Genomic DNA, 72,089 nt, shown 5'->3' on the forward strand with positions numbered 1-72,089 from the left:
CAAAGGTAAGTGAATATTTATGTTATTTCTGACTTCTATTGACTCCAACATGGTGAATATATGTATTTGTTCTCTTAGTGCTGTACTCAGATTATAGCATGGTTTGCTTTTTCCATAAAGCTGTTTTTGAAATCTGACACAGCAGTTGCATTAAGGAGAAGTATATCTTCAATTCCATGTATAACACTTGTATTTTCATCATATGATGAGTATTTCTGTAAATTGATGTGGCTCTCTGCAAATTCACTGGATGTTTTTGGAACTACTGAACATAACGCGCCCAATGTATACTGAGATTGTTTTATATAAATATGAACTTTACCGAACAAAACATACATGTATTGTATAACATGACGTCCTATGAGTGTCATCTGATGAAGTTCATCAAAGGTGAGTGATTCATTTGATTTCTATTTGTGCTTTTTGTGACTCCTCTCTTTGGCTGGAAAAATGTCTGTTTTTCTGTGGCTTGGCTCTGACCTAACATAATCGTTTGTGGTGCTTTCGCTGTAAAGCCTATTTGAAATTGGACACTGTGGTGGAATTAACAACAAGATTACCTTTAAAATGGTATAAGATACTTGTATGCTTGAGGAATTTTAATTATGAGATTTCTGTTGTTTGAATTTGGCACCCTGCACTTTCACTGGCTGTTGTCATATCGATCCCGTTAATGGGATTGCAGCCCTAAAAAGTAAAGCAAATACTGGAACAATATTTCTAACATAGAACGTGGGAAATGGTCAGAGGCGATTTACAGAGTAATAATGTCATATGGGTTGTTATTTTGTGATTTCATAAAAAATGTATAAAGGAAATACTGTAACTTGAAAAGCATATACTGTACACTATATGTATGAATTCTACATCCTTAATGTTGTGTTGGAAATATAACAAATTATTAAAGCAATTTTTTTAGATATGAATGTGATTTTAGAAGCCATAAGAGATCATTTGTCTCCTATAAACTTTGCACAGTAAGTAGCCACACCGCGAGTGAGGCCAGAGAGCGTGTCAGCCTGACGGTACCGCCCCTGTTGACCAGAGTGCATAAAGGTAAAGACATTCAGACCAGAGAGGTGTGTAGCTTCAGCTGACGTCCAAGGTGGTTCGAACTCTGAATATCAACACGAGGCAGAAGCGAGAAGCTCACCTCCTGGACATCCACTGATACAGCTGAATAGCTGTCTTAAGTAAAATATCTAGAAAAGCTCATTTAAATTGTACCATTCTACTACTCTTCAAATTGTTGTATTCTACTACTCTCATCACCCTTGAGAACCAATGACATGGATGTCTAGCTATCTTCAAATAAGCAGCTTCGGGTGCGAATTGAAAGTAAAATAAACTCTGTAGTTCTGTATACGATGGGTCATCGGATTCTAGGCGACACGGCAGAGTAGAGCAGCACTAGAAGAGATGGGTAAATAACTCCTTTTGGACAATCAGAGCCTTACAAACATGCCGCGGAAAGTCCCAACACCCATCCTAAGAAGGCTTGGTTCTGACATAGATACACTGCGAACAAAGACATTTACACGTAAATACCTTCATGATTTCTTACTCCAAACGGGCGGCGGTTCGTGTGCAAAGTATATGATTACTGCGAGAGTAGTTCTAAATGTACCAAAGTGTTATGTCTCTGTTCCTCTCTCTTTCTGTCTCACCCTCTCCATGTCTTTTAAAAAAAAAGCCACCATACTGTGTCAGTCCGCTAGGGACCTGTTTACTGTATTTAGAATGTATGATTATCCTGTGTTACCATTTAGTTAGCTAGTAAATAAATACTTAAACCAACTTGTGTGGTACTGAATCATAAGTAAGGCTGGGTTTTTTGCAGATTCAGGATGTTACGACTGTTCAGAATGATATGATTAATACATTGACTGTTTTATGGATGTGATAGGTAAAGACCATTTAGAGTTTAATTCGGGAGATGGTAACTCTTTAAACAACTGCTCTCATGCTGCCCCAAATTCCTAATGAGTTAATTAAACATAGTTAGTTGTTTAGATAAATGTGACCCATTTCAAGAAACTAAGCGTATGTCACAAGTCACAACTTCACAGAAGCGCCATTTTAATGTAGCTGACATTATTATTTGTATCCCACAGCTGTTTGATTCGCTAGTTAGAGCCTAATGTTAGCTAGCTAACATTGAACCTGGATGGTTAGCTCCCAGCATATTAATGCAGGGTAGTAATGACATGATTAGGCACTATGATCATTGTTGTTTAACTAGCTAACGTTAGCTGGCTGACTCGTCAGTTAACGTTATGTGATGTGTGTGATCTTACACCCTGTTTGCCTAGCTAGGTTCATTGTTTACCTAGTTAGCTAGCTACATGTCTTAAGCGAAAGTGTATAACACGCATTGAATATGGCCGGTGTCAGTAAACGTCTGCAAAAAAGCGTACTGAAATTGTTGCCAGTAGAGCTGGTTAGGCTGCTTTCATGTTATCCATAGGTAAACAAATCGTCGGCCAGAGCGTCAAGTGTGCACTCTGAACGCTCGGAGGGCGAAGCGAGATGAGTGGGTCTAAAGCTTAAGAGGGTGTGAACGATACTGAATGGGTGTAGACAAAGAAGAGCTCTTCACTAGATACCAAAACATTCAAAGGCCATTTTCTCAAAAGTGAGTTTACAAGTTTATCAACTTTCAAAGCAGAATTGCTTTCCCATTGTTCCTCAACAATGCAGTGTATGATATACCATTTTGTAGCTCTGAGTCTCTACTTTTATCCACTGTAAAAAACACAATTTCAAATTTTGCTACATAAGACCAAATCTAGGTTGTGAGTCACAAATGACAGTCATCAAATTAATGAAAGTAAAGTCACGACAATAGTCAAGATGGAACTGATCAGCGAACAGTGTAAAACAATTCATTTACACTGATGCATTATTAGAATAAATAGTGAAGTCACTTTGTACTGCTCAGTAGTACAATGGAACATAGAGAAGACAATGGTGTGTACAGTTAGATGTATTTTTAATGCTTATTTATGGATGATGAACAGTTTGAAGTCATTTTTACTTAACAATAAACATTGTTTTCTATGATCTGTGCTCATGTTAATATAACTACATTCACATTTTACCACTGCTTTTAATAAGATGTTTGGTTGAAATTCAATTGGGTCTAAAATGTCTTGAAATTACAATCTTTGGATGTGGGTTTTCTATAAATACAAACATGGCTTTGACATTGAACATCAGATAAACAGCACAAGCACCACATCATTACAGGAGGGACAGAGCATGATCAAGATGCATAAGTACACTTACCAACTACATATTTATAAGGAAATCACAAAAAATACATGAATCAAAAACACGTCAATTCACTGTTACAAATCATATTTTTCCATAGATCCCAAAAATCTGAAAAGGATAAAACTGTGACATTTACTTCACAATGACACATTCTGCAGTCTTTCTACGAGTTTCTCTTTGTCAGTCTATTGAGAATGATGTCCACTGTCCCAGAGAGTGGACTTCGGTCAGATCCATCACTTGTCCTAGTGCTAGTCTGGCCTCTCTTTCAGTCCAGTCACCCCTGTGGGGTGCTTTTCAGTCTCAGGACGTCTCCACCCATGTCCCACTGTCCCACGCTGTATTCTGTCACTTTCCCACTCACTGAGGTATACATCTACCCTCAGCTGGCCAGCACCCTGGGTGGATATACCTGGAGAAGGAGAACACATCTGATTATGATTCATGGAGTATTGGTAAATATACATTCTACGTCTTCAGTGGCTAACCCAACTTCATGAGTTACTTACTGCTCTCAAGTGTTTGGCTTACTTACTGCTCTCAAGTGCTTGGGATGGTGGCTATAGGGAATGTGGCTGGAACTGGGGTTCCACAGCAGAGGCTGAAGCCTGGGTAGGGGCAGGGGCTTGGGCTGCTGGGAGCACGGTGAGGTCGTGATTAGAGGGGTCAAGAGGTGTGGACATACGGCTTCTGTGGCATGTGTTGGTGAGCATTTCCAAGAGCAGGTCGGAGACCTGCACAATATTGTTATTCTTCATGCCGGAGAGGTGGTTTATGCCTTTGCCACTAATGAGACAGTGGAGAGGAGGAGCATGGAAATGTAGTTTTGACAAACAACTAAAAACATACAATTATGCCACTTTGATCCAAAAAAGTGTTGGTGAATGTCTAAACAGATAGTAACTAAGTAGACTCTTAAAGAAGGCTCTTTTTGCTGCTAGTGATACATAACTGTAGCTGGTGTAGCTGTAGTCTACCTGGCGTGGCAGATGTCTGAGAGCAACATGAGGAGGTGGGAAAGGCGGGTTGACTGCAGCTGGAAGGACAGGCCTTGTTTGGAGATGGCCCACACCAGGGCATCTGTCACTGAGTCCAACAGAAGCTGCAGCTTCCCCTTGCTCTCCAGATCCTCTGCCATCTCCGGAGAGGTAGAGCATATGTCTACAGGTGGACACAAACATAGACCATATGTAAACTGACTTTTCATTGAGGGGGAATTCCAACCAGAGTTAACCTGTTGCTTCTACTCGGGACGCTTGCGTCCCAACTAGAGCTCTGGAAATGCAAATGCGCTACGCTAAATGCTAATAGTATTAGTTAAAACTCAAAAGTTCATTAAAATACACATGCAGGGTATCGAATTAAAGCTACACTCGTTGTGAATCCAGGCAACAAGTCAGATTTTTAAAATGCTTTTCTGCGAAAGCATGAGAAGCTATTATCTGATAGCATGCAACACCCCAAAAGACCCACAGGGGACGTAAACAAAATAATTAGCATTTCGGCGTTACACAAACCGCACAATAAAATAGAAAACATTCATTACCTTTCACCATCTTCTTTGTTGGCACTCCTAGATGTCCCATAAACACTATTTGGGTCTTTATTTCGATTAAATCGGTCCATATAAAGCCTAGATATCGTTATATGTAGACTGTGTGATAAACGAAAAAAACATAGTTTCAAAACGTAACGTCATTTTTTAAAATTCAAAAAGTCGACGATAAACTTTCACAAAACACTTCGAAATACGTTTGTAATGCAACTTTACGTATTAGTAAACGTTAATAAGCGATAAAATTCATCAGGAGGCGATGTAAAGATCATTAGCTGTCCGTCTGGAAAAATGTCCGGCTAGAAACTCAACGAAAATATCCGGTCCTAGACCGGAGGAGATACGGTGTCCTGTATGTGTTTGACCAAGAAAAAACTTGAAGGGAAATGACAAGACTCTAGACACCGTGTGGAAGCTGTAGGTACTGCAACCTCAGTCAATTAATTGTGGTTCACGTTTATCAATGGGTTCAAGTAGCGCATGGATATATTTTCCCATTTTCAGTGATCAGTTTTTCCTGTGCTTTTCGATGTAAATGCCGTTCTGGTAAAGCCACAGCAGTGATTTAACCAGTTTTTTAAACGTCTGAGTGTTTTCTATCCACACAGACTAAGCAAATGCATATACTATATTCCTGGCATGAGTAGCAGGGCGCTGAAATGTTGCGCGATTTTTAACAGAATGTTCCAAAAAGTAGAGGGTCGACTTAAGAGGTTAAGTGTATGTAAATAGAACATAATTCCCTTTTTATGCATGAGTTTTAAAAACATACCAAGAGTAGGCAAAGCTGTAATCAAGGCAAAGGGTGGCTACTTTGAAGAATCTCAAATATACTTTTTTTTGTTAATACATGATTCCATATGTGTTATTTCATCATTTTGAGGTCTTTACTATTATTCTACAATGTAGAAAATAGTCAAAATAAAGAAAAACCCTTGAATGAGTAGGTGTGTCCAAACTTTTGACTGGTACTGTATATTTAGCCTTGTTGATTTGATGATGTTTAAGTTGAAATAGTGATGGAATAGCGATGTTCCTGTTGTCTTTGTGCTGACTTGCGGTAACTCTGTGGTTGTAAATCAGTAGTTGTTAAGTTAAGTTAGTTGTTAAGTTAAAACATTAACTTGCTTGGCTATGCTACTGGAGATAACTGTTTGTATGCAATATTTGCTTTGTGGACTTCAGACAGATGATGCTCAGTTTTGTGATGAAACAAAGGTATGTGTGACTGTTGTCTTTTTGTTGTCACGGCCTTATCGTATATGTGGCGTATGAACGAATGGGTTATAGAGCAAACAACGCAATTATCACAACATAGGTTGTAATATGTATTTTTTACTGGCTTGGTGTGGCTTCCTCAGTGATTTTACCCACACACCGCTACTGACCGTCAGATTTGTGACCCGTTTCAGGAAACTAGGCATATTTCGTGGGGCTCTACTTCACCGGAGAACCATTTGAACACAATGTTTTAAATCAAATATTTATTGGCAGAAGTGCCTTCTGGAACATGTGAACTTTCATTTGCCTTAATAACAAATGTGTATGCCATTGTTAAATTACGAGCCTAGTTGGTTTAGCCACAGAAAAAGACAGATAATGAGTGGGCTGAACATGAGATGAGTTCAGATTGGTCTGCCATATAGCATGCTTCTGTCTATTTGAGCTGGTTAGTATGTGTAGGTAGTCCTGTCTAACACAGCTTTTTTTAAAATAAACTCAGCAAAAAAGGAAATGTCCCTTTTTCAGGACCCTGTCTTTCAAAGATAATTCCTAATAACTTCACAGATCTTCATTGTAAAGGGCTTAAACACTGTTTCACATGCTTGTTCAATGAACCATAAACAACTAATGAACATACACCTGTGGAACGGTCGTTAAGAGCCTAACAGCTTACAGACAGTAGGCAATTAAGGTCACAGTTATGAAAACTTAGGACGCTAAAGAGGCCTCTCTACTGACTCTGGAAAACACCAGAAGAAAAATGCCCAGGGTCCCTGTTCATCTGTGTGAACGTGCCTTAGGCATGCTACAAGGAGGCATGAGGACTGTAGAAAACATGTAAAAAAAACATTTCAAATGTTGCTACATAAGACCGATTTGAGCGGGTCGGTCACATATACTCACATAAAGTACATTTATAACTGTCACAGATTTTAGTGTTTGTTTCCTTACATTTTGATTAATTCCATTATATCGTTTACTGTCCTTTCCTGTCACCTTTGTGTGGTTGTTCCTTTGGATCGCTAGCGATAGTGGATCATATTAGGCTAACGTAGTACAAGTTGTGCAGTAATTTAAAGTTGCTGCTACCATCTCTTATGACCGAAAAGAGCTTCTGGACTTCAAAACAGTGATTACTCATCTCTTTTAATGAGTCCGAAACAAAGGATATACTGCTTTATGGAGCCCAGACCCAAATCCCCGTCATTTATGTGAAGAAAAGGCGGAGATACAGAGAGAGAAGGTCCTGGTGGCTTGTGAAGAATCTTAGGCTAGTCAGTAAATTGCCACTACCATCAGTTCTATTGGCTAAAGTGTAATCACCGGAAAACAAACTCTATGATCTACGGCCGAAACTATCCTACCAACTGGACATTAAAAACTGTAATATCTTATGTTTCACCGAGTCGTGGCTTAAACCTATATTCATTAAATTTGAATATCGAAATTGTTCTTGCGTGGATTCTGCGACGCGGTTAGCTTTTAAAGGCTAGGACCGCAATTTCTTGTCCTGGAATCCCAGGAGGTGGAAGCCTGCTTGACAGGTACGGTAAGTTGCTAGCCATCAAGCTAACGAAGTCTTGCATTCGAACTCTCTTTGTCTGGAGAAATAAATGTTCAAGCACTGTAGAAGCTATATCTACTGCGCTTTGTTTCGGGACAAACCGGATCACTCCAATGCGGCAATGGTCTTCTTGCCAAGAATTATAGGCTTAAGGTGGCTTCCTTGATCATGCAGGTCTCCAGCCTATGTAAGAAACTGGGGAAAGCACAGAGTGGAATGTTTAAATTTTCTATGCCGGTGGCTGGACGGCATTCACGCTTATTGAATGCATCTCCGGCCTTGTCGTTTGTCGTTATCCGACTTGCCGGTGTTGCCCGGAGCTCCCCGTCTGATAGCAGAGTCGAAAGAGCTTGGCAAGAGGAGCAAGGCAATCAACGATGATTGCATAACACGAGCCATGGAGGCCGAAGACTGCGGACTCCCACAAAGCAGTCTACACTCCCAACAAGAGAAGATACAAACAACAAATAGTTTCGCCGTCCTGGAGCCTGATCTTCTTGCACCTTCATCGCTGGGGGTATCTGCGGCCGCAGTGCCTAATACTACGATTTCGAAGTCAATGTTGTCAACCTTCCGTCCCTCGTCTGGATCGTTCAGGGATTCTCCATCTGTCAAACGCCTGCACCAAGCGCCGGGAGCAACGGCCTCAAGTTATCCTGCCTCTCGCCCGTCCATAAAGGGTTGTTCTAATTCTGTGAAGCATGGGAGTGGGCGGATTTCCTCATCCTTCTCGCCAGCCGTGATTTTGAGCAGCTCCATGGTAATAAATATGACTGTTGCTGGTGCAAAAACAATGTCCCACAAATAATGGCCAATATGCCCCATCTGGGGGCTCTTCTACGCACGACGCAACACGGTGTGCCCGGGATGCAGGCCTTGGCTGTGGTGTGTAGCCAATATACCACAAACCCCTGAGTTGCCTTATTGCTATTGAGGCTGGTTGTCAGCGTAGTTAGAGTGTTAAATATTGGTGCTTTGTCGTGCCCGTGGTGTACAATCTGATGTACCACGCCTCTCAGCAGTCAGTGTTCAGCGCTCGAGCGACCCAGTTTATTATTCTATATAAGCTATTTACACTACCTTTTATATTCTTGATCCTAATGATATAGGCCTAGGTGTAAAACAGCTGAGGTGATAGATCCTGGAATAAAAACAAAAAGTGTGTGGGTCGTTCTGGATTGTCAGTACTGCATGTATTCTTGGCTATCGTGCCATGGCTGTGTCAGGGTCGATTGTAAGTTAAACTTAAGTATGACTTTATGGCTAGTGTGATGCCCTAAAACTCACTTTTACTGTCAGTCATTAGCGTTAGAATCTGTTCCTTTTTCCTTCATCCTTTTTTTGTCGGAATAAAACAGGATATAATGAGGACTACATGAAATATATCTTGTATGTAATGGACATAAAGAACTGGGTATAATAGTAATACATTTTTATCTGGCTAAAAGAGAAAGAATATAATATATTTTGTTTACAGGAAACTCACTCTATTATTTGTGCTGCTTTACAGGAAACTCACTCTAGTATTTATGATAGTTTATGTGTCGGGGGCTAGGGTCAGTCTGTTATATCTGGAGTGTTTCTCCTGTCTTATCCGGTGTCCTGTGTGAATTTAAGTATGCTCTCTCTAATTCTCTCTCTTTCTCGCTCTCTCTTTCTTCCTTTCTCTCGGAGGACCTTAGCCCTAGGACCATGCATCAGGACTACCTGGCCTGATGACTCCTTGCTGTCCCCAGTCCACCTGCGGCTATGGAACCCTGACCTGTTCACTGGATGTGCTACCTTGTCCCAGACCTGCTGTTTTCAACTCTCTAGAGACAGCAAGAGTGGTAGAGATACTCTAAATGATCGGCTATGAAAAGCCAACTGACATTTACTCCTGAGGTGCTGACCTGTTGCACCCTCTACAACCACTGTGATTATTATTATTTGACTCTGCTGGTCATCTATGAATATTTGAACATCTTGGCCATGTTCTGTTATAATCTCCACCTGGCACAGCCAGAAGAGGACTGGCCACCCCTCATAGCCTGGATCCTCTCTAGGTTTCTTCCTAGGTCCTAGCCTAGGAAGTTTTTCCCAGCCACCGTGCTTCTACACCTGCATTGCTTGCTGTTTTGGCTAATTGGCTGCGTTTCTGTACAGCACTTTGTCAGCTGATGTAAGAAGGGCTTTATAAATACATTTGATTGATTGATTCACTCTACAAATATAGATGAGGTTCGGTGGGAAAAGAACTGGGAGGGAGGAAAATATTTTTGTCATGGGCAAAGAAACTCAAAGGGGGTAATAATACTAATTAATAGCAATGTTGATCCGATTGTGAAAACTGTGCAAACAGTTCCTCAAGGAAGATGGGTTATTTTAAATATGCTATTGGACCAAAAACAGATCTGGCTAATTGATCTATATGGGCCAAATAATGATGATCAACACCTCTTTCAAAATATACACTACCATTCAAATGTTTGGGGCCACATAGAAATGTCCTTGTTTTTGAAGGAAAAGCACAGTTTTTGTCCATTAATATAACATAAAATTGATCATAAATACAGTGTAGACATTGTTATTGTTGTAAATGACTATTGTAGCTGGAAACGGCTGATTTTTAATGGAATATCTCCGTAGCTGTACAGAGGTCCATTATCAGCAACCATCACTCCTGTGTTCCAATGTCACGTTGTGTTAGCTAATCCAAGTTTATGATTTTAAAAGGCGAATTGATCGTTAGAAAACCATTTTGCAATTATGTTTGCACAGCTGAAAACTGTAGTCATGATTAAAGAAGCAATAAAACTGTCCATCTTTAGACTAGTTGAGTATCTGGAGCATCAGCATTTGTGGGTTAGATTACAGGCTCAAAATGGTTCACCTTCCAACAGGACAACTACCCTAAACACACAGCCAAGACAACACAGGAGTGGCTTCGGGAGAATTCTCTGAATGCCCTTGAGTGGCCCAGCCAGAGCCCGAACTTGAACTCGATCGAATATCTCTGGAGAGACCTAAAAATAGCTGTGCAGCGACGCTCCCCATCCAACCTGACAGAGCTTGAGAGGATCTGCAGAGAAGAATGAAACCCAAATACAGGTGTGCCAAGCTTGTATAGCCATACCCAATAAGAATTGAGGTTGTAATTGCTGCCAAATGTGCTTCAAGAAAGTACTGAGATGTAAATGTGACATGTTTGTCATTTTTAATACATTTGCAAACATTTCTAAAAACCTGTTTTTGCTTTGTCATTATGGAGTATTTTGTGTAGATTGATTGCGGGAAATAAACAATTTAATCAATTTTAGAACAAGGCTAAAGGGGGTATGAAAACTTTTCGAATGCACTGTACATAATTAGGCACTCACATCCTTTGAACTGAACAACGCTAGCTAGCTAGCAAAAACAACCTCACATATAGGTAGTATACTGCACCTCAAACAATTTTCTAAGGAAATCTTGGTATAATTCAGAGGGAGAGCAACAGCTCTGCTTCCTGACTTTCATCAGAGGAAGGAACAGAAAATCATCTGATTGAATGCACCACACTCGGCTTAACAGACACAGCAACCCAGAGCAGACAGCCGATCAGAGATGACTGTTTCGAATGCACCACACTCGGCTTAACAGACACAGCAACCCAGAGCAGACAGCCGATCAGAGATGACTGTTTCGAATGCACCACACTCGGCTTAACAGACACAGCAACCCAGAGCAGACAGCCGATCAGAGATGACTGTTTCGAATGCACCACACTCGGCTTAACAGACACAGCAACCCAGAGCAGACAGCCGATCAGAGATGACTGTTTCGAATGCACCACACCCGGCTTAACAGACACAGCAACCCAGGACAGACAGCCGATCAGAGATGACTGTTTTAAAACATTTTGGACAATTGTAGCTTTCAAATGAAAGCAAGGTTTGATCATTTTGTCATCCTTGGCCCTGCAACACTGTCACAGAGAGGTTCACCCTGAAGGACAGATGAATGGACTTCATTTACGGGTAAAGTTAAGCCTAAATACTTTGCAATTTGCGGGTTAGGCTACTGTTGAATGAACATGAAACATGAAAATACACAACATCCCTTTGATGCATTTGATTTATCAAGCTAGAATTTTGTTTTGATGAGACACTTTTAATCTTTTGAACTGCATTTTTCAGTCATTTTGATTGTTGATATTGACATTTTGTTAGAACTTTATTATATGTGTGTGTATAATGTGTATAATAATATTTCAGTATAATAATATTATTATAATGTGTATAATAATATTTCACATAATATTATTATTATTATCATGTGTGTATGTGCATGATGCATGTGGTTCATTGGAAGAATTGTATATCCATTCTGAAAGGCTAAGGAGTTTGCATTGCAAACTACTCAGATTAAATGTGTGCTTGTATTGTTTTTTTAATGCTACCTATTGGTTATACATTTTGTCGGATGATATGAAATATGCCACCATCGGAGGCCATTGCTTGTGTATCTTGGCTACAGTGGTACTGTATTTACATTTGGTGAAAATTGTTTGTCAATTTTGGTTAATCGCCTATGTCACTGGATGTTGGAGCTATCTGTTGCATGGTGAACTTGGGCTTCATCAAGGTTTATTTGTGAGTAAATCTGGCTTTGATAATAGCCAGTGCCTACCCAGCCTCCGATCTTACCACATGTTACTGTACAGAAGTACTGATTATTTGACTTACTGGAGTTGAGGAGGATCATGGCTTTCAGACAGACATACTCCTCTCTCTGGAGGTTCAGCTCTCGAAACCTAGTGGTGGCTGCCAGTAGCATGTCAAATATAATCATGATTCCCTCCACACAGTTCCCCTCTTCCCTACAAGCACACACAGAGTGAAAGAGACATATTATATAACACTCACTCACAGACATGTACACTTGTGTAACAGTTCAGACATGTAAACTCAAAGATTGGCAAATAGATATAGCAGCACATGTGCACACCTACTATACTCAAACGCCATGCACATCCTTAGACAAGTATTACAGACACTCACATATAGACACACACTCACATATAGACAGGCCAATGGGCCTGCCTAGAATTAAGGCGCTTGGCAGTGCAGAGATATTCTAAATTCTTATGATTGGTCCACACCAAAAATTGATGTTCCGCCCCTTCCAGCCAGTGCCTCCACTCCAATGCAATCTTGACCGCCAGAAGTTCCCGATGTCCTACGTCGTATTTTCTCTCAGCGGGGTTGAGACAATGGGACAGGAAGGCACAGGGATGCAGCTTTGGGTCTTGGTCAGACCGCTGGGACAGGACGGCCCCCACTCCAATGTCAGAAGCGTTGACCTCAACCACAAACTGACAGACGGATCCGGATGGATGAGGATGGGGGCGATAGTAAACTGACGCTTGAGGTCCAAAAATGCCCTTTCAACAGGAGACCATGTGAACAACACCTTAGGAGAAGTGAGTGCAGAGAGGGGAGCCGCCAGGGTGCTGTAGCCTGAATGAAGTGGCGGTAGAAATGTTCAAATCCCAAGAAACGCTGCAGCTGCACTCTGGATGTGGGTTGGGGCCAATCCACCACCACTCTCACCTTTTCAGGAACCATCTGAACACTCCCTTCAGCGATGATGTATCCCAGAAAGGAGATAGTGGAGTGGTGGAATTTGCACTTCTCAGCTTTCACAAAAAAACTGGTTCTCTAGAAGGCTTTGAAGGACTTGACGGACATGGAGGACGTGTTCTTGAGCAGAACAGGAGAAACACGGATGTCGTTGAGATAGACAAACAGAGATCATCATGTCACAGAGCACATCATTGACCAGGGCCTGGAACACTGCTGGAGCGTTGGTGAGTTCAAACGGCATGACCAGGTGCTCATTGTGTCCACTAGCTGTGTTGAAGGCCGTCTTTCACTCGTCTCCTTTGTGTATCCGAACTAGATGGTAGGCATTCAGAAGGTCCAACTTGGAAAAGATGGTTGTTCCCTGGAGAGGTTCAAAAGCCGAGGAGAGGAGTGGTAGAGGGTAGCGATTCTTCACAGTGATGTCATTGAGGCCCCGGTAGTCAATACATGGACGCATGGTCTTGTCCTCTTTTCCCACAAAGAAGAACCCTGCGCCGGCAGGGGAAGCAAAAGTATGAATGCTCCCAGCAGCCAGAAAGTCCTAAATGTACTCCTCCATGGCCTTGGTCTCAGGGCCAGACAGGGAATATAGTCACCCACGAGGCGGTGTTGTGCCCGGGAGGAGATCAATAGCGCAATCGTAGGGACGATGCGGAGGGAGGAGCGGAAGCCTTGCTGATGAACACCTCCAGGAGGTCCTGGTATTCTGCTGGAACGAGATATCCGAGGCTTTACCAGAGACCGCAGCAGGACATCCCGGGGCAGGCTAAGCCGCCTGAAGGCAATGTGAGTGGCAGAACGGGCTCCAACCCAGGATAGGACCAGTGGTCCAGTCAATAACGGAGTTGTGCCTCTGGAGCCATGAGAATCACAAAACAACAGGAACATGGGTCAGAGTCAATGAGAAGAAGCTGTGTGGACTCACTGTGATTGCCCGACACACACAGGTTAACGGGCACCGTACTATGAGGGACCCTGCCTATGGTACGTCCGTCCAGTGCTCTGGCGTCCATGGGAACAGAGAGGAGCTGTGTGGAGATACCCAGCTCTGATACCAGAGTAGCGTCCATAAAACTCAGCTCCAGAGTCAATGAGCACTCGGAGAGATTTAGATGGGTCACCCCACAGCAGGATAACATGAAAGAGAGTACGAGTAATGGGAGTTAGAAAACTCCCAGTATGACCCACCATATTACTCTTACCTAGCGCTGCCCCGTTTCGTAGGCACAGTAAAAATGGGCACAAGGCCCAATGATTCCCGAGGGGATCCTCTCGGAAACGCAGGCGTCGGGGATTTATTGGCCTTGGGGAGAATGTTCTCATCCCTGAGAGATACAATGTAATGTATGTGGGAGTATGCATCATTTTTTTGTAAACATTTTATTTCACCTTTATTTAACTAGGCAAGTGAGTTAAGAACAAATTCATATTTACAGTGACGGCCTACACTGGCCAAACCCAGACGACGCTGGGCCAATTGTGCGCCAGTTGTGATACAGCCTGGATCAAATACGCACACTCCCACATCCATTACATTGTATCTTAGTCTCAGGGATGAGATCATTCTCTCTCCTCAAGGCCAATAAATCCTCTTACCTTCCGGACTGATCAGATTCACCCAACACCAGAACTACACCTAAATAAACCAACCCCAATGTTATAGTTTTTTGGGCTACAACACAAATATATAATTCTGACAAACAAAGTAGGACGTATGTGATTTAGAGCCATAAACCTTTTGTTTACTGACAATTCAAAAGGTGATTCAAAAGGTCAGCAGTCAGAGTTTGATATGGCCAAAATTTCAAGTCAAACTTAACTCAAGAACCTAAAAAAAACAAATCAATAAGGAATGTAAAAATAGAAGGACTGTATGTTTGAAGCAAACATTAAAATCGGTATTATTGTATTTTCAGATCATAGATGTATGGGATGTCAACCTCTCAGCAATTTAAAGGGCGAAGATACTGTAACCAAAATCATTCTCATCTTATTCTTACTGGAGCTTAGTAGTGAAATTCAGGAATTTGTACCTGTTGAGCTTTAGGTCTTCTGAGAAGATGAGTTTCCCAGGGTGGTCGACAGACCTCCACATCAGACCAAGCATCAGCACGTCCAACCAGCCACTCTCCAACTGGTGCATCTGGTACGTCAGACTCAGCTCTACAAAGCCTATAGTACACACATGCACAGATGAAAAGAAAGTGGAGGCAGTTAGTGCTCATTGTATTCTGAAGGGAGAAAAATAGGAGAGGGTCATGCTTTTTCCAATTTCAGTCAAGGGGAGGGATTAGTATTTTTTTAATCTAGTCCAGGGGAGGGTCATGCAATCTGTAATTGACGAAATTTCAATGTTCTTCAGTATTTTTGAACAAGTTGCTTATTATGATATAGAAAGTTTGGACACACCTACTCATTCAAGGGTTTTTCTTTATTTTGACTATTTTCTACATTGTAGAATAATAGTGAAGACATCAACGCTATGAAATAACACACTTGGAATCATGTAGTAACCAAAAAAGTGTTAAACAAATCAGAAATATATTTTATATTTGAGATTCTTCAAAGTAGCCTCCCTTTGCCTTGATGACAGCTTTGCAAACTCTTGTCATTCAACCAGCTTCACCTGGAATGCTTTTCCAACAGTCTTGGAGGAGTTCCCACATATACTGAGCACTTGTTGGCTGCTTTTCCTTCACTCTGTGGTCCAACTCATCCCAAACCATCTCAGTTGGGTTGAGTTCGGGTGATTGTGGAGGCCAGGTCATCTGATGCAGCACTCCATCACTCCCCTTCTTGGTCAAATAGCCCTTACACAGTGTGGATGTGTGTTTTGGGTCATCGTCCTGTTGAAAAACAAAATATAGTCCCACTAATCGCAAACCAGATGGGATGGTGAATCTCTGCAGAATGCAGTGGGAGCCATGTGTGATAGCCAACCAAAAAGCTCAAATTTGGACTCATTTACATTACATTTAAGTCATTTAGCAGACGCTCTTATCCAGAGCGACTTACAAATTGGTGCATTCACCTTATGACATCCAGTGGAGCAGGTACTTTACAATAGTGCATCTAAATCTTTTAAGGGGGGGGGGGGGTGAGAAGGATTACTTTATCCTATCCTAGGTATTCCTTAAAGAGGTGGGGTTTCAGGTGTCTCCGGAAGGTGGTGATTGACTCCGCTGTCCTGGCATCATGAGGGAGTTTGTTCCACCATTGGGGGGCCAGAGCAGCGAACAGTTTTGACTGGGCTGAGCGGGAACTGTACTTCCTCAGTGGTAGGGAGGCGAGCAGGCCAGAGGTGGATGAACGCAGTGCCCTTGTTTGGGTGTAGGGCCTGATCAGAGCCTGGAGGTACTGAGGTGCCGTTCCCCTCACAGCTCCGTAGGCAAGCACCATGGTCTTGTAGCGGATGCGAGCTTCAACTGGAAGCCAGTGGAGAGAGCGGAGGAGCGGGGTGACGTGAGAGAACTTGGGAAGGTTGAACACCAGACGGGCTGCGGCGTTCTGGATGAGTTGTAGGGGTTTAATGGCACAGGCAGGGAGCCCAGCCAACAGCGAGTTGCAGTAATCCAGACGGGAGATGACAAGTGCCTGGATTAGGACCTGCGCCGCTTCCTGTGTGAGGCAGGGTCGTACTCTGCGGATGTTGTAGAGCATGAACCTACAGGAACGGGCCACCGCCTTGATGTTAGTTGAGAACGACAGGGTGTTGTCCAGGATCACGCCAAGGTTCTTAGCGCTCTGGGAGGAGGACACAGTGGAGTTGTCAACCGTGATGGCGAGATCATGGAACGGGCAGTCCTTCCCCGGGAGGAAGAGCAGCTCCGTCTTGCCGAGGTTCAGCTTGAGGTGGTGATCCGTCATCCACACTGATATGTCTGCCAGACATGCAGAGATGCGATTCGCCACCTGGTCATCAGAAGGGGAAAGGAGAAGATTAATTGTGTGTCGTCTGCATAGCAATGATAGGAGAGACCATGTGAGGTTATGACAGAGCCAAGTGACTTAGTGTATAGCGAGAATAGGAGAGGGCCTAGAACAGAGCCCTGGGGACACCAGTGGTGAGAGCACGTGGTGAGGAGACAGATTCTCGCCACGCCACCTGGTAGGAGCGACCTGTCAGGTAGGACGCAATCCAAGCGTGGGCCGCGCCGGAGATGCCCAACTCGGAGAGGGTGGAGAGGAGGATCTGATGGTTCACAGTATCGAAGGCAGCCGATAGGTCTAGAAGGATGAGAGCAGAGGAGAGAGAGTTAGCTTTAGCAGTGCGGAGCGCCTCCGTGATACAGAGAAGAGCAGTCTCAGTTGAATGACTAGTCTTGAAACCTGACTGATTTGGATCAAGAAGGTCATTCTGAGAGAGATAGCGGGAGAGCTGGCCAAGGACGGCACGTTCAAGGGTTTTGGAGAGAAAAGAAAGAAGGGATACTGGTCTGTAGTTGTTGACATCGGAGGGATCGAGTGTAGGTTTTTTCAGAAGGGGTGCAACTCTCGCTCTCTTGAAGACGGAAGGGACGTAGCCAGCGGTCAGGGATGAGTTGATGAGCGAGGTGAGGTAAGGGAGAAGGTCTCCGGAAATGGTCTGGAGAAGAGAGGAGGGGATAGGGTCAAGCGGGCAGGTTGTTGGGTGGCCGGCCGTCACAAGACGCGAGATTTCATCTGGAGAGAGAGGGAGAAAGAGGTCAGAGCACAGGGTAGGGCAGTGTGAGCAGAACCAGCGGTGTCGTTTGACTTAGCAAACGAGGATCGGATGTCGTCGACCTTCTTTTCAAAATGGTTGACGAAGTCATCTGCAGAGAGGGAGGAGGGGGGGAGGTGGAGGGGGATTCAGGAGGGAGGAGAAGGTGGCAAAGAGCTTCCTAGGGTTAGAGGCAGATGCTTGGAATTTAGAGTGGTAGAAAGTGGCTTTAGCAGCAGCGACAGAAGAGGAAAATGTAGAGAGGAGGGAGTGAAAGGATGCCAGGTCCGCAGGGAGGCGAGTTTTCCTCCATTTCCGCTCGGCTGCCCGGAGCCCTGTCAGACCAAAGGACAGATTTCCACCAGTCTAATGTCCATTGCTTGTGTTTCTTGGCCCAAGCGAGTCTCTTCTTATTGGTGTCCTTTGGTAGTGGTTTCTTTGCAGGAATTTGACCATGAAGGCCTGATTCACGCAGTCTCCTCTGAACAGTTGATGTTGAGATGAGTCTGTTACTTGAACACTGTGAAGCTTTTATTTGGGCTGCAATTTTGGAGGCTGGTAACTCAAATTAACTCATCTTCTGCAGCAGAGGTAACTCGGGGTCTTCCTTTCCTGTGGCGGTTCTATTGAGAGCAAATTTCATCAAAGCACTTGGTGGTTTTTGCAATTGCACTTGAGGAAATTTTCTGGATTGGAAAATTTGTTCTTGAAATTTTCCAGATTGACTGAGCTTCATGTCTTAAAGTATTGATGGACTGTTATTTCTCTTTGCTTATTTGCGCTGTTCTTGCATAATACGGACTTGGTCTTTTACCAAATAGGGCTATCGTCTGTATATCAACCCTACCTTGTCACAACACAACTGACTAGCTCAAACGCAATAAGGAAAGAAATTCCACAAATGTACTCTTAACCTCTTCAGTCGACCCTCTACTTTTTTGAACATTCTGTTAAAAATCGCGCAACATTTCAGCGCCCTGCTACTCATGCCAGGAATATAGTATATGCATTTGCTTAGTCTGTGTGGATAGAAAACACTCAGACGTTTAAAAAACTGGTTAAATCACTGCTGTGGCTTTACCAGAACGGCATTTACATCGAAAAGCACAGGAAAAACTGATCACTGAAAATGGGAAAATATATCCATGCGCTACTTGAACCCATTGATAAAGGTGAACCACAATTAATTGACTGACGTTGCAGTACCTACAGCTTCCACACGGTGTCTAGAGTCTTGTCATTTCCTTCGAGTTTTTCTTGGTCAAACACATGCAGGGCACCGTATTTCCTTAGGTCTAGGACCGGATATTTTCGTTGAGTTTCTAGCCGGACATTTTTCCAGACGGACAGCTAATGATCTTTACATCGCCTCCTGATGAATTTTATCGCTATTAACGTTTACTAATACCTAAAGTTGCATTACAAACGTATTTCGAAGTGTTTTGTGAAAGTTTAGCGTCGACTTTTTGAATTTTAAAAATGACGTTACGTTTTGAAACGATGTTTTTTCGTTTATCACACAGTCTACATATAACGATATCTAGGCTTTATATGGACCGATTTAATCGAAATAAAGACCCAAATAGTGTTTATGGGACATCTAGGAGTGCCAACAAAGAAGATGGTGAAAGGTAATGAATGTTTTCTATTTTATTGTGCGGTTTGTGTAACGCCGAAATGCTAATTATTTTGTTTACGTCCCCTGTGGGTCTTTTGGGGTGTTGCATGCTATCAGATAATAGCTTCTCATGCTTTCGCCGAAAAACATTTTAAAAATCTGACTTGTTGCCTGGATTCACAACGAGTGTAGCTTTAATTCGATACCCTGCATGTGTATTTTAATGAACTTTTGAGTTTTAACTAATACTATTAGCATTTAGCGTAGCGCATTTGCATTTCCAGAGCTCTAGTTGGGACGCAAGCGTCCCGAGTAGAAGCAACAGGTTAATCGTGGATTTAAAAGCAAATACTCCAGAACACCTGAGGCTACGAACCGGTCTGTTCCCATGGGAGTGGCTGGCTGCGTACATTCCTAAAAAAAAAGTAGCCGCTATGTCTCTGCGTTTAAAAAAAAACTTGCCCCTCTTGAGAAGCCTAGTTGGGGCTACATCTAATGAACGGAAGGCCATCTTGGGTCACTGTTCTTCAGATCTCATATTATCCCTATGTGAGATTGCTTTGAATCTTCTCAAAGGACGCATTCCACTCTGACACAATTGAAAAAATTAAAGAGACAAAAGACCTCGATCAAGCTCTTTGCCAATAAAAGGGTCAGTCTTCAAAAGAAACGACATAGCATACAACAGTCTGGCGGTTTTATTCTACCTTTACTAAGTATAGCCGTGCCCTTCATCACCAGCCTTATTGCAGCCCGACGTGGTGGTTGAACACATAGGGTGATGGCCAATAAAATGTATCTGGTGCCACAACAAGAGTTGGATAGACTTAAATAAACAAGTGCAGGGGCCCCCGAAAATATCAGACAAACAGCGGAAAAGGATTTGGATACGGCCATGAAGGATATTTTGAATCAAAAAGGATTGAACCCCTATGATAAGGTCCAAAAATACACAAACCTCTTGCAAAGGTATTTGTCCTTGGTGAAACAAGGGGAGAGAGAGACAGGCCATTTAACTATTTCCCTACAGGACCCTTTAAAAGATGACGAGCCTCGCGAGAGCCACGCCCCTGTAATGCCTGTACCTGCGAGCTTACCGTCTGAAGATCAAATGCCTGTTGAAGATAAAGTTATGCATGACTTGTTAACCCATGTTCCGGCACGTAACAGGAAAAATGTTAGCTACATTATGAACAAGCTAAAAGACTCAAATGGGGCAGCTACTTGGAACGACAAAGGAGAGTTTATCCTTCAGGGGGCGGTTGTCAAGGGTTCACATATACTTGACTTGCTCAAAAGTACCACATCTGCCCACAAGGTTGCTGATGACCGAAGACCTCCAGGGTTGCTTCAGTTTCTTAAGGCCCTGGCCATCCTCAACATACCCCTCTCAGGTGTACCCAACTATAAGATTTGGCAACAGATTCACTCTTTAAAACACAAACCTTCACCGAGATACAGCACCCCTAAAGATGCCACAAAACCCTTGCATCCTTATGAAATGAATGACGATAACCCATTTACCCCACTGAACGCCTCTGGACCTTTCCCTAATCCCGATCTCTCTGGGTGGTTAGCCTTTTGAATGACTTGAATGACTATGATTAAATTCAATCAATTTTATTTGAAAAAATAAGCAACTTAACATTTGTGGCATTCTTGAAACATTTGGCGTGAGCATACGCCTTGATTACACGTTCTTAAAGGATACACATTTGAACACTTTTGATATTTTCTAACAAAACAAGCTACAACTTTATCATTACTTCTTAAATCATCCTTATAAAGAGACATAACATCTTCAAAAGAAACTCCCCGGGCTCTTTGGCATAGGTAGAATACACAGTGTTGACCGCATGTCGTTGAAAGGGTATCTTGCACCTGTTTGATGTTGTAGTATATCTTTGAGCCGTTTTTGGTCAGAAATTCTTTAATAGATTTGGGGAAATGTGAAAAACCGGGGGGAAAGCCATAGGAATCAAAAAAAGTTGAGATTTTTCTTCCTCCTTCCTCTTCTAATGTCACAGCTAGCCAATGTTCACCCGCATGTTTTCACCGGCATGTTTTTAGGATGGGTATTGACAATAAACATTGCAGGCCGCACCTTCCATTTCTCCATAGGTAATTCATCACAAGCCAACACTCCGCAAAATTGTTTTCCAATCAGTCGGCTCATCAGCCCTTCCAACTCTTGGGTATTCATGTCTTTGCTCAACGATCCTTAATAATAATCTACTAAAACCTGTCTTCGGCTATTCACCTCCAAGATTGAATCAGAGCAGGCATAAACAATCATGCTAACGGTACAGGCTAAAGGTGTACGGAAACGCATTTCCAGCCTGAGGTTACCTTGGGACACCACAGAAAGATTTCCTGAGGTGTCATCATCTGGGGATAAATTGAAAGCATACATTGTGTAACCCTCTGCAAAATCATTTCTGTCAATAGGTAAAGAGAGATCTTTTAGATGCCTCCCGGTAGCCAGGAATAGATTGTAAAATTCTTGCACAGATATGTTGTTATTAAATTGCGGTAGGAAAGCCTTAGCAGGGACCTGACGTCCGTCCTGACACAGAGCGACATACTCTGCATTGAAGTGTTGAAAATTAAATGGGTTTTTATTTAAGCTGCCCCTATTGGAGGCGTGATCAACCAAACCTATAACCACGTATCGCGGTAAAGGGCCTAGAAATGGGTTTTCTTGACTGCAGATTCTGCTGCCCACAGGTATGCTAAAGGTTTTCATGGTAATTCTTTGGAGAGGGTAAAGGGCATTTCCTTTCAGCAAAGCCTGTGAGTGACCCAGACGAACTGCCGGAGATACCGATACTTTTTTAATAAAAAGCGTGGCCCCCAACACTTTTAAGCTAAAGTCCCCATCCGTTGCAGACATTAGGCAAAACTCATCCTTGGCCCTGGTTAATTTTAGTCTTAAATCAACCCCATTTAAGAGTAAACGTTCTTGAAAGAAAATGTCAGAGTGTATAGGGCCTAGCAGATGAAACTCTCGAGATTCTGCACAGTAGCGAGCCCGTGCGGCCAGGCCTTTATTTGCACCGGTGGATGGGTCTGTCGATTCCATAGAGCCTCCTGCAGTATCCTTGCTAAAAAGCCCTGCGCTGAATTGGGTCTTGAGAGTGTCTTCAGAGTAGTTGAGTAAGCATTCCATGATGGCATGGTATGGGTATGTGGCACTGCTTTGACTGATTAGACGTTCCCCCAAAGTCACATCCACTTGGGAGAAGATGGTGGCCACTGGGTAATTAATGAGACTCACTTTGGCATCGTTTGCAATATCAGTACCATCTATTTTGGTCACTTTTAGACGCAAATGCACCAAGGTGTTGTTGAGGTCCAGATAGTTGTCACCGTGGCCTGGTATGAAAAACTCTATGGGGCCGTTGTCTGTAATGGCAGAGAGTGGGGCTATCTCCACATAACTGGACCACTCTACTGAATGTTGGGTTAAGGGGGCCGTGAAAAGATCGAGCTCTGTTTTTATAGCTTCAGAGGACATGCGGTGTAAAAGAGCCATGGTGCTTGTTCTTTTAGAAAATACTTCCGAGTATTCTTTTTACCGTCTTTGGTCCAGACCTCCTCACTTTACCCCGTCTTTGACTAACTGAGTTTCTTTTAACCGTTAACCTCTGTTTTTTAGGCGCAAGCCTTCGCCTTATACCCGGAGGTCTCTTTTTCGGTCTTCGAAACAACATCATCAACCCCGAGCCTTCTTGACTCTCGACATCTGGTGACGCCCTTCTGGTTATCGCATTGGCGACAACCTCACTTACTATATTTTTTGCTGCTGATTTTAGATGCGGTTTGGCTATGCTGAAGCCTCTCTTCATAAACGGTAAAACCATCCTAAAGAGGTTACGAAATATCCCTCCGATCCCCGAACCATACATTGTGGGCGATCCATAATATCCTGGTAACCCATTACCCACTTGATCCACATAGTATGTGTGGATCCATAATTTTAATTTAGATGTATTATGTATATAAAATATATAATACTAATATTATATATGTAGAGAGGTTTTGGTGGGTCTAAAGTGGAGTTTTACAATCGTTTTACCATAAGTAAATTCAATGTTTTCGTTCTGATCCGTTTTAAGCTCAACAAGAATGTTTTCAATATATTTCTTGCCTACAGGTACGTAGTGTGGCTTGTCGTAGGTGACAGTGACTATGTCGCCGTCCTTTCCGTCTATATGAACCGTTCTCAGGAGTGGCACACAGCTGTCTCCGACCCTTTGATAGGATATGATGTCGGTATACACAAATATGTTGTAAAATCCTGCATGTATATCCGCGGGGAATGGGAATAATTTATCTCTCACATTCGTCCATTTATTGGGCCCCATCCCCAACATGTATGCTAAATTACCTCCGGTCTTTATCCCCCCGGAAGCATCTCCTGAGATTTGTACCCTTTTATGTATAGGGTTGTACATCAGGAATATTTCCATACTGTTCTGCGATAGACGTTCATTCAACTCGGAGACGAGCCTTTCGACGGTTCTATAGAACCCTTTTTTAACCTTAATAAATTTTGCAGGTTCCGACTTTTTGAAATAAAATTCCCGGTCCTTATCTTTGATATTATACCAGCTATGGGGGTATGTAATCTCGCTGAGCCCTACTTCCCAGGCCTCTGATAACTCTATAGGCTTTGGAAAATTGGTTGTATAATTAGAACTCTGATTATTACGATATATATGTGCGGACGCATTACTGGGGAGAGTCAGGTAGAAGCCGCTGTGTTCCATTATGCCCTCCGGTGTACACCCGAATGAGGATGTATTTTATCATGCATGGGGGTTTAAATTAACCCCTGTTGCCTCCACTACATCCTTCTCTAATACCCAGCTGTTGAAATTTAGCGGCCAGTTTTTCCAGCGGACCAGCACCCATTTTTGACCGTTCTCTCTCTTTTGATCTAGAATCTCATCTACGTGAAACACCTTGTCTTTACCAACCTTTACCTTCTGTAATTCCTGCTCATAAAAAGATCCCGCTATAAGTTCCCCGTCATAATCTTTTAATGTGTAGACCGGGGGTATGCGCGGCAGACATTCTGTAACCGTGAAAAGCTTGTCACTGTATCCTTGCACGTATTTTTTATCGAAAACACCCCTCAACTTGGATATACGAACCAAGTCCCCCACAATAAATGTAAAATGTATTTTTTTCTTACGTCGAAGGGGGAGCAAACCATACAGATTTTTAAAGACTTGAAAAGAGTTTTCCGAAGAGACCTCGGAGGGTTTCATCCTTATACTTTTATGATAACTATTGTTATACCCAATTACTAAATCTTGAACTATATCGATATATCTATGCGTGTTGTGAGCTGTAAAGTAGCGCCACATCCGCTCCTTCAGAGTTCGGTTAAAGCGTTCAACCACAGAAGCTTTCAAATCCGATCCTGTAGCAAAATGTACTATATTGTGCTTTTTCACGAGTTTCTGAAAGGTCTTTTTAAAAAATTATTTTCCGCCATCGGTCTGCACTTTCTTGGGGGCGCCTCCTTCCTTCAAGATAGAGGCAAATGCCCGGGTCACCACAGCGCCGCTCTTATTTTTTAAGACCCGGACAAAAGCTATTTTAGAGAAAATATCTATGACAGTTAGCATGTAGCGGTTTCCTTCATTTTTATCTGCAAGGGCCTGCATGTCACATAGATCAGCCTGAAATTGGGACAATGGGTGTGTAGAAAAAACTCTATTTCTAGGAAAATGTATTCTTACGGGTTTATGTAGAGTGTGAGCATCCTGTTCGGATAGCCACTCATTGACTTTAGCCTCGCTTAACCTGTGACCTGTTTCTTCGGCTAAAGCGCGCTGTAAACGTTCCTTACCCCCATAAGACCCCGGGTTAGAGGGATTATAATAAATGTTTTTCAAAATCTGCTCTGCCATCCTTCTTGCCTCTCTGAGGTACAATAACGTTAATGAGCGACTTTCAAATAACAACAACATTTCATTTTCATTTTTGGGATTTTTATTTTCAGGAAAACATTAGGTATTACGTATACAGACAATCCCTAATTCGTTGCAGGATACATGCCCCCCCTTTCTCTATGATCGAATCATGTAAAACCTTGTATATTTGGCTTAGATTAACAGGTTTGTTTCGCTGAATTTTTACAACAGACACATCAGTTATAAAAGTATATAAACAACAAATATGATACATGTTACAATTAAAGGGTGTTTCAAACAAATAAAGTAAAATCTTAGACAAGGTTGTTTCTAGTTCTTCAGAATCACCACCAAGCCGGGTTACCATTTGTGTCCATTGTAGACACTCGCCCGCATGTCGTACATGATTCATGATTTGGTCCATTTTCAAAACACGCTCTACATTAGCCCCGGAATTGGGGGTTGTGTAGAACGAGACATTGTTCACTTTATTTTCAATAATTTGATGCATAACACTTGTAAGTTCTCTCAAAAGAAAAAAATGTATTTATTCTCTTTAACATCATATACACATAGTTACCCATTGCTCTACATCTAAATAACAAAAATGTCACTCGGTCTCTTGGGGTTTATTGAGCCAGAAAGTCATCACATCAGACACCACAGCCTCCCGGTATTTGTTATCCTCCACCAGGGTGTGTCGGATTTCTTTGAGTTTCTCGTGTATGTGAATCGCCTCCTTCAGCTCGTGTAGGAATGCCTCGGTTACCCCGTAAACTCTGGGGATAGACGGCACAAGGCCCATAGCCTCCAGGGCTCTGACCAGCGATGGTATAAACCGGCAGGACCAAAGTCTTTTCACCAGCGCCTCAAAATTGTTGAAGAAGTAGTATCTTGGGGGGTCGTATAGGCATGGATGCCTGCGCTGGCTGGGGTGATTAATCTCACAACCGATGCATTTTTCTCGTATATATTCTCCAATCACCACGTCTAAAAGCGTGGCTACTGAGGCCTTGATTGTGTCCAGAAAAATAGTACTGACCACCCCATCAAACACGTCCTCAGGTTGTATACATGTAGGGGGTGTCGAGGGTCTTGCCAGGGGGGAGTAGAATGGAGGGCTGCGAGGCATACAATCCTTAGTGTCGGGAGCCCAGGCCGTTTCGGAGTTCGGGTATACATTAGGAATATCCATGGTCAATGCGTAGGTTAAGAACTGTAGGTTTTAAGAACCATCCTTTTATTGTTGAACCAGCACTCGGGGTATCTGGGCGGTGTTAACAACACCGCTTACCTCGGTTTCTTTGGGGGCTGCCTCTCCTGACGTTGTATCTTCTTGAGGCTGCTTTGAGTCGTAATCCTCCGGATTCGTATATATTATGCACTTCTTTAGCCGAACAATGCTCTGGCGCAACATTTTCAATTCCATTAAAGGCCAGCTTTTAAAGGGGATAAGCATTCGAAGCCGGAAATCCCCGTCCGAACCGCCATCCCGGATGTTTTGGTTTCGGATTTCCGCTGTACTGACATAGAACTCAACGCAGCCGCAGGGAAGTCCATTCTTTCTCTGTATTTTCACCCTGTGAAATACTCTTCCTGAAGTGTCCGGGGTACCTTCCCAACGGGTCTCGTAGCCTGTGAACAAGCTGTAACCCTTGGTGATACGGCTCAGTTCGGGACACAAAACCTGTCGAAAAACCGTCCAGTCTTCAACCCCATAAGTCACGCCTAATTTCTGGTCGGTATATTCTTCTCCTTCGGCTAACGTATAGAGTTTCACGCTACAGGCCAAGTAATCAAACAGATACCCCCAATGCTGTCCATTAGACATCAACACTTCATCTTTCAGCGCAGTTGCGGGAAGTATCTGGGTTCTATACACATTTAGAAACCGCTTTTTTGGTGCATCGTATATTGCGGCTGTATACTTTGCCCTTTCTCTATGTTTCAGACGCGGTCCTGCCTCTGATGCTACAGTCATCACAGCTTTACCACTGATCGCAAAATCCATGTTTAAAAAATAGGGTTTACGGTTCTGGGTTCGCAAGCCTTGTTCTGGACATCTATAATGCTGATGCCCCAGCGCTATAGCACCAGACATTCCTGCTTCATCAGATAACAAACATAAGGGAGATAAATCTGGGGGGGTGGGGGGGACATACATGCTCCCAAAAGTTCAAACACTCAAACACCCCCACACAACCAGACCCCCCTACTCATCAAACACCTTGAATACTTCAAGGCATGACATATAGATATAAAATAACAAACACCCTCTAACACATGACCACACGAACAGGGGGACCGGGGCGGGGGCACATATTTAAACATGCACGTGTCATCATGACGTAGGGGTAGTCCGGGGTATACCCCATGGAAGTGACTCTCAGAGCCATCAGATCATTTCGTCCACAGACTTGTTCTTCCAACGCATATCCGGGCAGCCTTGAACCACTCAGGGCGCGTTCCATTTGACACAAAGCTAGCCTTATTTTAAGCCATTCTCGCATCCTTAGTGCTGGAGAAAAAGGCTCGGGTTCTGCACGATAAAAGGGTTGGGACACGCTGTCTGTGAATATCTTAACCGTAGATTCCTCCGGGTTGAATATGTACGAAATATGTCCCTCGCTTGTACACAAAAATCCTTTAAAACATTCGGGAGCCTCAAGCAAAATATCCTCCAGGCTTTTGGTGTTGGATTCATGACATGAGCTACAGAGCACTCCGAGAATTCCCCTTGTAGACATATTTTAGATGTTTAATATTCAGGTCTTAAAAATGGCTTGTTCTGGACATTTATAAAGCCTAGGCCCCAGATACATAACCCTGGACATTCCTGCTTCATAGATAACAACCATAAGGGAGATAAAACTGGGGGTGGGGGGACATACACTGTCCCAAAAGTTCAAACATTCAAACCCCACCGTCCCCAGTTCAACCAGCCCCCCTAGACATCAAGCAACAGGCCTACCTCAAAGCATACCATAGAGCTATAAAATAACACACACCCTCTAACACGTGAACACATGAACAGGGGGGGGACGGGCCGGAGGCCCATATTCAGACATGTACACGTCATCATGACGTACGGTCATCAATCAATCATTTTGACCCGTGCCGTCTACTGTATTCTCTCTACTGTTCCCTGTGCTCTACACAATACATATCTGTTTATTTTATGTGATGATAAAAGGCTCATACAATACAAATATTTATTTATTTATTTTCTTTCACAGTGATAGCGACTCCGACTGGGAGCCCTGTTGCCAAGCTGCCCGCTCTACCTCTGCCCCCTCTACTCCTGCCTCCAGTGGTGTTCATATGCCACAGTTCATTACTGCAGGCATGACTGTGTCTCAGGGCCAAAAGGGCACAGCATAGAGGTGTCGTTGTGTTCTGTGTCGCATGAACTGCACCACTTGTAAAGCAGAGGCAAACTGAACATCAGAAAGAGACTGCTATGGGACATGGCACAGGCAGCAAAATATTGTGTAGAGGACTTCCAAAGGGTGTACTCTTTTTTTAAAAATATTTATTTTCTATATATATATATATATATATATATATATATATATATATATTTTGTGTGTGTTAGAATTGCTTTTTGATATGTTGTATATAGTTATAGGTCATTTCACCAATACGGCCACTTGGGTACATTTGGACAACTTGTGTGGGATATCTGGGTGACTTCATGCTAAATGTCATGTAGCTCACCCATTCCTGAAGTTATCAGTCTGAAACCTTGCACACCTACAGTTGCCCTCTTGTGTTATCCATCAAAATTATCTCCAGCATCCTATCTGACTGTGTGGTCTGACTGACTCTATTCTAGTACATGTTAAAGATGATGCTACAACAATAAAAAAACAGAAAACGTATACAATTAACATTTACACAAACTTCAGAATGTTTCCATTCAAATGATACTAAGAATATGCATATCCTTGCCTCTGGGGCTGAGCTACAGGCAGTTAGATTAGGGTATGTCTTCAGGCGGAAATTGAGAACAAGGGATGCAGTTAATTGAAATGCATTCCAGGTGACTATCTCATTACGCTGGTTGAGAGAATGCCAAGAGTGTGCAAAACTTTCATCAATTCAAAGGGTGGCTACTTTGAAGAATCTCAAATATATTTGTATTAGTTTAACACATTTTTGGTTACTACATGTTATTTCATAGCATGGATGTCTTCACTATTATTCTACAGTGTAGAAAATAGTTTTTTTTAAACAAAAAAACCTTGAATGAGTAGTTGTGTCCAAACTTTTGACTGGTACTGTATATCGATGTGTTCCCCATTTCTCATTCTCCACTGGACGCACAATATAAATGTAGTTCTGTTTATTAATTCTACCATTTAAATAAACAAGCATACACAAAACTTGAAAAGCCATACATGCACATGAGTAAAATTATTGAGGATAATACACAATAACGTCTGGGACTTATTCCCATTCTGGTCCTCTTGAGACAAGACGGCAAGTTAAGATCCAACACGGTTGCAAACAGTATTACAGCGAGATAATAAAACCTAAAAATGAAGAAGAACATCTATGATATCGTTGCAGTTGCATCGCAAGGTACACAGAAGACATCAAATTGTTTTTTGCCCAGAGAGGATATTGTTTTTATGGTTAGAGGCAACACATTCCTCTCTGAGACTACAGTGTAGAAGATCTTTCCCACGATTACACCTGAACCTGTATAAGCCCACATTAGCGTCACCTGATCTGGTGCTGTGATTGTGTGCATCCCTAACATGGGGAAAGTAATCAGCTAGATATCTGGGCGCAGAATCATCAATACTCCTGATAACCAAACCCAGTCTAATCTGGGACACCTTAGCCTCAACAGGCAGCCAGTTGAGTTCCTGAAAGCAGCTCCTGCCTGTGAGTATGTGGACTCACCTTCAACACTACCCTGATCAGCTTATTGTGGAATATTTTGAGTTTCCCCTTCAGAAACGTATATAAGCCCCCTAACCAGGAAGTATTAGTGTAGTCAAAATGGCATTGAATGAGGGCAGTGGCTAGCACTGTCATGGAATCCTTATCAAGCAGCTTGGACTTTCTAGCCAAAAATGTAGTCCTGGCATTAACCTTCCCTAGCACTTTAGTGGCCATGCTCACCCCTATCAAGCTTCCGGCATCCCTGCTAGCTAACAGAGGTTTTTAGTAGTCAGCACCTCACCTCCTAACTCCGATCTGATTTCATGATTTCAGAGGACCTACACAATTTAGTTCTGGACCCCAAAATATTTGCCTCAGTTTCACCTAAGTGCAGAGATACACTATATATACACAAAGTATGTGGACCTCCCTTCAAATTGGTGGATTTGGCTATTTCAGCCACACCCCATTGCTGACAGGTGTATAAAATCGAGCACACCGCAATGCAATCTCCATAGACAAACACTGGCTGTAGAATGGCCTTACTGAAAAGCTCAGTGATTTTCAACATGGCACTGTCATAGGATGCCACCTTTCCAGCAAGTCAGTACGTCAAATTTCTGCCCTGGTAAAGCTGCCCCAGTCAGCTGTAAGTGCTGTTATTGTGAAGAGGAAACTTCTAGAAGCCGCAAAGTGGTAGGCCACACAAGCTCACAGAACGAGTCCGCAGAGTGCTGAAGTGCGTAGCGTGTGAAAATAAATAATGTCCTCAGTTGCAACACTTACTACTGAGTTCCAAACTGCCTCTGGAAGCAACGTCAGCACAATAACTGATCGTTGGGAGCTTCCGTGGCCGAGCAGTCGCACACAAGCCTAAGATCACCATGCACAATGCCAAGCTTCAGCTGGAGTGGTGTAAAGTTTGCCGACATTGGACTCTGGAGCAGCTTCATCATCTGGCAGTCCCACGGACTAATCAGTCCAACGGACTAAGGCACATATCTCATCACCGTTCCAATCCTTCCTGACAGAATAATTGTCCATCTCAATTTCACAAACAGATTAATCCAACCATGTCTCTGTAAAACATAAGACACCCACCTCTGATTTGCGAACCAACAGGCGTATCTCATCCATCTTCAGTAGTAAGATTTGGACATTTAATTGCACAAAATGTAAACCTTTCTTCCCAAAGGCCTTGCTGAATTCTCGATCCACTTGAAACTCGCCTCCCTGTGCACTATGGAGCACCCCTCCCCATGTTCATGCATTGCCAGCTCACCTTCCGCTGCCCCGTTGTCCACACCACCACATCCCCAGTCTATCGCCTCTGCGCTGCTGTGGAGCCCCCCTCCTTTGGTGCACTCTCCATCCTACAGTGGTTCGTCCTATAAAAGTTCCAGCATACTGCGGCACAGCTTGCATGGTGCCGCAGAATTCTATGGCACTTTATTTAAGTACTTTATTTTAGCCCAGTACTGTAACCTACTCCCGACCATACAACTTGACGGGCTATTTATCTAAAGGATCCCCATGTTGTGTGGGCACGCGGGAAACCAGTGTTCTTATTACAGTATCTTTGCCCTTTAAATTGCTGAGAGGTTGACATCCCATAAATCTATGAGCTATCTGAAAATACAATAATATTAATACCGATATTGTTTGCTTCAAACATACAGTCCTTGTATTTTTACATTCCTTATTGATTTGTTTTTTTTAGGTTCTTGAGTTAAGTTTGACTTTGAATTTTGGCCATATCAAACTCTGACTGCTTGTCACGGCAGTTAAAAGAAGAGGACCAAGGTGCAGCGTGGTGAACGTACATTTTCTCTTTATTTGGAAAATGTAGCCGAACAAAACAATAAACACTACAAAAAAACAAACCGTGAAGCTATGTGCCCAAACAAAGTAAACTTCCCACAAAGACAGGTGGAAAAAGGGCTAGCTAAGTAGGGTTCTCAATCAGAGACAACGATAGACAGCTGTCCCTGATTGAGAACCCTACCCGGCCAAAACATAGAAATACAAATAATAGAATACCCACCCCAACTCACACCCTGACCAAACCAAACTAGAGACATAAACAGATTCTCTAAGGTCAGGGCGTGACACTGCTGACAAAGCACCTTTGAATTGTCAGTTAACAAAAGGTTTATGGCTCTAAATCACACATGTCCCACTTTGTTTGTCAGAATTATATATTTGTGTTGTGGCCCAAAAAACTATGACATTGGGGTGTGTTAAGTATTAAACATTGTTTATTTAGTTGTAGTTCTGATGTTGGGTGAATCTGATCAGTCCGGAAGGTAAGAGGATTTATTGGCCTTGAGGAGAAGGAACTCGTCCCTGTGACTAAGATATAATGTAATGGATCTGGGAGTGTGCGTATTTGATCCAGGCTGTATCACAACCGGCACACAATTGGCCCAGCGTCGTCCGGGTTTGGCCAGTGTAGGCCATCATTGTAAATATGAATTTGTTCTTAACTGACTTGCCTAGTTAAATAAAGGTTACACTAAGAACATAACATTTCCATACCCTAATTGTATAATTGTAGTCTAACCAATACCCAAACGGAGATTCAGTGAAAATAAACATCTCATTGATTTATCAAGACCAGTCCCCATGCTTGTCTCAGAGCAGCGTGAAATGGTGCTAAAATAGTTGTAGGCTATTGCTTCAAATCCTATTGCTTCTAACTTCAATATGCTCTTCAAATAAATAAGACCTACACCACTTTTACCAGCACATTACTCAACACTAGTGAGACTCATGTTGCCTGGCAGAGTTCCTCTGTCCAGTGTCTGTGTTCTTTTGCCCAGCTTAATCTTTATTTTTATTGGTCAGTCTGAGATATGGCTTTTACTTGCAACTCTGCCTAGAAGGCCAGCATCCCGAAGTCGTCTCTTCACTGTTGATGTTGAGACTGGTGTTTTGCCAGTACTAGTTAACTTCTTGAGTGTAGGGGGCAGGATTTTCGTTTTTTTGGCTAAAAAACGTACCCATTTGAAACGGCCTATTTCTCAGGCCCAGAAACTAGAATATGCATATAATTGTCAGATTAGGAGAGAAAACCAAAACTGTCAAAATATTGTCTGTGAGAATAACAGAACTGATATTGCAGGCGAAAACCTGAGGAAAATCCAACAAGGAAGTGCTGTTTTTCCTGAAAGTTCTCTGTTCCATTGGATGCCTTGCCTCCATTTAAAGGGATATCAACCAGATTCATTTTCCTATGGCTTCCTCAAGGAGTCAACAGTCTTTAGACATAGTTTCAGGCTTTTATTTTGAAAAAGTGAGTGAGAAAGATCACATCGCGTCAGTGGATAGCTGGGTGTTTGAGAGTTTTGCTTGCGCAACAGAGTGGGGTAGCCATTGTCTCTCCCTCTCCTATTGAAAAAGCTACAGTCCCGGTTGATATATTATCGATTATATATTTTAAAAACAACCTGAGGATTGATTATAAAAAACGTTTGACACGTTTCTGTGGACATTACGGATACTATTTGGAATTTTTGTCTGCGATGTCATGACCGCTCGAGCCTGTGGATTTCTGAACATAACGCCCCAAACAAATGGAGATATTTTGGATATAAAAATAATCTTTATGGAACAAAAGGAACATTTATTGTGTAACTGGGAGTCTCGTGAGTGCAAACATCCAAAGATCATCAAAGGTAAGCGATTTAATTTATTGCTTTTCTGACTTTCGTGACCAATCTACTTGGCTGCTAGCTGTTTGTAATATTTTGTCTACTGAGAGAGATGTTCTTACATAAACGCTTGTTATGCTTTCGCCGAAAATCTGTATTGAAATCTGACATGCCAGGTAGATAAACAACAAGCTAAACTGTGTTTTGCTATTTTGCACTTGTGATTTCATGAAAATTTAATATTTTTAGTAAATACATTTGAATTTGGTGCACTGCAATTCAGCGGGTGTTGATGAAAATGATCCCGTTAACGGGATGGGTGCGTCAAGAAGTTAATGAAGCTACCAGTTGATGACTTGTGAGGCGTCTGTTTCTCAAACTAGACACTCTAATGTACTTGTCCTCTTGCTCAGTTGTGCACCAGGGCCTCCAACTCCACTTTCTATTCTGGTTAGAGCCAGTTTGTGCTGTTCTGTGAGGGGAGTAGTACACAGCGTTGTACGAGATCTTCAGTTTTCTTGGCAATTTCTTCTCAGAATATGAATAGACTGACGAGTTTCAGAAGAAAGTATTTGACCATTTTGAGCCTGTAATCGATCCCACAAATGTTGATTCTCCAGATACTCAACTAGTCTAAAGACTGCCTGTTTTATTGCTTCTTTAATCAGGAGTGATGGTTGCTTATAATGGGCCTCTGTACGCCTATGTAGATATTCCATTCAAAATCAGTCGTTTCCAGCTACAATAGTCATTTACAACATTAACAATGTCTACACTGTATTTTTGATCAATTTTATGTTATTTAATGAACAGAAAATTGGATTTTCTTTCAAAAACAAGGAAATTTCTAAGTGACCCCAAACTTTTGAATGGTAGTGCATATTGTTCTGCTAATAACATGGTTTATAATATATCTGTGAGAATATCCAAGGGACTTTTATATCATAAAAAATTAATAACATTCACCTTGTTTAAAAAATAACAATATTTTGGAGATGATTTTGTTTTCAAATAATGTAAAATTAGTGAGAAAAGGCCATTCTTGAACATGGGGTGAGACATTGTTACTCATTTGTAAATAAAGCCAGTTTGTTATTTAGAATGATTTATTTCGGTTTTTAGAGGGAAAGAAATAAAAAATGTCTTATACCATTGCGCCACTCAGGCACTGTACAATGTGACCGGTCAGGAGTGAGCTACAATACTACAGCAAGAGCAAAATAAAAGAATTAAAAACCTTAGTGTAACAACAGTTTTAGTAAGTAATACTGAAGTCCTGCACAATTATCAGTTTCTATTTAGGTTTATGTCACCCATTCATTGTAAGTTAGAGACACAGTAGGACCCAAAAGCATAATCAGTGCTCCAACTTCCCCTTGCGCTAGTCTGGAGCAATGAAGTAGTGATACGGGGTACCGTACTAAACCACAAATTACCTCTTAAGTCCTGTAGCATAATAGCAAAACATTTAGTGGAGCAACCACTGTAGGTGAGTCCTCTGGTCCCACTCCACCTTCAATGATCACATATCCCCGCGGGTACAGCACACCGACAGCAAAGGTAAGTTTCATTGACCCCATGCCCAAAGCTAGTATCACTGCATTTTAGATGAATCAACTGCACACATTCCCAAATCTTTTTCCAGTGATGTTTAAAACAAACAAAGTAATACAAAAAAGTGCTGCCACCAATGCCGAATTTGCCGATCGCCATTTTATGCCTTTCAGTACAAACCATTACGCAACGTAACAAACGTTCAATTGAACTAAACTCACCCCGCCTATAGGCAATTTAGTGTGGTCTCAATCAAATGATACATAGCCTATAGGAACAGGTGTTTCTTATCCTACGAGGTCCGGAGCCTGCTGGTTTTCTGTTCTACCTGATAATTAATTGCACACACCTGGTGTCCCAGGTTTAAATCACTACCTGATTAGAGGCAACAATAAATAAAAAACGCAGTGGAACTGGCTTCGAGGTTCAGAGTTGAGGTTGAGTGCTATAGGCTACGAAGTGAATGCTTGGAGAAGCAGGGAGCAAAGTTTTATTTCTGAGATAGCTGCTGGGATGGTGTAAATAAAACTAGGCTACATTACACTTTACTAACAACAAGAGTGCTTTGTGAAGGAGCCTATTTCTTGCTGTTTAAGAAATAAGAGGTAGGCCTACATGTTTGACAGACGGAATTAGGCGATAGGCTGCTATATCAATATCAATTCCTTCACCCACCACCAGGCACTCTTTAACTAAATATTCTACCTCAGTGTCAGAGAAGGGCTGTTAAAACCAAGACTCAAATGGATGGGTATGAGAGGGTATGCTATAGGCCTACCTTTTATTAAAGAAAATGGCAAAAAGCACAGGCCTACTCCTTGTTAGCTGATCAGTGTCCCTTCCAGGGGACGGTTGAGCTAATGTAGGCTAATGCGATTAGTATTTGGTTGTAAGTAACAAGAACATTTCCCAGGACATAGACATATCTGATATTTGCAGAAAGCTTATATTTTTGTTAATCTAACTGCACTGTCCAATTTACAGTAAGATATTATCATGCTATTGTTTGAGGAGGGCACAATTTTGAACATGAAAAGTTATTAAAACTTGTTGAGGACAGGGGGCAGTATTTTCACTTTGGATGAAATGCGTGCCCATAGTGAACTGCATCCTACTCTGTCCTAGATTGCTAATATATGCATATTATTATTACTATTGGATAGAAAACACTCTGAAGTTTCTAAAACTGTTTGAATTATGTCTGTGAGTATAACAGAACTCTTCCAAACAAGAAGTGAAATTCTGAATGTGGGTCAAATTTGACAAATTTGACGTTTTGTTTCTTTGACATTCAGGGAAGTAATCTAATTATGTCACTATCAAATGATTAAGCTATTCACTTTCTGTACAATAGAAGATATTTAAACACAGATAGCATTTAGGGAAACACTTGTGACCTCTCATTGGGTTAAGCCACGGTAGAAGAGAGGCCAGCAGTTAAAGCTTCAATTTTTCTGCATCGGCAGGCCTACTCTGTCTGTGGTGGAAAGGTAGGCCTAACTTTTGAAAGTACCATGCTCAGATTCTTAATGACTTCCTAGCCACGTGCTTCTACATCTGCATTGCTTGCTGTTTGGGGTTTTAGGCTGGGTTTTTGTACAGCTCTTTGTGACATCGGCTGATGTAAAAAGGGTTTTATAAATACATTTGATTGATTGATTCTAAGATTTCTTTATAGACTGCTTAAAAAAATAAAGGGAACACTAAAATAATACATCCTAGATCTGAATGAATGAAATATTCTTATTAAATACTTTTTTCTTTACATAGTTGAATGTGCTGACAACAAAATCACACACAAATGATCAATGGAAATCAAATTTATCAACCCATGGAGGTCTGGATTTGGAGTCACACTCAAAATGAAAGTGGAAAACCACACTACAGGCTGATCCAACTTTGATGTAATGTCATTAAAACAAGTCAAAATGAGGCTCAGTAGTGTGTGTGGCTTCCACGTGCCGGTAAATCAAATCAAATCAAATGTTATTTGTCACATACACATGGTTAGCAGATGTTAATGCGAGTGTAGCGAAATGCTTGTGCTTCTAGTTCCGACAATGCAGTAATAACCAACGAGTAATCTAGCTAACAATTCCAAAACTACTACCTTATACACACAAGTGTAAAGGGATAAAGAATATGTACATAAAGATATATGAATGAGTGATGGTACAGAGCGGCATAGGCAAGATGCAGTAGATGGTATCGAGTACAGTATATACATATGAGATGAGTATGTAAACAAAGTGGCATAGTTTAAAGTGGCTAGGGATACATGCATTACAAAAAGATGCAGTAGATGATAAAGTACAGTATATACGTATAAATATGAGAAAAATAATGTAGGGTATGTAAACATTATATTAAGTAGCATTGTTTAAAGTGGCTAGTGATATATTTTACATCAATTCCCATCCATTCCCATTATTAAAGTGGCTGGAGTTGAGTCAGTGTGTTGGCAGCAGCCACTCAATGTTAGTGGTGGCTGTTTAACAGTCTGATGGCCTTGAGATAGAAGCTGTCTTTCAGTCTCTCGGTCCCAGCTTTGATGCACCTGTACTGACCTCGCCTTCTGGATGATAGCGGGGTGAACAGGCAGTGGCTCGGGTGGTTGTTGTCCTTGATGATCTTTATGGCCTTCCTGTGACATCGGGTGGTGTAGGTGTCCTGGAGGGCAGGTAGTTTGCCCCCAGTGATGCGTTGTGCAGACCTCACTACCCTCTGGAGAGCCTCTCACTACCCTCTGGAGAGCCTTACGGTTGTGGGCGGCTCCGCAGTTGCCGTACCAGGCGGTGATACAGCCCGACAGGATGTTCTCGATTGTGCATCTGTAAAAGTTTGTGAGTTTTTTTGGTGACAAGCCGAATTTCTTCAGACTCCTGAGGTTGAAGAGGCGCTGCTGCGCCTTCTTCACCATGCTGTCTGTGTGGGTGGACCAATTCAGTTTGTCTGTGATGTGTACGCCGAGGAACTTAAAACTTGCTACCCTCTCCACTACTGTTCCATCGATGTGGATAGGGGGGTGTTCCCTCTGCTGTTTCCTGAAGTCCACAATCATCTCCTTAGTTTTGTTGATGTTGAGTGTGAGGTTATTTTCCTGACACCACACTCCGAGGGCCCTCACCTCCTCCCTGTAGGCCCAGTGTTAAGGATCAGCGGAGTGGAGATGCTGTTACCTACCCTCACCACCTGGGGGCAGCCCGTCAGGAAGTCCAGTACCCAGTTGCACAGGGCGGGGTCGAGACCCAGGGTCTCGAGCTTGATGACGAGTTTGGAGGGTACTATGGTGTTAAATGCTGAGCTGTAGTCGATGAACAGCATTCTCACATAGGTATTCCTCTTGTCCAGATGGGTTAGGTGCAGTGTGGTTGAGATTGCATCGTCTGTGGACCTATTTGGGCAGTAAGCAAATTGGAGTGGGTCTAGGGTGTCAGGTAGGGTGGAGGTGATATGGTCCTTGACTAGTCTCTCAAAGCACTTCATGATGACGGAAGTGAGTGCTACGGGGCGGTAGTCGTTTAGCTCAGTTACCTTAGCTTTCTTGGGAACAGGAACAATGGTGGCCCTCTTGAAGCATGTGGGAACAGCAGACTGGGATAGGGATCGATTGAATATGTCCGTAAACACACCAGCCAGCTGGTCTGCGCATGCTCTGAGGGCGCGGCTGGGGATGCCGTCTGGGCCTGCAGCCTTGCGAGGGTTAATACGTTTAAACGTTTAAATGTTTTCCTCACGTCGGCTGCAGTGAAGGAGAGTCTACATGTTTTGGTTGTGGGCCGTGTCAGTGGCACTGTATTGTCCTCAAAGCGGGCAAAAAAGTTATTTAGTCTGCCTGGGAGCAAGGCATCCTGGTCCGTGACTGGGCTGGTTTTCTTTTTGTAATCCGTGATTGACTGTAGACCCTGCCACATACCTCTTGTGTCTGAGCCGTTGAATTGCGATTCTACTTTGTCTCTATACTGACGCTTAGCTTGTTTGATTGCCTTGCGGAGGGAATAGCTACACTGTTTGTATTCGGTCATGTTTCCGGTCTCCTTGCCCTGGTTAAAAGCAGTGGTTCGCGCTTTCGGTTTCACGCGAATGCTGCCATCAATCCACGGTTTCTGGTTTGGGAATGTTTTAATCGTTGCTATGGGAACGACATATTCAACGCACGTTCTCATGAACTCGCTCACCGAATCAGCGTATTCGTCAATGTTGGTGTCTGACGCAATACGAAACATATCCCAGTCCACGTGATGGAAGCAGTCTTGGAGCGTGGAATCAGATTGGTCGGACCAGCGTTGAACAGACCTCAGCGTGGGAGCTTCTTGTTTTAGCTTCTGTCTGTAGGCAGGGAGCAACAAAATGGAGTCGTGGTCAGCTTTTCCGAAAGGAGTGCGGGGGAGGGCCTTATATGCATCGCGGAAGTTAGAATAGCAATGATCCAAGGTTTTACCAGCCCTGGTTGCGCAATCGATATGCTGATACAATTTAGGGAGTCTTGTTAAAATCCCCAGCTACAATGAATGCAGCCTCAGGATATATGGATTCCAGTTTGCAAAGAGTCAAATAAAGTTTGTTTAAAGCCATCGATGTGTCTGCTTGGCGGGGAATATATACGGCTGTGATTATAATCGAAGAGAATTCCCTTGGTAGATAATGCGGTCAACATTTGATTGTGAGGAATTCTAAATCAGGTGAACAGAAGGACTTGAGTTCCTGTATGTTGTTGTGACCACACCACGTCTCGTTAACCATAAAGCATACGCCCCCGCCCATCTTCTTACCAGAAAGATGTTTGTTTCTGTCGGCGCGATGCGTGGAGAAACCAGCTGGCTGCACCGACTCCGATAGTGTCTCTCGAGTGAGCCATGTTTCCGTGAAGCAAAGAACTTTACAGTCCCTGATGTCCCTCTGGAATGCTACCCTTGTTCGGATTTCATCAACCTTGTTGTCAAGAGACGGGACATTGGCGAGCAGTATGCTAGGGAGTGGCGCGCGATGTGCCCATCTCCGGAGCCTGACCAGAAGACCGCTTCGTTTGCCTCTTTTACGGCGTCGTTGTTTTGGGTTGCAGGCTGGGATCCATTCCGTTGTCCTGGGTGAAAGGCAGAACACAGTATCCGCTCCGGGAAAGTCATATTCTTGGTCGTACTGATGGTGAGTTGACGCGGCTCTTATATTCAGTAGTTCTTCTCGACTGTATGTAATGAAACCTAAGATGACCTGGGGTACCAATGTAAGAAATAACACGTAAAAAAAAAAAAAAACTGCATAGTTTCCTAGGAACGCGAAGCGAGGCGGCCATCTCTGTCGGCACCGGAAGATGTATGACCTCCCTACAACGCCTGGGCATGCTCCCTGCAACGCCTGGGCATGCTCCTGATGAGGTGGCGGATGGTCTCCTGAGGGATCTCCTCCCAGACCTGGACTAAAGCATCCGCCAACTCCTGGACAGTCTGTGGTGCAATGTGGCATTGGTGGATGGAGCGAGACATGATGTCCCAGATGTGCTCAATTGGATTCAGGTCTGGAGAACGGGCAGGCCAGTCCATAGCATCAATGCCTTTCTCTTGCAGGAACTGCTGACACATTCCAGCCACATGAGGTCTAGCATTGTCTTGCATTAGGAGGAACCCAGGGCCAACCGCACCAGCATATGGTCTCACAAGGGGTCTGAGGATCTCATCTCGGTACCTAATGGCAGTCAGGCTACCTCTGGCGAGCACATGGAGGGCTGTGCGGCCCCTCAAAGAAATGCCACCCCACACCATGACTGACCCAACGCCAAACCGGTCATGCTGGAGGATGTTGCAGGCAGCAAAACGTTCTCCACGGCGTCTCCAGACTGTCACGTCTGTCACGTGCTCAGTGTGAACCTGCTTTCATCTGTGAAGAGCACAGGGCTGTAATCACAACCCCCACCTGTGGACGTCGGGCCCTCATACCACCCTCATGGAGTCTGTTTCTGACCGTTTGAGCAGACACATGCACATTTGGAGGTCATTTTGCAGGGCTCTGGCAGTGCTCCTCCTGGTCCTCCTTGCACAAAGGCGGAGGTAGCGGTCCTGCTGCTGGGTTGTTGCCCTCCTACGGCCTCCTCCACGTCTCCTGATGTACTGGCCTGTCTCCTGGTAGCGCCTCCATGCTCTGGACACTACGCTGACAGACACAGCAAACCTTCTTGCCACAGCTCCCATTGATGTTCCATCCTGGATTAGCTGCACTACCTGAGCCACTTGTGTAGGTTGTAGACTCCGTCTCATGCTACCACTAGAGTGAAAGCACCACCAGCATTCAAAAGTGACAAAACATCAGACAGGAAGCATAGGAACTGAGAAGTGGTCTGTGATTATCACCTGCAGAACCACTCCTTTATTGGGGGTGTCTTGCTAATTGCCTATAATTTCCACCTGTTGTCTATTCCATTTGCACAACAGCATGTGACATTTTTTGTCAATCAGTGTTGCTTCCTAAGTGGACAGTTCGATTTCACAGAAGTGTGATTGACTTGGAGTTACATTGTGTTGTTTAAGTGTTCCCTTTTATTTTTTTGAGCAGTGTATTTAAACAGGGACAGTTTTGTTGCAAACAAGACCCTCATTTGGCATTGGAGAAATATGATAAGATGAACACATAGGCCTATCTCTCTGTCCATTCATAGCCTGTAATTTCGGTCATTTGTGTGGTATTAAAAATGTATTCAACTAATATGTAAAATGACATAGAATGACATATAATTTTAATAAAAGGACATTTTTTCTCGGACCTGCAAATACGACGATTGATTCATGCAATGCTTTTACTATGAAGGAGATATTTCTATCCCTACTTTTGTCCATAGTGGTCTGCGAACCAACAACCTTCTGGCTCGCAGTCCTGTGTGCTATCAAAATTCCAGCATTGCCATGTAATGCTTACAGGACAAAGGCTCTGGTCTGTCCAAGAAGTGAGGGTAAACGGTAGACATGTTCTCTGCTATCAACTTTGTTTTAAATATTATTTTGGGGTATATGGGAGGGTCATTTGTTTGATTTTTTAAGTGTTCAGTGAGGGTTTAGGTAAAATATATCTTGTTGAAGGGAGGGCCATCCATTTTCATTTCAGAGAGTTTCGATTTTCTCCATGTATAAATAATGTTCACTCCCTAAGGGCCCCTACATTTAAAGGGACTAATAAAGGACAGATGAAATGCATAGTAAAGCCCTGACAGACTAGGAGCACCCTAAAGCGCACAACAGTCTTAGCTGGACAAGTACTGAAAGATGGATATTGGAACAAAGCCAAATGCTGAGGCACCTTCATAAATGAAACTGCAGTGCTCTCTGGAGCAAATCCACAATGCACAGCTAGTCTGTAGAGGTTTTGTTCTTCTTTATAACTGACAATACAAGCGAATTTTCACATCTCCTTATTTCACCAAACCCCCATTTCAGACAAAAGAGTGTGTGAACTCAGGCACATCTCCCCTGAGAGGGCACCTGCTGGGCTCACTTCTACAACCCTGAGTGAGGGGGGAAACAATGCTCTGCAGCAGGGTGGAGAGGAGAGGAGAGGAGAGGAGAGGAGAGGAGAGGAGAGGAGAGGAGAGGAGAGGAGAGGAGAGGAGAGGAGAGGAGAGGAGAGGAGAGGAGAGGAGAGGAGAGGAGGAGTAACCCCTTCATAGCCCATGTGATTTCCTGTCCCTCGGGACTACACAGCCATATGGCTGGCTGCAGTACGTGGGGTAATGAGAAGGCTAAGGGCCAACTACTACAGTACTGATCACAGTTAGTTAATATAGAAGTAGGGTAGGGTGTGAAGGGTCTACAGCTAGCCATGTAGTCTTTCTTCCTTTAGACATACCTACTGTATCTCACATTTAAACTCGGGTCATCAACCAAACCTTGAACATGTGCTGCACGCAAGCTGACACACACACACACACACACACACACACACACACACACACACACACACAGAGAACAGGTGTCTCACCAGGGATATTTTTGGCCCAGCTGATCATGAGGAACAGCTCCTTGTTGGCCAGTTTGATGAGTGACATCATCATGCTGGCTTCAGTGAAGGGCCTCTTTAGGTCCTCCATCAGGTAGATCTCTGGCGGCTCCACATCCATGATGCAGGATATCAGCTGTTCAGGGGTCAGGGATGAGTGGTGCACCTCCAGCAGGGGGAGGGAGCCCCCCTCCAGATTCCACTGGGCCCTGGCACCGACCCCCACCAGCCCGCCTGGTGCCTCCCGCCCCTGAGGCACACGCCTGTGCCTCGCCCCCATGTAACTGTAGCGCTCCGGCCTCATACCTGAACAACAGCACAGACAAACAACTGATGGATTTCACTCCTACAGATACTTCTACAAGCTCACAGGCTCACAGCTCACATGTTTGACTACATGAGGTTGGGTTTCACAACTCAGCAAGTGAGAGAGAGTAGATAAGGACGATGGCTGCCTACCACACTTCTTCATGCCCACTTCATAACACTTGCGTAGGCGGCAGGACCGGCACATTTTACGGAGGTTCTTGTCGATAGTGCACTGGTTAGTCCCTGGACAAACGTAGTCCTTGTGCCCTAGAAAAGATAGAGCTAGACATTGGGAAATATTACATGAATTGTATACATCACATCTGATTGACCTATAATTAACCATATTACTACATAATAGACTGCAGATAATCCTTGGAGACCTAATAGTACAGTAGGTAAAAACAGGATATAATGAGGTCTCAGCAGAGATCAGACCCTGCAGTGGACACCATGACCCCAGTTCCCAGGGCAGAGACACTGTAATGACACCACACAGCTCCCTTGGTGGTCCTACCTTGGATACTCCTCTTGAAGAAGGCCTTGCAGCCCTCACAAGACTGTACGCTGTAATGGTAGCCCAAAGCGTAGTCATTACATACGGCACAGAAGCTTTCCCCGGCAGCTTGGTAGGGTGGAGGAGAGGGCTATGAGAAGGAACATCAATCACACTGTTTAACACACAAACTACAAAATAGGTTGCCTATGTTTAGCTAAGAGGCTGTCTCCTTTTGTTTACCCATCTGAGATGTTACAGGAGACAAGCAAAGGTCAAATAAGGCAGGTGTAAAGATTGAAAGATACAAACGGAGGGTGCGTCACTGTCAGATGCTGGAAGGCCGTAGCTACCTGCTAGGGGTGAGGTTGAGGTTGTGGGGATTAGGCTCTTCAAAGGGGGCGTGGTGGTTGGGATTGCTGTACAGCAAGGGTTGGGGACAGTGCTGGGTCAGCAGGGGCATGTTGTGCTGGCTGTGGTCATTGGGGGGCCAGAAGAGGTGGGGACTGAGTGGGGGACACAGAGAGTAGCTGTCGGAGATGGTTGGTCTGCTGTAGCCCAGCGTAGAGTGGTTGTAGAAGGCTACAGGGCTGTAATCATGGCTGCTGCCTGTGTGGGAAGAGGGGATGCAGAGGCTGGAGCTCTCCATGCCACTGAGGGGGCTGTAAATGGGGGGCAGGAGTCCAGGGGCCTTGTTGGAGCCCACCTTCTGGACCTGGAGCAGGGGAGAAGTGTCAGTCCCACTCCCAGGAAAACAGGCCATGCTGGGGCTAACATTGGGCTGAAGTTGTGGCTGCTGCTGATGTCTATTGCATTGCTCACTGGGCCCAGTCAGAGAGAAGTCCATCTGCAGTATGGAGGGAGGGATGGAGAGTGGGATAGAGAGCAGGATAGAGAAAGTGGATATGGAGTCACACTCAAATACCACATAGATATTCTAAAGTGCACACCAAGTCACTCAACGATAATTCACTCATCCTCTTCAACAAAAACTATTTGATCATTATTTGAATTAATTTAAGGAGCCCCTCAGGTGTCATGGTGATGAAGAAAAAAAAAACAGCCAGGCTAATCTGTTCACAAACTATAGTTTTGGCAAGTTGGTTAGGACATCTACTTTGTGCATGACACAGGTCATTCATTTGCCACAGGGTTCAATTCTCGGGCCGACTCTTTTCTCTGTATATATCAATGATGTTGCTCTTGCTGCGGGCGATTCCCTGATCCACCTCTACGCAGACGACACCATTCTATATACTTTCGGCCCGTCATTGGACACTGTGCTATCTAACCTCCAAACGAGCTTCAATGCCATACAGCACTCCTTCCGTGGCCTCCAACTGCTCTTAAACGCGAGTAAAACCAAATGCATGCTTTTCAACCGATCGCTGCCTGCACCCGCACGCCCGACTAGCATCACCACCCTGGATGGTTCCGACCTTGAATATGTGGACATCTATAAGTACCTAGGTGTCTGGCTAGACTGCAAACTCTCCTTCCAGACTCACATCAAACATCTCCAATCGAAAATCAAATCAAGAGTCGGCTTTCTATTCCGCAACAAAGCCTCCTTCACTCACGCCGCCAAGCTTACCCTAGTAAAACTGACTATCCTACCGATCCTCGATTTCGGCGATGTCATCTACAAAATGGCTTCCAACACTCTACTCAGCAAACTGGATGCAGTCTATCATAGTGCCATCCGTTTTGTCACCAAAGCACCTTATACCACCCACCACTGCGACTTGTATGCTCTAGTCGGCTGGCCCTCGCTACATATTCGTCGCCAGACCCACTGGCTCCAGGTCATCTACAAGTCCATGCTAGGTAAAGCTCCACCTTATCTCAGTTCACTGGTCACGATGGCAACACCCATCCGTAGCACACGCTCCAGCAGGTGTATCTCACTGATCATCCCTAAAGCCAACACCTCATTTGGCCGCCTTTCGTTCCAGTACTCTGCTGCCTGTGACTGGAACGACTGCAAAAATCGCTGAAGTTGGAGACTTTTATCTCCCTCACCAACTTCAAACATCAGCTATCCGAGCAGCTAACCGATCGCTGCAGCTGTACATAGTCTATTGGTAAATAGCCCACCCATTTTCACCTACCTCATTCCCATACTGTTTTTATACTGTTTTTTTATTTTATTTATTTATTTACTTTTCTGCTCTTTTGCACACCAATATCTCTACCTGTACATGACCATCTGATCATTTATCACCCCAGTGTTAATCTGCAAAATTGTATTATTCGCCTACCTCCTCATGCCTTTTGCACACATTGTATATAGACTACCCATTTTTTTTTCTACTGTGTTATTGACTTGTTAATTGTTTACTCCATGTGTAACTCTGTGTTGTCTGTTCACACTGCTATGCTTTATCTTGGCCAGGTCGCAGTTGCAAATGAGAACTTGTTCTCAACTAGCCTACCTGGTTAAATAAAGGTGAAATAAAAAATAAATAAAAAATTATCCAACAATTGTTTACAGATTATTTGACTTATAATTCACTGTATCACAATTCCAGTGGGTCAGAAGTTTACATACACTAAGTTGACTGTGCCTTGAAACAGCTTGAAAAATTCCCGAAAATGATGGCATGGCTTTAGAAGCTTCTGATAGGCAAATTTACATAATTTGAGTCAATTGGAGGTGTACCGGTGGATGTATTTCAAGGCCTACCTTCAAACTCAGTGCCTCTTTGCTTGACATCATGGGAAAATCAAAAGAAATCAACCAAGACCTCAGAAAAAAAGTCTGGTTCATCCTTGGGAGCAATTTCCAAACGCCTGAAGGTATCATGTTCATCTGTACAAACAATAGTACGCAACTATTAACACCATGGGACCATGTAGCCGTCATACCGCTCAGGAAGGAGATGCATTCTGTCTCCTAGAGATGAAGGTACTTTGGTGCGAAAAGTGCAAATCAATCACAGAACAGCAGCAAAGGACCGTGTGAAGATGCTGTAGGAAATGGGTACAAAGTATCTATATCCACAATAAAAACGAGTCCTATATCAACATAGCCTGAAAGGCCACTCATCAAGGAAGAAGCCACTGCTCCAAAACCGCCATGAAAAAGGTTTGTAACTGCACATGGGGACAAAGGTCATACTTTTTGGAGAAATGTCCTCTGGTCTGATGAAACAAAAATAGAACTGTTTGGCCATAATGACCATCGTTATGTTTGGAAGAAAAATGGGGAGGCTTGCAAGGCGAAGAACACCATCCCAACCGTGAAGCACAGGGTTCGCAGCATCATGTTGTTGGGGTCCTTTGCTGCAGGAGGTACTGGTGCTCTTCACAACGTAGATAGCATCATTAGAAGGAAAATTATGTTGATATATTGAAGCAACATCTCAAGACATCAGTCAGGAAGTTAAAGCTTGGTCGCAAATGGGTCTTCCAAACGGACAATGACCCCAAGCATACTTCCAAAGTTGTGGCAAAATGTCTTTGAGACTCGGGGGCAGTATTTTCATTTTTGGAAAAATAACGTTCCCAAAGTAAACGGGCTATTTCTCAGGACAAGATGCTAGAATATGCATATAAATTGACAGCTTAGGATAGAAAACACTCTAAAGATTCCAAAACTGTAAAAATATTGTCTGTGAGTATAACAGAAATGATATTGCAGGCGAAAGCCTGAGAAAAATCTAATCAGGAAGTGACTCTTATTTTGAAACCTCTGCGTTCCTATGCCTCCCTATTGAGCATTGAAAGGGATATCAACCAGATTCCCTTTTCTATGGCTTCCCTAATGTGTCTACAGTCTCAAGAAATAGTTTCAGGCTTTTATTTTTTTAAATGAGCGTGAACGACAACCTTGCATCAGTGGTCAGCTGGTGGCTCTCAGTGATTTGTGCGTAATAGACAAAGGCGGCCATTGCTCCTCTCGCTCCTACTAAGAAGCCAATTGTCCCGGTTGATATATTATCGAATAGATATTTGAAAAACACCTTGAGGATTGATTATTAAAAACGTTTGCCATGTTTCTGTCGATATTATGGATCTAATTTGGAATATTTTTCGGCGTTGTCGTGACCGCAATTTCCGGTGGATTTCTCAACAAAACCGGAAGAATTTCGGATATAAAAATAATCTTTATGGAACAAAATGAACATTTGCTGTCTAACTGGGAGTCTCGTGAGTGAAAACATCCGAAGCTCATCAAAGGTAAACGATTTAATTTGATTGCTTTTCTGATTTTCGTGACCAAGCTGTCTGCTGCTAGCTGGACATAATGCTATGCTGGGCTATCGATAAACTTACGCAAATGCTTGTCTTGCTTTGGCTGTAAAGCATGGGTGTCAAACTCTGGCCCGTAGGCCAAATTTGGCCCGCGGGGTAATTATATTTGGCCCGAGAGACAATACCAAATTACTACTAGAGCTGGCCCGCCGGTATTATACAGCGCATTCACCACTAATACTACGAATCCCATAATGCTCTGCTGTTTTCGCGCGCCAATCAGGACAGGACCCAGAAACGCTCTCTCCTCTGTGACAGTAGTCATAGCAACATAGACGCTACAACTGTCAGCGAGCTAACCCTTCCCAAAAATGGCGAAAAGAAAGGTAGAAAACAGGAGCTTTCTGGACAAGTGGGAGGCAGAATATCTGTTTACATATGTAAAAGACAAACCTGTTTGTCTTGTTTGTGGAGTCAACGTGGCTGTAAGTAAGGAGTACAACATTAGACGACACTATGAAACGAAACACCATGACAAATACAAGGACCTGGACATGACTCAAAGGAGCCAGAAAGTAGAGGAGATGAAAGAAGTTTGGTTTCACAACAGAATATGTTTAAAAAAGCCACATCACAAAGCGAGGCTGCTGTAAAGGCTAGTTATATAGTGGCAGCAGAGATCGCAAAATCAGCCCGGCCCTTTAATGAGGGAGAGTTCATGAAAAAGTGCATGATGAAGGTTTGTGACCTCGTATGCCCAGAGAAAAAACAAGCATTTTCAAACGTGAGCCTGAGCAGGAACACAGTAGCTGATCACACATGTGATCTTGCCACCAATCTGTATGACCAGCTGATGGAAAAGGGAAAAGATTTTGTTGCGTTCTCCCTCGCTGTGGATGAGAGCTGCGACGCATCTGATACTGCTCAGCTGTCAGTCTTCATCCGTGGAGTGGACTCAAATCTGTGTGTTACGGAGGAGCTATTAGGATTCAAATCAATGCATGGCACAACCACAGGAAAGGAAATCTTTGAGGAGGTTTCCAAATGTGTAACTGAAATAAAGCTGCCGTGGGATAAACTCGTTGGATTAACGACAGATGGTGCGCCAGCGATGTGCGGTAAAAAGAGTGGACTGGTGGGCATGGTTCGGGAGAAGATGCGGGAAGAGAACTGTGCAGGTGAGCTAACTGTTTACCACTGCATCATACATCAGGAAGCACTGTGTGCCAAAGCCCTAAAGATGGAACATGTTATGACCACAGTAACACAGGTAGTTAACTTTATAAGAGCCAAAGGTCTAAATCACCGCCAGTTTACATTTTTTCTGGAGGAGTGTGGTTCGGAATACGCAGACGTGCCGTATCACACAGAGGTGAGATGGCTAAGCAGAGGAAAAGTACTGAACAGATGTTTCGAGCTGCCTGAGGAAATATGTCAATTCCTGGAAACCAAAGGGAAGGATACAGCAGAGCTCCGGGAGCAAAAGTTCCTGTGTGAGCTGGCCTTTCTCTGTGACATCTCGAGCCATCTCGATGCTCTGAACCTGCAGCTTCAGGGGCGGGGGCGCATCATCACAGACATGTACGCAGCAGTGAGGGCCTTCAAAACTAAACTGTGCCTGTGGGAGAATCAGATGCTGCAAGGAAACCCTTGCCATTTTCCCTGCTTCCCTGCTGCCAATCCATAAAAGCGCAGATCTCTACCGCCGTGTTCCCATGCGCACAGTTTCCTTGCACAGTGTTCTCGCCGCTGAGTTTAGCCGGCGATTTGCCGACTTCGATGCCCAGAAATGCAAGTTTGAACTGCTTAGTAATCCCTTCGCAGTTGATGTGGAAAATGCACCAACCAACATCCAAATGGAGCTGATTGAACTCCAGTGCAACGACACGCTGAAGTCAAAGTATGATGCTGTGGGCGCCGCACAGTTTCCACGGTTCATCCCTGACACAATGCCTCAGCTCCGCACCCAAGCTGCTCAGATGCTCTCCATGTTCGGCAGCACTTATCTATGCGAGCAACTTTTCTCCTCGATGAAGATGACCAAAACAACTCACAGGAGACTTCTGACTGATGAACATCTTCGCTCGATACTGAGGATTTCTTCAGCTCAGAGCTTGAGCCCAGACATTGATGAACTAGCATCCAAGAAGAGATGCCAGGTATCTGGCTTGGGCACATCAGATTAGACCAGTGTGCAATAATTAACGTTTTCTTTATGCACTTTTTCTTGCTACAAGGCATGGGCTTGAATGGTTGATTGATTTATTATCATTTTATTTGTAAAATTATTAGCCAGTGGAAAAAGTTTATTTTGGTATTTAAATCAGAAGGCTGCAAATAGAAAAGAGGCATACAATTTTTATTTACATTTTATTTATTTAATAAATGAATGCCATTCATGTGTTTTTTCATTTGAAATTCGATTTTGCATGTCTCCACTATTAAATTATATATTGTATGGTAATAAGCGATGCTTGTTCCATATTCAATGTTAAAGCAAAACTTGTTTGGGTCCATATTAAAAGGTTAATTTGTTCAATGTTGGCCCGTGACTTTGTTCAGGTTTTACATTTTGGCCCACTGGGTATTTGAGTTTGACACCCCTGCTGTAAAGCATAATTTCAAAATCTGAGATGACAGGGTGATTAACAAAAGGCTAAGCTGTGTTTCACTATATTTCACTTGTGATTTCATGAATATGAATATTTTCTAGTAAGATTTTTTTGTCCGTTGAGTTATGCTAATTAGTGTAGTTGATGACAATTCTCCCGGATCCAGGAGGGGTAGTTTCAAGAGGTTAAGGACAACAATGTCAAGGTATTGGAGTGGCAATCACAAAGCCCTGACCTCAATCCCATAGAAAATGTGTGTGCAGAACTGAAAAAGCATGTGCGAGCAAGGAGGCCTGCAAACCTGACTATTTTATGTGGTTAAAATACTATCAGCATCTCAAGATGCAGAAAGAAAGAAATACTTTTCCTCTCCTGTTCCCAAGTCCAAATTTGGACTACATTTGGTGTATAATGTACTGCAAGAATGGCTTAAGTCTGCAGGAGTTATCATTAAGGCTATGTGAGAGGTTATAGATCTACAGTCAGTGTCCAGATTTCAGTTGCCATTTAACCCGTCTGAACAGTAGGCTACAGTTCATTTGACATATCATAGGCCTACTTGAAGTCCCTTCTTGTGACTGTGGAATTTGTATAGCGCCTCATAATCGTCACACATAACCAGCACTGCTATCATCCTATTTTATCAATTCATAAAATCTTTCCCAAACATTACTTTTCTGGCCCTGCCTTCTCTTTTTTTAACTCTCCTTTCGCAGTTTTTGTCTTATTGAATGAAACTTTTTCTGCCTGTTCGCAAAATTATTTTTGGGTGATTGCCGTGTAGGCTATTTGGCGCACGTACAGTTAAGCACTAAAGTTGAGGCTTGTAGCCTAAAATATATATATTTATTTTTTAAACTACAGGTAGACTATAGATATACGGTGTATTCAAAGTATTCACACCCCTTTACCTTTTCCACATTACAGCCTTATTCTAAACGTTATTAAATAGTTTTTTCCCCCTCATCAATCTACACATAATACCCCATAATGACTAAGCAAAAACAGGTTTTACATGTTTTTTTGAAAATCTATATATTTTTTGGTCGGGGTAATATCTTATTTACATAAGTATTCAGACCCTTTATGCGCCTTTGGCAGCGATTACAGCCTTCTCATTCAGGCCAAAGAGTTGAATCTTCGTGTCATCAGACCAGATAATCTTGTTTCTCAAGTCTTTAGGTGCCTTTTGCCAAACTCCAAGCAGGCTGTCATGTGCCTTTTACTAAGGAGTGGCTTCCGTCTGGCCACTCTACCATAAAGGCCTGATTGGTGGAGTGCTGCAGAGATGGTTGTCATTCTGGAAGGTTCTCCCATCTCCACAGAGGAACTCTAGAACTCTATCAGAGTGACCATCGGGTTCTTGGTCACCTCCTTTCTCCCCCGTTTGCTCAGTTTTGCCGGGTGGCCAGCTCTAGGAAGAGTATTGGTGTTTCTAAACTTCTTCCATTTAAGAATGATGGAGGCCATTGTGTTCTTATGGACCTTCAATGCTGCAGACATTTTTTTGGTACCCTTCCCCAGAACTGAGCCTCGACACAATCCTGTCTCGGAGCTCTACAGACAATTCCTTCGATCTCAGGACTTGGTTTTTGCTCTGATATGCACTGTCAACTGTGGGACCTTATATAGACAGGTGTGTGCTTTTCCAAATCATGTCCAATCAATTTAATTTACCACAGGTGGACTTGTTGAAACATCTCAACAGAAAGAGGATGCACCTGAGCTCAATTTAGAATATTATAGCAAAGGATCTGAATACTTATGTAAATAAGGTATTTCTGTTTTTTATATTGAATAAATTTGCAAAACAATCTGTTTTCGCTTTGTCATGTGTTCGCGTTGTGTGCAGATTGGTGAAAAAATAATAAGGCTGTAACGTAACAAATTGTGAAAAAACCCAAGGGGTCTAAACAATTTCCGAAGGCACTGTGTGTGTGTGTGTGTGTGTGTGTGTGTGTGTGTGTGTGGAACCCCACTTGTTAGCAAAAAAATACAAACAAATGTATATATCTATATATATATACAGTGGGGCAAAAAAATATTTAGTCAGCCACCAATTGTGCAAGTTCTCCCATTTAAAGATGAGAGAGGCCTGTAATTTTCATCATAGGTACACTTCAACTATGACAGACAAAATGGGAAGAAAGAAATTCAGAAAATCACATTGTAGGATTTTTAATTAATTTATTTGCAAATTATGGTGGAAAACTTTTGTTATTGACCAAATACTTATTTATCTCAATACTTTGTTATAAACCCTTTGTTGGCAATGACAGAGGTCAAATGTTTTCTGTAAGTCTTCACAAGGTTTTCACACACTGTTGCTGGTATTTTGGTCCATTCCTCCATGCAGATCTCCTCTAGAGCAGTGATGTTTTGGGGCTGTTGCTGTGCAACACGGACTTTCAACTCCCTCCAAAGATTTTCTATGGGGTTGAGATCTGGAGACTGGCTAGGCCACTCCAGGACCTTGAAATGCTTCTTACGAAGCCACTCCTTCGTTGCCCGGGCTGTGTGTTTGGGATCAGTGTCATGCTGAAAGACCCAGCCACGTTTCCTCTTCAATGCCCTTGCTGATGGAGGTTTTCACTCAAAATCTCACAATACATGGCCCCATTAATTCTTTCCTTTACACGGATCAGTCGTCCTGGTCCCTTTGCAGAAAAACAGCCCCAAAGCATGATGTTTCCACCCCCATGCTTCACAGTAGGTATGGTGTTCTTTGGATGCAACTCAGCATTCTTTGTCCTCCAAACACGACGAGATGAGTTTTTACCAAAAAGTTATATTTTGGTTTTATCTGACCATATGACATTCTCCAATCTTCTTCTGGATCATCCAAATGCTCTCTAGCAAACTTCAGACGGGCCTGGACATGTACTGGCTTAAGCAGGGGGACACGTCTGGCACTGCAGGATTTGAGTCCCTGGCGGCGTAGTGTGTTACTGATGGTAGGCTTTGTTACTTTGGTCCCAGCTCTCTGCAGGTCATTCACTAGGTCCCCCCGTGTGGTTCTGGGATTTTTGCTCACCGTTCTTGTGATCATTTTGACCCCACGGGGTGAGATCTTGCGTGGAGCCCCAGATCGAGGGAGATTATCAGTGGTCTTGTATGTCTTCCATTTCCTAATAATTGCTCCCACAGTTGATTTCTTCAAACCAAGCTGCTTACCTATTGCAGATTCAGTCTTCCCAGCCTGGTGCAGGTCTACAATTTTGTTTCTGGTGTCCTTTGATAGTTCTTTGGTCTTGGCCATAGTGGAGTTTGGAGTGTGACTGTTTGAGGTTGTGGACGGGTGTCTTTTATACTGATAACAAGTTCAAACCGGTGCCATTAATACAGGTAACGAGTGGAGGACAGAGGAGCCTCATAAAGAAGAAGTTACAAGTCTGTGAGAGCCAGAAATCTTGCTTGTTTGTAGGTGACCAAATACTTATTTTCCACCATAATTTGCAAATCAATTCATTTAAACTCCTGCAATGTGATTTTCTGGATTTTTTTTCTCATTTTGTCTGTCATAGTTGATGAAATTACAGGCCTCTCTCATCTTTTTAAGTGGGAGAACTTGCACAATTGGTGGCTGACTAAATACCTTTTTGCCCCACTGTATATATATTATGTATTTAAAAAAATCTGTGATAGCTATGATTCCTAACTGACTGCTGATTGCATGAATTCATGTAGCCTAAGGCTGAAGCCTAACCGTTGATTGATAGATGGCTATATTGACGTTTCGAAGCTCAGGTTGGTAGTTTGCTTGGTATCAAAATTATCCTGATCTAGCTGGTTTGTGACTTTGCTACTTACAGGCATACATTATCATATTATTTCAGTTATGGACTATCAAATATGAAATTGTTACATGTTTTCTCAAATGTTACAGTGAAAACCTTTGGATAATAAATGTAACTTCGTCACCTTGCAAGCCTATTGATAACTTGTACAATTCCCTTCCATTCACGATTCCCTTTTTTATGTGCTGAACATTTATTACTGCTTCGGGAAGATGAGGACAAAGCGAATGTTATTGAAATGGAGCAGTCAAATGAAGTTGGAGCCACCATGTGATGCTACAGCCTCTCAGCCAAGCTTTTTGAGAAGAAGGTAACTGTCAATTATGTATTATTGTTAAGCACTATTAGGCCTACATATAAATGAGGTCTATGTTTATAAAAAACAATCTCTCTCTTGCTCTTGGACACTGTGGTGAACTGTCAGCTCTCAGACCTTTGAGGAGGACAACACTATAGACATGTCACCTGTGCACCAGGGAGTCAATAGCTGCCCCCACGGTGGTAAGGATAGGCGGGAGCTGGAGAGACTGGACAACATGCTGCTGAGGCTGCAAACAGGGCAGAAGGACAATCACACCTTCACCCTCGGAGGACACACAGTGCATTCGAAAAGTATTCAGACCTCTTGACTTTTTCCACGTTTTGAATTGTTGTTGTTTAGAATTGTTTAAATAGTTTTTTCCCTTATCAATCTACACACAATACCCCTTAATGACAAAGAAAAAACTGTTTAGAAATGTTTGCAAATGTAACTCTTTGGCCTGAATGCCAAGCGTCACGTCTGAAAGACACCTGGCACCATCCCTATGGTGAAGCCTGGTGGTGGCAGCATCATGTTGTGGGAATGTTTTTCAGCTGCAGGGACTGGGAGACTAGTCAGGATCGATGAAAACCTGCTCCAGAGCACTCAGGACCTCAGACTGGGGCGAAGGTTCACCTTCCAACAGGACAAAGACCCTCAGCACACAGCCAAGATACAGCAGAAGTGGTTTTGGAAAAAGTCTCTGAATGTCCTTAAGTGGCCCAGCCAGAGCCCGGTATTGAACCTGATCGAACATCTCTAGAGAGACCTGAAAATAGCTGTGCAGCGACACTCCCCATCCAACCTGACAGAGCTTATTAAGAGGATCTACAGAGAAGAATGGGAGAAACTCCCCAAATACAGGTGTGCCAAGCTTGTAGCATCATACCCAAGAAGAGTCGAGGCTGTAATCGCTGCAAAGGTGCTTCAACAAAGTACTGAGTAAATACTTATGTAAATGTGATATTTCTGTTTTTTGCACCTTTTTGTCATTATGGGGTATTGTGTATAGATTGATGAGGGGGAAAAAACTAATTTAATACATTTTAGAATAAGGCTTTAACGTAACAAAATGTGGAAAAAGTCAAGGGGTCTGAATACTTTCCAATGTACTAAATCCCCCACAGTTGAGTTATTTGTAAGTAAAAAGGATGAGAGTAACCCACAGTAACAGTAAGATAATTATTACTCCGTGAGCATTCTCAAGGCTATCTATCAAGAGGGGATGTAAAATCCAGTTTAAATTTTGAATTCCTCCAGAAATTATATGAATGGATTGGTAAGACCATTTTCATTTAAATGAAATATTATTCTGCTGCATAAAAAGATAAAAGAACCAGGTAAATAAGATAACATGGGAAACAAAAACGGACTTGCTGCCATTTTGGTAATATGTATGATGGGATGCAAGCTAGTGGCTGATAAGGATAATATTTGTATAATAAAGTGGGGTCTATTATTATTGGCACCCTTGATAAAGATTAGCAAAAAATTCTGTATAAATAAATAATACAAATATTGAGCTATATTGTATGCTAAAAATTATATTATTATTGCTCAGAGAAAGATTTAGTTGAACAAATAATATCATAATTAGCACCCTCCCCTTGCGAGGATAACGACACTATAATTCGCGAGTTAAATATTTTTCTGCCTCTCTGTATCTTAAATCCATACTAAATCCAAATCTAACTTTACATTTTAAATGTGATCTAAGCTGGTTGTTACGATCCCCATCTGGCAAGACCCTTATGGGGGATTCCACTGAAAGTTGAAAAGCAACAACAACTGGAATCTAAAAGACACCCACCATGAGCTTCCACTAAATTTGCCCAAGAAGAGGCAAACAAAAGAAAAGCCCACTACAAACTTAAAGAAAGGAAGCAAACCAAAAGTGGAGCAAAACTAAAACAGGGAGCACTGGGCCAGCCAATAATGTAGTGTCAAGTCAATTGCATAATATTTATTGTTATTCAACTTAATGAATCCAGATCTGTTATCAGTTTGTCACCAATATTTTACTTATGCCAACACAGGTTTAACCTCCTTCTGACTAACGCGAAGGACAACCCAGCACAGGTGGAACACATACTGACTAACGAGGTGACACCAATCGGTGCAGCCTATGTGCTAACATGTTATATGTGCTTAAGTCCAACCTCAAAACATACATGGAAAAACCTGAATCTGTAACATGGTACTCATAAAAGCAAATTACCCGTCTATCCATTAATTCTCTATTTCACACAGTCTGGACATTATTTATTTAAATTGAGGAGCGAGCAAGCATGCAAACATAAAGACATGAATCTCTTATCTTACCGGTGTCTTGTCAACCTATGTTATTTCCCACAGACAAACCCAACTTTTGGTTTTCACAGCTCATTTCACGCATGCCTCATTAAAGCCTAAATTAAAATAAATCTGGTTGTCTCTCAAATTGCCAATGTGTTTCTTTTTGTCAAAGTCTTGTTCAGTTTGCTATTTAAAGTCAGCATATTGTGAGACATGAGTAAATGTGTCAAAATAATAGAACTGAAAATGGGCATACAATTACTTATGCAGTAGCCTAGACTATACAACTATTTACAGTAAAATGGAATAATGTAGTGTCAAGTCAATTGCATAATATTTCTTGTTATTCAATTTAATGAATCCAGATCTGTTATCAGTTTGTCACCAAACCTGTATTAAATCTTACCGCTACGTAATTACAGTGTAGCCTAAACAAAATGTCTCATTGATTCACTGACAGTAGCCCAAGGGTATTTACAGAGCACAATACCAGTTATAGATTTGAAACAGTATAGCATAGGCTACACTACCAAATCACACATAAAAAGTACAATTTAACATAGCTTTAACACAGTTACTTTAATCAAGCGTAAAAGCCTAGTAATTTCATAGGCTATATGACAATTTTGTGAGTTACCTTTTCAACAACATCTACAACTTGTCACTTTCATGCACACAATATTTGTTGTCTTTTTACTTAAACTCTGTTTCTCATTTCAAAGATGGCAATAATAAAAAATAGTTTGATCAAACCAACCTGTCACTTGATCTTCTGTAATCCGTGAACGGTGACTTTTCTTCCAGTCAGTGAGTTGAGCCAAGTGCCAGTCACTGAGGTTTACAGGGCATCTAGAAAACGGAGAAGGAAACTTGCAATTTATTTGAGGGGTGGTTTAAAACTTTGCTTTGGGGAGGTTTGTATGTTTTTTTATTGGGTACAGGGGAGGGTAGTGCATTGTTTCCCCAGGATTACATTCATTTATTGTAGGTTTTGCTATATAATTTCTTCCATCCTAGCCAAATTTCCTAATCTTCTTGCATGCGCCTCCCTTATATCAAGGTGTTTTGGTACTTCCCTTATGCGCTATGCCTCTCTGTGTGCTAACTTATATTATAAACTCTGTGGTTCGAGCCCTGAATGCTGACAGCCATGGTACATCAGACAGTATACCACTGGTATGACAAAACATTTATTTTAACTGCTTTAATTACGTTGGTAACCATCCTAGATCTGAATGAATGAAACATTCTTATTTAAATACTTTTTTCTTTACATAGTTGAATGTGCTGACAACAAAATCACACAAAAATTATCAATGGAAATCAAATTTATCAACCCATGGAGGTCTGGATTTGGAGTCACACTCAAAATTAAAGTGGAAAACCACACTACAGGCTGATCCAACTTTGATGTAATGTCCTTAAAACAAGTAAAAATGAGGCTCAGTAGTGTGTGTGGCCTCCACGTGCCTGTATGACCTCCCTACAACGCCTGGGCATGCTCCTGATGAGGTGGCGGATGGTCTCCTGAGGGATCTCCTCCCAGACCTGGACTAAAGCATCCGCCAACTCCTGGACAGTCTGTGGTGCAACGTGGCGTTGGTGGATGGAGCGAGACATGATGTCCCAGATGTGCTCAATTGGATTCAGGTCTGGGGAACGGGCGGGCCAGTCCATAGCATCAATGCCTTCCTCTTGCAGGAACTGCTGACACACTCCAGCCACATGAGGTCTAGCATTGTCTTGCATTAGGAAGAACCCAGGGCCAACCGCACCAGCATATGGTCTCACAAGTGGTCTGAGGATCTCATCTCGGTACCTAATGGCAGTCAGGCTACCTCTGGCGAGCACATGGAGGGCTGTGCGGCCCCCCAAAGAAATGCCACCCCACACCATGACTGACCCACCACCAAACCGGTCATGCTGGAGGATGTTGCAGGCTGCAGAATGTTCTCCACTTCGTCTCCAGACTCTGTCACGTCTGTCACATGTGCTCAGTGTGAACCTGCTTTCATCAGTGAAGAGCACAGGGCGCCAGTGGCGAATTTGCCAAGCTTGGTGTTCTCTGGCAAATGCCAAACGTCCTGCACGGTGTTGGGCTGTAAGCACAACCCCCACCTGTGGACCTCGGGCCCTCATACCACCCTCATGGAGTCTGTTTCTGACCATTTGAGCAGAAACATGCACATTTGTGGCCTGCTGGAGGTCATTTTGCAGGGCTCTGGCAGTGCTCCTCCTGCTCCTCCTTGCACAAAGGCGGAGGTAGCGGTCCTGCTGCTGGGTTGTTGCCCTCCTACGGCCTCCTCCACGTCTCCTGATGTACTGGCCTGTCTCCTGGTAGCGCCTCAGTGCTCTGGACACTACGCTGACAGACACAGCAAACCTTCTTGCTACAGCTCGCATTGATGCTCATCCTGGATGAGCTGCACTACCTGAGCCACTTGTGTGGGTTGTAGACTACGTCTCATGCTACCACTAGAGTGAAAGCACCGCCAGCATTCAAAAGTGACCAAAACATCAGCCAGGAAGCATAGGAACTGAGAAGTGGTCTGTGGTCACCACCTGCAGAACCACTACTTTATTGGGGGTGTCTTGCTAATTGCCTATAATTTCCACCTGTTGTCTATTCCATTTGCACAACAGCCTGTGAAATGTATTGTCAATCAGTGTTGCTTCCTAAGTGGACAGTTTGATTTCACAGAAATCTTTATTTTTTTGAGCAGTGTATATACAGTGCATTCAGGGTTGGGGAGTAACAGATTACATGTAAGGGATTACATACAAAAAACAGTAACTGTAATCCATTACATTACCAGCAAAAATATTGTAATCAGATGACCGATACTTTTGAAAAACTAGATGATTACTTGATTAGTTTTAAATTCAGAAAGGATATTTGCGAGAAAAAAACATTTGACACTTCTGCTTTCTCAATGACATTCAAATCATCATTGAAAAAAGGCGCAAATTTAAATTAGTTCCTGAGCGAGTCTGAGACCACTATGATGACACACCAAACGTGTTTGATGGATCACGGGAAAAGAGCAGGAATAGGCATTTGCAGGCTAAAGTTCAAGCTATGTCTTTCAATGGTGCGACTGCTGTCAGCATCAAAAGATTATCCAACTTGAATAAACGCTTGGAGGTAAGGATGACAGTTGTGGTGTAGTCCACGGTGATACAGCATTTACTTTTATTGATATTTACATAGCGCATTGATGTTTGTTAGCAATTTGCACCTTACTGATTGTGGTTGTTGTGGATGGCTGTTCACAAATCTAAATGTGTATTTTAACCAAATAATCACTGAATTTAAGACATTTAAGCTGGCTCTCAATCATTGTTTTTGTAAGCAGTGGACAGCCAGTGAAAAATGTGCTCTTGCCACAGCTGCATAGTGCGAATCCAAGCCCATGGAATAAAAGTGGGGCATTTATGGCTCAATCTAATTCATGCTGATAAAATATATATATATATATATATATATCCATGACCCTAATGGACACATGCTCAAACTTTCACACTTTTGTGAATCAATCAGTCCTCCATGACAACAAAATCACAAACAGTAGAGTAGGGCTAGCAAATATTTCATTAGTTTTGGGGTCATGCTCAGGTAAAACAATTTGGCTAATCTATACTTCCATATTTCCAAGTCCTATTCTTGAAGATCAAGGGGTATAACATTTATTGGAATGACTGGAATTATAATAGACTTTGGTTTTTAATGTAAAGATCTTATTTAATCATATTATTATATGTAATAGAAAGGGATGGTTTACAAGAAGCCTACATAACCAACCCAGGAAGTGAAATTGAACATCCATACGTGGCCATACATGTATTATAACTCAGGCGAGCAGAACCTTGAGACTTCCTTAATAATAGAGATTGCGCACCAGCTGTTGTTAATAGACACCCACCACCACCCCGATCTTACCGGACTCTGCCGTTCTGTCTCGCCGATGCATAGAAAAAACAGCTAGATGTATATTTTCATGTCCTTGTTCAGCCCACTGATAGGCTGGTCTCGAATGGTCCAGTTTATTCTCCAGTGATTGCACATTCGCCAATAGAACAGAGGGCAGAGGCGATTTATTCATTCACCCCCGTAGTCTCATCAGGGTGCCTGGTCAGGGATAATCAATATCTTTCACCTCCGACTCATTGAAGTAGAAGTCATCGTCCACATCGAGGTTCGTGATAGCTGTTCTGATTTCCAGAATCTCTTCCGGTCATAGGAAACGATGGGGGAAACATTATGTACAAAAAAAGTTGTGATCAGAGAAAAAAAATACACAAAATAGCACAAATGGGTCAGAAGCACGTAAAACATCCGTCATACCCTCTGGCCCATTCCCTCCAGCACCAATATTAGGCCTACGCTCATTTGAATAACACATATGTTAACAAGAAATGTCACGCCCTGACCGTAGAGAGCTTTTTATGTCTCTATTTTGGTTTGGTCAGGGTGTGATTTGGGTGGGCATTCTATGTTCTATTTCCTATGTTTTTGTATTTCTATGTTTTGGCCGGGTATGGTTCTCAATCAGGGACAGCTGTCTATCATTGTCTCTGATTGTGAACCATACTTTGGTAGCTTTTTCCCATAGGGTTTTTGTGGGTAGTTATTTTCCGTATTAGTACCTTACGGGACTGTTTCGGTTTCATTTAGTCTTTTGTTATTTTGTATTAGTGTTCAGGTCAATAAACAAACATGAACACTTACCACGCTGCGCTTTGGTAACTACTCTTCCTCATCCGATGACGAAAGCCGTTACAATAAATCAGTCTTAACATCGTTATTTAGATAAGAGTCAGAGTTTAGCCTGATCATCATCTCTCAAGAAGTGCTTCTACACCTGCATTGCTTGCTGTTTGGGGTTTTAGGCTGGGTTTCTGTACAGCACTTTGAGATATCAGCTGATGTACGAAGGGCTATATAAATAAATTTGATTTGATATTGCCCCCTTGTTCAACATGTTCAATAATGATCAAAATATGATGGGAAGCCACTGCTTCATTCCAACAAGAACGCAACTCAACAAACAAACCAGAAGTCCTGACATCGTCTCTGTTTAGTTTTTACTTACAATTACATTTTAATATAAACTCCCTAAAAGGCAGATGCCATCATGTCATTTGTATATACAGCAACTGTGGCATGCAAGACCATTTAACTAGTGTCAGACCATTCACACCTCGACTCAGTTCCCCTAGTGCCATAGTCTATGCCTTTATAAAAAACAATCCCATAAGAGATGACTTCTGTACATTGACCCAATCGTGACACATCATTAAAAAATACAAAGGAACAATAACATATTTGCCTGAAAGATAATATAGCATGTGCACTATTTGGGGAAAGAACATGACCAACAGCATGGGCAGAACACGGAATACAGAAACGAGATCCAGGCTAGATAGATGAGAGGAGTATGAGAGGAGCATAGGACAGCGTCCACTCTTTTCTTAGTGCATGGCCACAGAGACCCAGTTCATGGGAAGCTGATTAGTCTCTACACTATGCAACTTAAATCACTCAGAAGAAATGATAGAATCCAGTACCCTCTCTCTCATCCTCTCCTCCATATGTTTCTGGTGATGAAGACACTGACCCTAATAGCCGAGTCCCTGCAGCATAAGGTAACAGGATGTCAAATTGCATGTGTAATTTCCCAGAATCAAATCTGCCGCTGTAAAGGATCACTAGTGGGCTATTTCATATCCGAAATCTTTGTATGAAAAAATGACCTTAGAATTGGAATTGTGTCCTCTCACTTTTGTTCCTCTCCACTTAAATCTGCTCCAAGGCAACACAGAGGGTAGCACCTCCCAGAGAAATGGGGAGACAGCGAGCGTACGCTAGCTCTTGACCATAATGTGGGACGAGTGGGGATCAGAGGGAGTGGAGAAAATCGGGAGCACATTTGTAGCTAAGCTGAGGCCCCATTCCTCCCTTACTCATTCCTTAATTACTTCCATTATCCCATTGCTCTATCTGAGAGTTGGAAGTAGAGGCTCATTACTTTCATCTGCCTGCTAGCTATTATTAATATGGTAATAGACAACATATTAATAATTGTGTCATCACAGGGGTGGATTGGGACCAGAAATCGTCTCTGGCTTTTTTAATACACTGTCCCATTTTCTTGAGGCCCCTACTTTTATCCAAATTAGGACATTTGATATGTTTTTATTCATTTGAAAATCAAATCAAACACTTCATGAGAGCCCTGGCATTCAGAGTTTGAGTGGAATAGGATCAGCTGTTGCGCAGGTGGGCGGAGCTCCTCATAGCTGGTTGATGCATGGAATGAAATGTGTTCCTAATAACCCATGTTGCGCAACATTTCTGTAGACTATGCAATTAAGTGACAAAACAGATGGACTCCAATCAATTGATTGGATGGACTCCAATCAAAAGAGGAGCCCAACTGCTTTCTATAGTCGTGGTCTACTATGTTTATTTCTCAACTTTCTTAATATTCAGCACATTAGTTCACTTTACAACCGGAGTAGCCAACTGGCTGACATGATAATGAACAGTGGTGAAAGCTTCCTCCATTAGTTATTCAAGTGCATACGGATGACATATATTTTTAGCCCCTGTTCTGACAGGTGCATGATAATGGCCCATTCTAAATGTCACATTGTGCACCTCATCACCTCTTCACAGGGTGTTTCAATCATAAAATATGAAATTGAGTAGTACTGCATAGTGTAAAGCCACAGAAAGCCATTCTCTATGGTGCAGAAATCATTTAGATTCCATCAACTTCATCTACTTCATTGTGTAAAATTGGGGAGGTCAAATTGACCTGTTTTTTTATATTAGAGTTGGTGTTGGTCATTACCACCATCTCCCGCAAGTTACACGCCTGTTCACAAACTACAAAACCAAAAGTATTGGACACCTTCTCATCTAACTCCAAAATCATGGTCATTAATGTGTAGTTGCTTCCATTCAGCCACAAGAGCATTAGTGAGGTCGGCCACTGATGTTGGGTGATTAGGCCTGGCTCGCAGTCAGCGTTCCAATTCATCCCAAAGGTGTTCGATGGGGTTGAGGTCAGGGCTCTCTGCAGGCTAGTCAAGTTCTTCCACACCGATCTCGACAAACCATTTCTGTATGGACCTTGCTTTGTGCACAGGGCATTGTCATGCTGAAACAGGAAAGGGCCTTCCCCAAACTGTTGCCACAAAGTTGTAAGCATGGAATCGTCTAGAATGTTATTGAATGCTGCAGTGAAGGCTCCATAGAGGAGGAAGGGGAGGACCATCCTCCTCACTGAAATTTCAAAAAATAAAAATAGCAAAACATTAAAAAAGTGATCCTTTTCAGATGAAACTATACTAAATATGTTTGTCACCAAATAATTTATTAAAACACACAGTTTTGCAGTGAAGGTGTTAAGAAGAAATGATATTGCAACCTCTTTGCAATAAGGAACTGAGACTAAAAGCTCAAGAGAAGTTTCAAGTGTTTAATACCAAGGATACAGTCAGCTGAGTGCATCCATTTAGAAAGTTTACAACACATTTTATACTCGTCCCTTATAGGCGTCATCTCCCCAGCTATACATTTTATGATCCCAATGAGTTTCCCTCCTTTCCCCTGTGGAATGTCAATGGTCCTTTCTTGTTTAGCTAGATGTCAGAATCACACCCCGTCCATTTTCATCCTTGGCCTGACCCTTCTCTCTGTGTCACGGTCGTGAGGAGAGACGGACCAAGGCGCAGCGTGATTGGAGTTCCACATCTTTATTTAGTGAAACTTAAACAAACCAAGAAACTAACAACGACCATGCAGTACCGTAGTGCTTCACTCACTCAAAACAATATCCCACAAAGCAGGTGGGAGAAAGGGCTTCCTAAATATGATCCCCAATTAGAGGCAACGATTACCAGCTGCCTCAAATTGGGAACCATACAAATCACCAACATAGAAAATAAATGACTAGAACACCCCCCTGACACTGATCCTTGGCAATTTCCTCTTATCTGTATAGGTCAACCTTTCTAAATTAGCATACACACAGTTTCATGGCAGAAACTCCATTAACACTCACAGTAGTCATTCACTAAACAAGATACAAACAAACTACAATTTAACTTTAAATGTTACATTTGAACAGAATCCATCAAAGGTCTATGGTAACTTAAACAGCACTCTCTGGTGTATTTAAAAAATATATACAGTTGAAGTCAGAAGTTTACATATACTCAATTAGTATTTGGTAGCATTGCCTTTAAATTGCTTAACTTAGCTCAAACGTTTTGGGTAGCCTTCCACAAGCTTCCCACAATAAGTTGCGGGAATTTTGGCCCATTCCTCCTGACAGAGCTGGTGTAACTGAGTCAGGATTGTAAGGCCTCCTTGCTCGCAAATGCTTTTTCAGTTCTGCCCACACATTTTCTATGGGATTGAGGTCAGGGCTTTGTGATGGCCACTCCAATACCTTGACTTTGTTGTCCTTAAGCCATTTTGACACGACATTCGAAGTATGCTTGGGGTCATTGTCCATTTGGAAGACCCATTTGCGACCAAGCTTTAACTTCCTGACCGAGGTCTTGAGATGTTGCTTGAATATATCCACATAATTTTCCTACCTCATTGTTAGTGGAATTTCTAAATTCCTATATGTTTTATAGCCAAAATCAAATTCGCACTCTCTCTAGTTCATTAATGAGGTGTAAGTTCATTAATTATGCATGAAGTAGATCGAGACCAGTCTTAAAAGCCAGGTAACAGCGTTTATTGTTAGAGAGTACTGCCACATACACATATTTCCACAGGTTATAAACAGCGTTTTCTAAACGTTCTATCTATTTCACCAGTAGAGGGGCCCCCTAGCTCTCGAGCCTTCGCGTTATCAGCACGAAGTCAAGGTCAGTCAGTATAAATCAGCATTCTAGACAGTCTGGAGATCGGCCGATCCTGCCACCTGGAGATTGTACAAATGAATGAACAGACCTTCATTGTTACTAAACTCCTGACTACATTATTTACAATCGGGAATGGGAGCAAGAGAGAAAATTCATATGTACAGTACATTATAGCATTTGGACTAGTCAGTTCTGATTGGAATGTATACATAATTAGTCATTTCAACCATAATTTCCTCTAACACTCATCTATCTTGTGAAGTGCACCAGTCCCTCCTGCAGCAAACCACCCCCACAAAATGATACTGCCACCCCTGTGCTTCACGGTTGGGATGGTGTTTTTCGGCTTGCAAACCTCCCCCTTTTTCCTCCAAACATAACAATAGTCATTATGGCCAAACAGTTATCTTTCTGTTTCATCAGACCAGAGGACATTTCTCCAAAAGGTACGTTCTTTGTCCCCATGTGCAGTTGCAAACCGTAGTCTGGCTTTTTTTATGGCGGTTTTAGAGCAGTGGTTTCTTCCGTGTTTAGTGGCCTTTCAGGGTAATGTCGACATAGGACTCGTTATACTGTGGTTATAGATACTTTTGTACCCTTTTCCTCCAGCATCTTCACAAGGTCCTTTGCTGTTGTTCTGGGATGGATTTGCACTTAGCACCAAAGTACCTTCATCTCTAGGCGACTGTTACGAATCCCTTTTGGCCCGACAGTCTAGGGGGGATGGTAGTGAGACCCGTAACATAACTTATGCAAATTATAATTGTGACAAGGTAAGTGTGTGAACGAAATAACCAGGACAACTGTAATCTACCGTCAAACTCAGGGTTTATTGTAAAACACAAGGTAATGGGGGGAGCAGGAAAAGGGGCTGAGCTGGACCCAAGGAAAGAAACAGTAAGTATTCAAAAACACCCCTAAGCTAGACTAGCCTACTTTAACAATAGCTAACTAACCAAAAATACAGGGGGTGGTCCGCCCAGTTCTAACTAGTGTATTTAACAGTCTACCTACGGGTAGTGTATGCCCATGGGCGACTTGTCTTCGTTTCCCCACCAGCAAACAAACAAACACCATAACCAAAACAATACTCACAGGTGATGACAAAGTGCTATGGAGGTGCTCAAACAAAAGAGAGGTTAATACACAAAGAGAGAGTGAAACACAGAGACCTACAGACATGGCATTTACAGAGAGATTGAGCTCTTGAGCAAACAACTGATGGGGTTTTTAAACCAAGGGAAAGGAACTGTGATTGGGTAGGAAACAGGAGGAGGTGTGTCTTCTGATTGATGATTGATTGTTGACTGATTGGGGAGTGATGATTTTCACCTGTGAGGGGAGAAGGAGAGAAAACACAGGATACATACACACAGGATACTTGTATCTGTAACACTCCCACCCTTAAAAGAGCAACCCTAGGGGGGATTGCGACCACAGTATTAATGAATACTCACAACAACAAAGCAACAACCTTGCAAAACATACAACAATCATTTTTACACACGAGACAAAGCATCCGCAAACACATTATCAGAACCCTTTTTGTGGCGGATCTCCAAATTATAATTCTGTACAATCAGCGCCCAACGCATAAGGCGCTGGTTCTGGTTGTACATTCGGTGGAAAAAAAACTAAGGGGTTATGGTCAGTATATACAATCACTGGTAGGGCACTGGAACCAATATATACTTCAAAGTATTGCAGAGCCAACAACAAAGCAAGAGCTTCTTGTTCTATTGTTGCATAGTTTGTTTGACATTTATTACATTTACGGGAAAAATAACAAACGGGATGATCTACTCCACTCTTGTCCTGCTGCAGTAGAACAGCACCAGCACCTCTGGCACTAGCATCTACCTCAAGTTTGAACGGTTGTTCAAAATCCAGAGCAGCAAGTACAGGGGTACTACATAAGAGTGCTTTCGCAGATTCAAAAGCTCTCTTACAATCAGGGGACCACACAAATGATCTAGCCGGACTAAGCAAATCGGTCAATGGAGCAACTACCACAGAGACATTTTTACAGAAGCTACAGTAGTAGCCAACCATCCCTAAAAAGCGACGTAGCGCTCGTCTGGTGGTAGGGGCAGGGAATGCAGTTATAGCCAAGACCTTGGCATCAACAGGGCGCACCTGTCCATAGCCAACCTCTTTACCGAGATTGGGAAGGCTACTGTTACCTAACTCACACTTTGCCAAGTTCAGGGTTAGAGAAGCAGCTGCCAACCGTTCACATACTACCCTTAGAGAGTCAACATGATCTGACCACTCAGACGAATAAATCACTAGGTCATCAAGGTATGCACTACAATTAGCAACGCCAACTAATACTGAGAGAGAGTGGTCACTTTTATCCAATACGGGTACTACCTTTCCTCCGGCAATATCGTTACCCATTATAAAGGTCACACCTATCACTGGCAACTTAGGACGTACCCCCACTCTGAATATTCCACTGATTAACTCAGAGTGTACTTTCACAAAGTGCAATGGCACAAAACCCATTTCAATACCCTGCACTAACACACTGGAACCACAGTATGTATCGTCAGATAAGGGCAACACATCAGACAATATAAACGACTGCGCCGCACCAGTATCTCTAAGGATTTTAACCGGACGCTGAGACGCTTCATCATTCGTTAGGGACACAAACCCCTCGGAAAAGAATGGTTCATAACTGCGGTCGGGGACTGAGACTTTCAAACTACAGTTACCCTGAGGCACCTGTTTTGTTGCAGACCTCACAACCTTACGAATTAGAGCTACACCTGTTGGTGGCTTGGCACGAAGAGGCATCCCTTGTTTGCGTTTTAGCAGGAAACAATCATTAATCATATGTCCCACTTTATGACAATAGAAACAGGAACGCTCATTCTTCTGGCGTGCTTGATATACTACTGCTGGTCACTCAGTGGCTCTACTCTCAGTATGAGCCGAAAACACACTCGTGCGTCAACACAAACTCATCTGCCAACACAGACGCTCCTGCCAGGGAGGATACTTTCTGTTCGTTTAGGTAAACTACAATGCATTCGGGTAAGCAATTTTTAAACTCTTCCAACAAGATTAACTCCCGGAGAGAGTTGAAATCAGTTACCTTACTAGCAGCATGCCATTTATCAAACAGATTCCCCTTGTCTCTAGCAAATTCCACATAAGTCTTACTATAAGACTTTCTATGAGACCTAAATCTCTGTCGGTATGCCTCAGGCACAAGCTCATAGGCATGAAGAACAGTAGCTTTGACCACTTCATAATTCAAACTGTCCTCCAGAGGTAGCACTGACAAAACCTCTTGGGCTTTATCAGTTAATTTACACTGAAGTAATAGGCACCATACCTCTTCAGGCCATTTCAATGCTACGGCTATACGCTCAAATACACAAAAATAGAAGTCAACCTCCAACTCTCTGAACAAAGGTACTAAGGCTATCTGCCTACTAATGTCAAACGTGTTTGAGGACACAGCAGGTGAGGACGACTCACTAACAGTGACAGTAGGAACGAAGGCTAGCCTTGCTGTCTCTGCCTCCAGTTCCATCTGGCACATTTTAAATGTCATCTGCCGCTGTGCTCGTTCTTTTTCTGCCTCAATTTTACACATTTCCAAATGCCGTTGTTCCCTTTCTGCCTCAATTTTACACATCTCCAACTGGAGAGTCTCTCGCCTAATTTGGGCTCTGTGCTAAACAGACATCCCTCCTGGCATCACCGTTTGACAGTGGGGAGAGTGGATCAAAAACGGGACAATGTGGCTGGTGTTTTAGCCTCGCCCTCATTATCAGACACCAATGGGCTTACAGGAGCAGCAACATCCCCTACAGCACATATGTCAGAGTCAAGGCCCGCGGGCCACATCCGGCCCGCAAGAAGGTTTTTTACGGCCCCTGGGATGATCTTGATTTATTATTAGAACCGGCCCGCAGCAAGCCGGCAGCCCGCAGATCTTTTACACGCACCAATACTACATTTCCCACAATGCAAAGGTGACGCACCGAGCAGTAGGCTGCTTCATTTCAATATTTATTGGCACAGCAGTCGTCAGCATCACAGTAAAATTAACTTTCAGATACCCATCAAAAATGGCAAAACGGAAGGTGGATACTGAGAACCGGGGGTTTCAAACAAGGTGGGTGTCGGAGTATATGTTCACGAAGGTAGCTGGAAAACCTGTGTGTCTTCTGTGTGGAGAAAGTGTGGCGGTACTGAAAGAGTATAATCTGAGACGACATTATGAAACGAAACACGCGGACAAAAACAAGAATATGGACATGGAACAAAGGCTACAAAAGGCAGAGGAATTAAAACGAGGCCTCAAATCTCGACAGGCTCTGTTCAAAAAAGCCAAATCACAAGGCCAGGCTGCTGTCAAGGCCAGTTTTATTTTGGCAGAAGAGATCGCTAAATCAGCCCGGCCATTTACGGAGGGGGATTTCATCAAAAACTGCATGATTAAAGTTTGTGACGAAGTTTGCCCAGAAAAAAGGCAACTCTTTTTAAATGTGAGTCTGAGCAGAAACACCATTGCCGAGAGAGTAGACCAGTTGTCCATCAATCTAAAAGAGCAGCTTGTGAAAAAGGGAAAAGATTTTATTGCATATTCCTTGGCTGTGGATGAGAGCACCGACATTTCTGACATTGCCCAGTTGTCAATTTTCATCCGCGGAGTGGACTCCAACCTAAGCGTGACAGAGGAGTTTTTGGCTTTACGTCCTATGCATGGCACAACTACGGGGCATGATTTGTATGAAGAGGTGTCAAGATGTGTAAATGAGATGGAGCTGCCTTGGGAAAAACTTGTGGGTTTGACAACCGACGGAGCACCTGCGATGTGTGGACACAGGAGCGGACTGGTGGCGAAGATACGGGAAAAGATGCAAGAGGAAAACGCGACAGGTGAGCTGACAGCTTATCATTGTATCATACACCAGGAAGCGTTGTGCGGTAAAGCCTTGAAAATGGAGCATGTAATGAGCATCATCACGCGCACAGTTAACTTTATCAGAGCCAAAGGTTTGAATCACCGCCAGTTCAAGGCATTTCTGACGGAGTTAAACGGAGCATGGTGATTTGCCTTATCACACAGAGGTGCGATGGCTAAGCCAGGGAAAGGTGCTTCAAAGATGTTTCGAGCTTCGTGAGGAGATTTGTCTGTTCTTGGACAGCAAAGGGAAAGACACAACACAACTCCGAGACGAAATGTTTCTGTGTGAAATGGCTTTTCTGTGTGACATTACGAGTCATCTGAATGCAATAAACTTGCAGCTGCAGGGTCGGGATCGTGTCATCTCTGATATGTACAGTACAGTGAAGGCATTTAAAACCAAACTGACTCTGTGGGAGACGCAGATGCGGAAAGAAAATTTGAGCCACTTTCCCAGCTGCCAGACCATGAAAGAGAAGCTCTCTACCAGTGCGTTCCCGAGCACACAGTTGGCTGATAAAATAGGTATGCTTGCCGCTGACTTTCGACGCCCGATTTGCTGACTTTGAAGCACAAAAAAGCAGGTTGGAACTGCTCGGTAACCCATTTGCTGTTGACGTGGAAAGCTCACCACCAAACCTCCAAATGGAGTTGATTGACCTCCAATGCAATGATGCACTGAGGGCAAAATATGCGGCAGTGGGTGCTGCGGAGTTCGCCCGTTTCCTCCCG

General features: G+C 42.9%; 1 pseudogene; it reads right to left on the bottom strand.

The window, feature by feature from the left end:
- Positions 1–3,836: 3,836 nt before the first annotated feature.
- LOC115138578 (estrogen receptor beta-like) lies at positions 3,837–45,099 on the bottom strand (annotated as a pseudogene).
- Positions 45,100–72,089: the final 26,990 nt, after the last annotated feature.

The sequence above is a fragment of the Oncorhynchus nerka genome, linkage group LG12, assembly GCF_034236695.1.
Source record: "Oncorhynchus nerka isolate Pitt River linkage group LG12, Oner_Uvic_2.0, whole genome shotgun sequence".
Taxonomy (NCBI): Eukaryota; Metazoa; Chordata; class Actinopteri; order Salmoniformes; family Salmonidae; genus Oncorhynchus; species Oncorhynchus nerka.